Source organism: Tachypleus tridentatus, chromosome 5 (genome assembly GCF_004210375.1).
Source record: "Tachypleus tridentatus isolate NWPU-2018 chromosome 5, ASM421037v1, whole genome shotgun sequence".
NCBI classification, from domain to species: Eukaryota; Metazoa; Arthropoda; class Merostomata; order Xiphosura; family Limulidae; genus Tachypleus; species Tachypleus tridentatus.
In genome coordinates, this window is record NC_134829.1 from 42,995,628 (window position 1) to 43,056,575 (window position 60,948).

A 60,948-nucleotide genomic window follows, 5' to 3' on the forward strand; every position below is an offset into this window, starting at 1 on the left:
TAGCTTCTAAATTCAAATTAAGATTTCTGGCTATTCGAAATCATAATACGTAACGTATCAAAGACTCGTCCGAGATAAATTAAAATACGTGACAGTAGATTTACCGATACCCCAGAGATGCTGTATATACGTATGCAAACGTGGTAACCATTAGCGCACACGAAAAATTGTTCAACAACATGACAGAGCTTTTTAGAACATATTACAAGCAGTAAAAGAATCTAGCCTAAACTGAACGTCAAAGATGGAGTATTTTTCTTTACTAAATAATATTTCCAGATTAGATCATCACCTGCTCAAAGCTAATTTTAATATTATGAAATTTCCTATTTAAGAACGTTTATTGTAGAGCAAGGCCACATTGGGCTAACTATTATATTCACCATGTGAAATAGAATCCAGGATTTTAATGATGGAAGTCTAAACGTATCGCTGTCTCAGTGGGTGACCCTATTTAAGAAATCATTCTGATCTATTTGTATAAAGACGAAATGTGTGTTTGTTCTTACTCTAATGTTCCCGAGCCTGTAAGGCCAATTTTAACCAAAATTTGTACGTAAATACTGTTAGCCATGGGGAATGTTCTAAGGTATCAAAACTTAACTTAACCCTGTTTATTCTTGTAAAGCCTGTTGGTTGATTACTACCAGCCTATTGATTCAATCTCAAACAATCTTGACAGGTTGAAGCTTTAGACAATGTTAAGTATTCTAAATGGATTCAAATTCAAAATATAAAAGTTGCTGAACTGTTTCACGCTTTTAAAATTCTGAGATGAAAGTTATGTTCAAGTTATAACTTTGGAACATGTAACTGCTGTTAAAGTTACATGATTTTAATTAAGTTTAAATATTACCCTTCAGTTGACTGTTATTTCAGCTTATTTACAATAAAGACGTAATCATTCAAGGACTAGCCAATAAACATTCGTGACCAACGTCAAAGTTCAAGATACGAAGAAAAATAAGTAGTTATCGTTAAACTTTTCTCATTCATAATATAGAAAGAGGGAGTCCTCTGTAGTCACGGCTGTAATTAGATCTTAAATTGATCAAGAGATGAAGCTATGAGCTAAAAGACTGTACTCAGAGCCACTCACTCTATGAGCCGTTATGCCGCGGATAAAAAATATTCAGAAAGTTACAATAATAGAAGAATATGAAACAATAAAAATATTCAGAAAGTTACAATAATAGAAGAATATGAAACAATAAAAATATTCAGAAAGTTACAATAATAGAAGAATATGAAACAATAAAAATATTCAGAAAGTTACAATAATAGAAGAATATGAAACAATAAAAATATTCAGAAAGTTACAATAATAGTAGAATAAGAAAAAACAAAACCTTGATTACCGTAGCCAAAGCGGGTTTATACTTCATAGCCTCTCTACATATTGTTTGTTAAGCCCAAAGCCACACAATGGACTTTATATGTTCTGCCCACCGCGGGTATCGAAACCCAATTTGTAATGTTATGAGCCCTCAGCGTTCTCAGAGTATGTCTTCCCAGGGTTATTTTATATTTATAGAATTAACGATAGAGTCCAGTATATTGAATTTTTAAATACATTTTTTCTGAACTGTTTATGCACCAACTTATTCGTGTCTCCATAATTTTGTTAGGTTTCGAGTAATACAAAATATATAAACGAAAATATGACAATTTCCCTTTCAATCCTATTAATTACAACTGAGTCTCTCTATTTTTCGTTCAGAGAGAAATAAGTAATTTCAGTTTTTTCATTAATTATTTATACTGAGAGCTGTAACAGAAAACAAGAGTTATTAAATATGATTTAATATGTGAACCTCGTCGTCAGTAAATAGTATACAAATGTGTCACTTATTTGAGGGTTAATACCGTCTAACTATTTACACTAGAGTGAAGTCTCAAGTGGTTTATAATCTTGTAGAAAATATATAAAAACCACACATACACACACAAAAATGAAATGTTTCGTATACGAAGTTGCGTCATTACACCAGATGTTACACTTATCACGTGCAAATGTGTACTACTATATTTTACAAATAAATGTTTGCTAAATCTAATTAAAAGTGCTTTTGCCGAATAGAAACTAAATAAAATACGTGATATACGCCCTATTTAACTTTTTTTTTTACCTTTTAAATTTTGTCGGAGCAAATATTATGCACCGAACAAAACAAGCGAGCTTGAAAAACCGAATATTTTACCAACATATTATAAAGTATGATACTAAGTTCTGCCACAGTTCACCATATGATAATCTATTATCTGTACTGATACCAGATGAGAGCATATAAAGAGATATACAGGTGTTCAAATTCATACCCTGGTTGCTATCACACATGTACACTTTTGCTTCGACTATTTATTTCACTACGATGCAGAAAGACACAAGAATCAACCCAGCTGCCTATATGTTTGGTTTGTTTGTTTGTTTGATTGTTTGGTTACTTATCATAGATTTTGCAGCTCTTCTAAGAATAAAAATAAAACACAAATGATTTTAATATATAACATATCACATGCAATTGAAATATTTATTTATTTGCACCATTTTGGATGTTCACAAAGGAATTCGTGTGATTTCTTTCTTTAATTCGCTTGTAAATAAATAGTTTTAACACTTTTAAATGATGTTTAGCATAACGAAAATATCCTAATTAAACATTCACTGATAACTACGTATTCACCAGGACATTTAGTGATTATTGCCAGAGAAAATTTGATTTTTTTCCTAAGGTTTAGAGAAATACTTGAATTCTCTCGTTAATTATCTTTATTACTATTTTGTTACGGATAAAACTTCAAGACGTCTGATCAGGGGGTGACTTTAATCAATGATTTTTTTGATAAAAAGAAAAACATGGTGGTACTTAAAGACGAATGAAACATTCTGAAGAGGGTATTTACTTAACCTCACTAACCCTGAATTATAACTCGGTATATATTATGAATTTTTGCAGTTAAAAGTAAATTTGTTCGAATAGTTTTCTAAAGAAGAAAGCACTTAAACTTACCTTTCAACTGTAAAAAGAAAAAGTGTACACATATGATTGGTTGTTTGTGACTGAACACAAAGCTACACGATGGGTTGTCTGTGCTATGTCTACCAATATCGAAACCTGTTTTTAGCGTTGTAATGCGGTAGGCATGCCACTGTGCAACTAGGGGGCTTTTGTATAAACATTTGTTGGCCCGCAATGCCGCGTTTACTTTGTCAATTACCGATTACCAACAGCAAGTACAGAACATCAACAAACGAAAGCAAAATTTTACATATTTGAATAAATTTGGCCTCTTAAATATAATATTTAAAAGTTTGGAAAATTGTTTTCTTAGCCACTTCAGTGCATATAAAGCCACTTAGAGTTATTTACAAATATTTTACAGGTAGAAATATTCAAAGAGACTGGCTTTATGACAAATATCGATCGATTTCACAGCGAAATTAAGCAATTTTTCAATGTTCATAAAATATTATGTACAATAATAGCTTTTGTTACTCTGAACTAGCCGATTACCCGTTGCGCCAGTGCATTAGATCCACGCGTGACGTTTTCATGACATCATATCTACATCTTGAGAAAAATAAAGTTCTCCGTGACGAGAAACGGAGGCGAAATATGAAATTCGTGACCCATATTACAAATCTGCATGCACACAGAATAAAAATTTCACTAAGTTGAAGGTTGCACATTGCGTAATAAAAAAGTGTTTTTAATATCATATAAGCAAGAACCCATCATAGTATGATGTACATGCACATATATATATACAGATAAGAATGACTTATATAATAAATTCAACATATATATATATATATATTCAGATATACCATAGGAGGCAAGATACTAGAACAAAAAAAACAAATCTGACGGCTTTCTCGTGCCACATTAGAAAACACGTTGTTTATAACAAATAATACGATACACAACACATACCAACTGATGAGTTCAGAGTTATAGAAAAAACAAAATACTTGTAACAAAATATGAATTTTGTGTTACCAAAGATAACAAGTTAAAAGCAATAGAATATTACTTCTGTGTTACAGAAGACAAGTTACTTGTATTAAAACATGAGTTCTTTGTTACGAATGTGGCAAGTTATTTGTATTAGAAGATAATTTTGGTGTTACATGAGGCAACACATTACTTGTATAATAGAATATGAAATTACCGAAGATAACAAGTTAATTGCAATAGAATGTGACTTGATGTTACACAAGGTAAAACGTTATGTGTAATATAATATGACTTTTGTGTTACCAAATATAACAAGTTGATTCCAATAGAATATAATAAAATATTTACAGAGGGTAACAAATTACTTGTTAAAGGGTATCACTTCGGTGTTACAGAGGTTAACAAGTTTTATAATGTACTAATAACGATATAAAACATAATATATACACTAACTGTATTATTTCATATCTCTATAACTACCAAATGTTACTCATTAGGAGTATGAGAGCTATCGAAAGTAACTTATTCATATTAAAACGAGCCGTCACACCAAACATGCTCATTCTTTCAGTCGTGGGGACGTTATAATGTTACACTCAATCCCACTATTTGTCAGTAAAAGAGTAGTCCAAGAGTTGGCGATGACTAACTACCTTCCCTATAGTCTTACACATATAGCCCTTGTGCAGCTTTGCGAGAAATTCAAAACAAAAAAAAAACATGTTAAAACACACCGCTAATGTTATAAAAAGCAAAATACAACAGCCTAATTAAAGAATATTCGCATATAATCTTATATAAAACAATTAGTTATATTACATCACATCCCTATAATTTTACATGTACCTGTGCAACGTTAGGTCTTGCAAGTGCGAACGTGGATATGAAAACAGTTCTAAAGATGGTGCTCAAAGTGCCCCTAGTATGGGGCGGGAACAGAAATACCGATGCCAAATTCGGATTCGGGGGCTCAGAAAATCTTCCTTTAAACCCCCATTATGCCTGTGTCAGCTTCCGTTTATAAGAGTCTAAATCATACAGATGAAGTAGTGTGTCACAAAGTGTGATACCCGGTGGGGGCATAAAAGAAACGGATATATCCGCTTTAAAAAGTTCTGCCCCTAAACCTTATTGATGTGGAGACGCATCTTCGTCTTGAGGTCATCAACATCGAACCGGATATCCCTGACCTACTGTCTGGTCACAAGCTGTTCCATCTCTCATATTGAACAATCACCAACTTGTTTATTTCCAAATACACGTGCAAATTGTAATGTAATGATTATTATTTTACAGTTACATTTAACGAACGATATTAATAAAGTTCATAAGCGTCTGTACATATTGTTTTATTGGTATATTATTACCCCTCACCCCGGTAATACACTGATAAGACTGAAGTCTCAAAAGTAGTACAAGGAAGTTAAAAGATTGGGAAACACTGAGATAAACAATCCTTCCGGGTTACCTCAGATCCGTTTGGCAAGCCAGGACCTGCTAGCTTCAAAACTGTTTGAAGAATTTGCAGACAAACAAATTTAAAAACAGTAAACATGAACTAATACAAAACTGTATCCCAAAAGCAAATAGGGTATGAGGTTGTATCTACAGAAATATGAGAACAGATCTGAACAGGTGATAGTCTTATTGTATAGTCCATTGGTTCGGCCAAATTTGGGGACTTTATTGCGTTTAGTCTTGGGATCCATACCTTAGGAAGAACATTAAATTGATTAAAATGATTTATGGAAGGGTTATTAAGGTGATACCTGAGATAAAAAATGCATACAAAGACATGTTAAGATGTCTAAAATTGCCTTCTTTTGAATAATGAAGAATTAGAAGGGATATTATCGAGGTTTTAAGGGAATGGATAGTGTTGATATTGAGGTGATATATGTTTTATTATATTACTAAATGGTAAAAATAGAAGGATTATGGGACATAAATATAAATTTTGGCAGCGTAGGAGTTATCTTCAGTTAAGACAGTTTTACTTTACTTAAAGATTAGTTGATCTTTATAATGGATTTCTTTCAGATGGTCCTCCAGTGGGTCAGCGATAAGTCCACGGGCTTTCAACGCTAAAATCAGGGAAGGCTGATTTGTCTCAGTAGACACATTAGATAGCCCGATGTGGCTTCGTTATAAAAAATATATAGACTAGCGAGCTTTTAGATGTAGTGGATGCAGTTACTTTAAGTTGTTTAAGAGAAAGCTTGATAAATATTTGAAAAAAGGATGTATTTTATCTTTCTTTCTGAAATTTAGTTTAGTAGATGAGTAATATCATACATTTAGTTTTCTGACCTGAGAAAGGATATGTGTATATGACTGACCAGTGCATAGATTTGCATAACCACGTTGGTTGATCGCAAGAATTGATATGGTTAACTTATGTTGACCTGCATAATAATCTCGTTTGTCCATCGGAACTGATACAGGTAAGAATAAGAGTCAACTGACTGACTTATGTAGAACAATGTTATCATCTGGGTTCTTCCTTGGAACTGATAGAAATCAGCACAAGAATCAGTTGACTGACTTATGTAGGACCATCTTATCATCTAGGTTCTTCCTTGGAACTGATAGAAATCAGCACAAGAATCAGTTGACTGACTTATGTAGAACCATCTTATCATCTAGGTTCTTCCTTGAAACTGATAGCGATCACCACAAGAATCAGTTGACTGACTTATGTAGAACCATCTTATCATTTAGGTTCTTCCTTGGAGCTGATAGAAATCAGCACAAGAATCAGTTGACTGACTTATGTAGAACCATCTTATCATCTAGGTTCTTCCTTGGAACGGATAGAAATCAGCACAAGAATCAGTTGACTGGCATATGTAGAACCATCTTATCATCTAGGTTCTTCCTTGGAACTGATTGAAATCAGCACAAGAATCAGTTGACTGACATATGTAGAACCATCTTATCATCTAGGTTCTTCCTTGGAACTGATAGAAATCAGCACAAGAATCAGTTGACTGACTTATGTAGAACCATCTTATCATCTAGGTTCTTCCTTGGAACTGATAGAAATCAGCACAAGAATCAGTTGACTGACAAATGTCGAACCATCTTATCATCTAGGTTCTTCCTTGGAACTGATAGAAATCAGCACAAGAATCAGTTGACTGACAAATGTCGAACCATCTTATCATCTAGATTCTCCCTTGGAAATGATAGCGATCAGCACAAGAATCAGTTGACTGACATATGTAGAATCATCTTATCGTCTTGGTCGACACTCGAGATTAATAGATTAGTACAAGAAATATCCGTTGAACTCATGAAGAAATATTACAAGAACTGATTAACTGATGATACTGTCCACATTTCCCATGAGTATGTGAAGAATATCCCTTCCACTTGCAAGAGATGAATCACTGGATGGAATTGCACCACCAAAACTACTTACACTTTCAACCGTAGGGCCTTTACAGTGTGACGATCATTCCCACTATTCGTTTTTAAAGTGTATCCCAGGGGTTGGCGGTGGTTGGCGTTAAACAGCTTTCTTCCCTCTAATCTATTATTATGGATAACTAGAGCAGATATCTCTCGAGTAGCTTTGCGCGAGTCTCAACAAACAGGGTCGTGAGTTCAAATCCTCATCGCACCAAACAACCGTGGGGGCGTTATAAAGTATCTATTAATCCCACTATTCGTTGGTAAAAGAGTAGCGCAGGTGTTGACGGTGGATGGTGATGACTAGCTGCCTTCCCTCTAGTCTTACTCTGCTAAATTAGGGATGGCTAGCACAGTTAGCCCTCGTGTAGCTTTGCACGAAATTCAAAAACAAAGAAACTTGTGTGTTTTCTTACATAAAACTTGTGATAACAATTATAATTAATTATAAATTGACAACAATCTACATAGAACTTATCCAGATATTTAAAACTTACTATAACTCCACCCATACCCCACATGAATATTTAACGTGTATCATGTCTCCTTCATTGAGTAATGAGTACTCGTTTAGCCTATTTCCTCTTCGAGAACTATGTTTTATGATTTTTGCGTCACTTAGTTAGTAGCCTGGATGAAGTACACGAAACGACAATGGTATTTTATGTTCATTGTCAGCTTTAGTCAAGCTAGTGCCACAATATAGTATTATAAAGAACAATCTCTGACATTGCTCTGGAAGTTCAGTCATAAAACCATACTTATTCATCTCATTTCTTATGTCTGACGAGTCTCTCTCTGGCATGTTCTCTGAGTTCTGTAATATTATCATAAGAATATGAAAGTTTTGAGACGGTTTAACTAGGTAATATTTTTTTATTATAAACGTATGACGTTTCGGTAACATTTTGAGATAAAATGACAAACTCTTGTCGAAACGCCGTACATTTATAATAAAGTTTTTGTTACCCAGTCAAGCCGCCTTAAAATTGTATTTTCCAAAAAGCGAATTCTTCCTTACCAAGTTTTAATTATCATAAGAAATATCCTTTTTTTTTTAAGTGTTATTGCTACTACAAATAATTCTGCATATTGAGACTTAAGCAGATATTGGAACTGGCCGATCTTCGTTGTGGACAGTTACCTGTTATAGTATTTATACAGCTTAACACTATGATTGATTGATTTTCATACCGTACCATTCCTTTTTATGTTGATATTTCTTTTACAAATAGCAAAGAGCAGAATTAAAGTTTGTTTCTTTCTTAGGTTTTCACATTTGACGTAACTAAGACAAGTAAAAATTACAGCATCACTGGCACTTTGCTTTACAATATCAAACTAATTTAAATAAAATTGAGAAATACTCTATTTATTACCAGAAGATAAAAACGATATTCATTTGAAATTCATGTAAACTGTAACTTTCAGTCAATAATTCTAGCAAAGTTATTAGAGCTCTTCTTATAAAGTTCTTTTGTCACCTCTGCTTCTAAATCTTGTAGGAGTAAAAAGTTATTGTTTTGTTTGAGTTTCGCGCAAAGCTCTACAAAAGCTATCTGCGCTAGCCGTTTCTAATTTTGCAGTGTGAGACTGGATGAAAGGCAGCTAATCATCACCACCGACTCTTGAGCTACTCTTTTACTAACGAATAGTGGGATTGAGCATAACATTATAACGCCCCCACGGACGAGAATGTTGGGTGTGACAGGGATTCGAACCCGCGACCTTCGGATTACAAGTTGAGTGCCTTAACCACCTGTCCCTTATCTATATAGATAATTTTCATTCAATATACCATCCATAAGTTAGTTATCCGTGGATTTTACTCTCTGTCAAACCATTTTTATTAAAAAGTCAAATGTGGCTCGGCATGGCCAGGTGGGTTAAGGCGTTCGACTCGTGATTTAATGGTCGCAGATTCGAATCCCCGTCGCACCAAACAGGCTCGCCCTTTAAGCCATGGGGGCGTTATAATGTGACGGTCAATCCCACTGTTCGTTGGTAAAAAGAGTAGCCGAAGAGTTGGCGGTGGGTGGTGATGACAAGCTGCCTTCCCTCTAGTCTTCCCACTGCTAAATTAGGGCCGGCTAGCGCAGATAACCCTCGAGTAGCTTTGCGCGAAATTGAAAAAAAACAACAAAAAAACAAATTTAACATAAATAAAAATCTTCGATATATAGTAAAGCTCGAGTTAGGCTATTCTTATAAAATGATCGCACCAGTAAGAAATCGTAAAGTTGAACGTGTGTCAAAATATTATCTGTACCCAAAAATCAATTTAAATCAAACGTTATGAATGCATTATCGTGTTGGAAACCACGTGAAACATACCATCTAATGTTTTAGCACCATCATAACTTGTGATAATTTACAAGTCCAAAAAAAACATAAAAATATTGCTGAAATCGGATGTTCGTTTTATTTTTCACATGTTCAGTAGTGAGTGTTATAAGTAATCATACTGGCAAAGTGCACAGGTCTGGTTCCTAATTGAGTGCAAGCTAATTTAAATATTTTTATTTTAAAGAAAATGTTGTCCTCTTTAGGAACAGAACATTATTATATATAGACCGATAATTGCTTTTATTGTATTTGAACAGGTGAAATATCTACCTTTGTATTTAAAGCCAGAGGCAGTATTTTACCCAACAAAGAACCTGCTTTAACCCTTGTCTTTTGATGGGAATTCTCTAAATGGATTCCTGAGGCAATTTTATACTGCCTAGTAATCTCTTCACGTATTTAGGCTTATTACCTACAATGCCCACATCTTACCCTGTTTGTAACTCAGTTGTTGCAATCTACTAAGAAGGTTGTCAGGCAGGATAGTGACGTCTAAGGCTCGTTTAGTAAAGCAAGTTTTTTAGTTTATGCTAAAATATTTGAATCAAACTTGCAGACCCGGTTCATGTTAAACCGAAGTAAAGTAGCTTGATTTTGGCCAGGTCGTGTTTTGCACTAAGTACACGAGTCAAAACTGACCCAATACTACTCAGTAATGGGCTGACATACGTATCATTAGACCCCATAGACCATTACTTGTCATATGATACTTTAATTTTTATGCTTTGTTATATTTGTTGTTTGGTCAAGAGATTTTATGACAGTAAAGGAAGCCATTTTCTTTAAAAAAGAAATCTACTGATTTTGGTTTCGAGAATCCAAACTGTGATTTCATAGTTAAGCAAATTACACAAAACTCGAACGTAACGCGGATTTTCATAAAGTTAAAAACTATAGCCTAATTATGACTATTTGTATTTTTATAATAATTATTTGGTAAATACTGAAAGAAAAAACAGTTTAAAATAAGTGATAGAACCTAATAAATAAATGGAGTCAGTCTGGAGTTTTTAAAATCCCGAATTTTGATCTTTTTATTGCAAAATGTTTTTTTACTGTAATCTGTTTTTAAATCATCAACGAATACTTTATAAGAAATAGTTTTCTTAATGTTTTCTTTTTAAGCCTAAATTAAAGCCAAAATACAATAACAACGACCTCTACAATAAAAGAATTCATATTTGATTATTATAACGTTTCGACACAAACTATTAGGTCACCATCAGGTAGCAGTCACATTTAATAAGTTCAGAAAATGATACGTGTTGTGTTGGTAAGAATAAACTTCATAGGTAGCGTTAAATACAGTTTTTAGTAAAATAAGGTGAATAAAATATTAATAAAAATAAAGGATGGGAACCTGAATATTTATTTAGCTTTGTTTGTGATGACTTTATCAAACTTTTCAGCTGTGTTTCCTAATGATATCAGGTCCTCTTCCGATGATTTTGCTATTGTTTCAGGTGGTAATATGATTGGTTGCTGTTCAACAACTTTTGATGGTCCTTCAAGATTATTTTTTTCAGTTTGATGCTCATTTTTCTGCTGTAACTCTGATATAAAAGTGTTCACAAAAGTTGCATTCGGTTTTATAGATGGGTCCGCTTTTTTATTCTTACTATGGCAATTGTTAATAATGCGGTTAGTTAATAAGTTTCGAAATAGTAATTCAAAGCTGATATATTCCAAACAAACAGAAAAACTAGTACTCCTCGTGTAAGTTTAGCATATTGTCCTCAATTACTACGATTCGTAAGTAATTATTATTATTTTTAATTTTAATCGCTTTAAGCTAAAAGTGAAGTTTTATACTTGCTTATATAACTTTTGGGATCGGATACAAGAAGTATTTTGTGATATCAATTTGAAGCCACGGACGCGTGACTGAGAAAAGTATTTTTCATTTTACTCTTATGGAATAAATTATACTTTGCATTTTTAAATGTTTTTTGGGTTAATGCCCGTCTCAAAAGTGAGCGTCAAGTACTATAGATAGGAACATTGAAAAAGTTATTTATTGTTTAATCACTGAAGTAGAATTGGGTCCATTGTTCTAATTCTAGATTTGTTATCCATTCTCATATTTTTCTTTCTTTTTTGATATAAAAATATAATATAGCATAACATTTTAGAACAGTACAGGACCTATTGGTTCATTTTAGCTATTTCACACTTTATATAAATTAACTTTTAAGAAAAAATCTTAAAGCCAGCCCTTATCATTCATATAGTTATTAAGTGTGCTCTTAAATTCATTTACATTTACTGCTGTTGCAATACCTGAAGTCACCCATTCCAAAGACCAAACACCCTGTTAGAAAATGAAACTTAGCTGAAGATGACTCCTACCAGCCAAAACTTATACTTTTAAAGTTCTAGTATTTTTACTGTTAAATATGAAGTAAGATATCAATTATCTTTATAATCTTAAACACCTCCATCAGATTCCCCCAAATCTTGTTTTTTCAAGATAAAACAATTTAAGAGATTTCAGCCTCTCCTGTATGGCAACCCTTCCATCCCAGGCACCATTCTAGTAACTCTTCTCTGAATCCTTTCCAAAAATTCGATGTGCTTCCTGAGGTAAGAAGCCCGAGACCAAACACGATATTCCAAATATGACCTAACCAATGACTTGTAAAATATTGACGACGTTTGGGTAGTTTACAAAACAAAAGACGAAATTTCTTTGCAAGAATGCTTTTTAAAATATTGTTATTGTAGAAGATAACGTCATTTACTTTAAATCAAAATAAAAAGAAACAAGTATTTTCTGAATGGACGTTTACAATTGGTCGAAAATGTGGTAACTAGCGTCATCTATTGGATATATTTTAAGCTAATTTCAACAATATCTTTACTTGATTAGTTCTCTTTAATGCGGAGACATTTGTTGTTTTGAACTTCAATAAACTCTGTTAAATATACAAAAATCAGCAAATGTAAATTCAGATTTAAGTTTACTTAAGTCATGTTATAATCTGTACTTCAAATTATTTTATAAATTCGTAAAATTTTGAAGGAGCATAAAAGTAGCTTATTAGTCCATCAAGGATGTCCCTTCCAGCTCCCAGCTATAACCATCCCTTTAATATTCACCTATTCATGAAATATTTTTGGACTCAGTTAAATGTCTGCCTCCACCACCATTGAAGTCAACTTATTCAAACGCTAACAAACCAGTTTGAACATTAATGCTGTCAAAACTGCAAATAACTCATACACTGCCTCAATTTAAATTTTAATAATTTTAAACTTCTCAATCAAATACCCTCTGACTATTCTCCCCTCCAGAGTAAACAAGTTCAGACACTTCAGTCTCTCATCATAGTGCGATCCAATCATCTTAGTGGTTCTTCTCTGAACCTTTTCCAACAATTTAGCGTCCTTCTTGACGAAGAAAGCCCAGAACTGTACACAGTACTCTAAGTGAAGCCTTACACGTAATCCATATAGTGAAACAATTAATATCCTTTGTATTATTCAATATTTTTCTAGATTCTACCCAAGTAACTTGAGTGATTTTTCAGTCACAACACCAAAATGTTTTTCTTTAACCGCAATGTTAATATATTGCCATTTAAATTGTAACAATAATTTGAATTTTTAAAACCTATATGCACCATCTTACATTTTGAATAGTTAAATACCATCTCCCACGTATTGGCCCAATGCATCAAATGATCTAAAACTATCTGTAAGTCTGTAATGTCTTTCATAGAGACAGCTACCCCAAAAATCATAACGTCATCCACAACCATCAAAATTTTGTTTGTCATTCCAGAGTCGATACCATTAATATAACTCACAAATACACTTTAATCATGCTCTACAAAACGTTTCGAACCATTGATGTAAGACTAGTGTATAATTACTTGACAATGTTTATCACTTACTAACATTATCCAATCTTCTTCGACTACTCAATGACACATAAAAATATAATCTTTACGTTCCTTTAAAACTCTATAATAAAAGTTCTCTGGTCCAGAGGTTTCCAATTTTTCTCTTATAATTTCAGAACTTAAAATGATATATTTTACTTCACTAATTTCCCCATATATTACTTGAGGTATAATAGTTGCATCTTTTTCCGTTAAAGCTGAAAGAAACACCTAATTTAATAAGTTTACCATCTCATAATTTTCCAACATAAGCGTCTCCACTCTATTATTCCTAAGAGGCTCAATCTCCATCCTAAGATATTGCTTACCCATCGTATAGGCCCAGTCTCCATCCTAACATATTGCTTACCCATCACATAGGCTCAGTCTCCATCCTAACATATTGCTTACCCATCACATAGGCCCAGTTTCCATCCTAACATATTGCTTACTCATCACATAGGCCCAGTCTCCATCCTAGCATACTGCTTACCCATCACATATCTATAGAATTCCTTATTGTTTAATTTAATTATCTCAGCCAACCAACAATCTTCTTTCGTGTACAGTTCTTCCCTTTAACTTCCTTTTTAAGCAGCTCTGTTGATTTCTTATAGTTCTCCAAGTCCTTATTATTTCTATCAGGTTTAAATTTATTGAATTTATCATGTTTATTCCTAATACCATTTCTAACTCTTTACTAAACTATACTGTCTTGTTCTGTTTGTTGCCAGTTTTATCTTTAGTGAATACGTATGTTCAGTATGCATATCAATTGTCTAAATCTTCCCACATCTGTTCAAGATCTCCTTCCAATTATTTAGTTCAATTCACAGAAGTCAGATCATGTCTTGTTCCATCAGAACTGATTTTCCTGGAACTTGGAATCAGGGTACTCACTATTCAGTTCTACCTGTAGTAAAATTCCAAACCTAATGGTACAAGAGTTGTTCTACTTACCAACGACAACTATATCATATTCACAGCAGATTTTAATATTAAACCTAATAGAGGTTGCAGGTTCCATCACCAGTTGGCATATAAAAGTATCCTGAACAATTTAAAACAAACAAACTATCCTTCCTCACTATCTGACACAAAATTTTCCCAATAAATATCTATAAAATTAAAATATCCAGTAACATCTTTCTTCAAATACCGTTTTGATCTCGTTAAACAGTTTCTCATTAACTTCCACATTCTGCTATCATAGTCTGCAACAAATGTCAGTTACAAGACTTTTTTCTTTATATTCAACATCGGTGTCATTATATTTAACATGTTATCATTCAACAGAAAATAATTCACTCCTTACAAATAAAGCCGCTCCACCCTCTTTCGTCCAGTACTCTATCTCAAGTAAATAATCCGTAGTATGGTATTTCAGAACACTATCTCAACAAAACTGTTCAAATCCGACAAGTCTCAGTGATACCTTTAATATCAATACTCTCGTTTCCATAACTACTTTGAACTCATCGGTTTTATTTCTAATACTCCTAGCATTACAATAGTGACAATAAACCACAGATTTTACAACACGCTAATTTTTTATGCATATCACATATTGTCCTATCAATTATAATTGCTATTTTACTGATATAAAAATAATTTTATTAATATAATTTCTTGAAGCTAAATAAATTTTGTGTTGTTACCAAATGTAAAGCTAAATGATTAGCTATCTGTGCTGTGCCAACTACGAGTATCGAAACCCCGTTTTCAGCATTATAAGACTTCAGATTAGCCTCTGAGCCACAAGGGAGGGGGCTGAAGATAATAATAAAAGCCATTTTAATAAAATAATTGGTAAACACTTTCTATATTTCTGTTATTGTAGTTTTATCAGTAGAACTACACTTGTCATCACAAACAAAATGATAATTGTTACAACACCCTAGTCTAAAAGCTGCTTGTGTTTTATAGTCACAAATATACCACGTGTACATGATTTTAATCTATTTTTGCAAATCAATTAAAAATATAGAAAGAGTTACTTTATTTTTAAAACAAGAGTTTTAAAATTAACCAATCTTTTTTGGATTTTTTTCATCATTTTTTAAGCCTAAGAACATTGCTGGTCCTGAATCTATCTTTCCTAAACTATAATATATTACGTTGCAACTAGAATTTAACTTTTCAGAATCGTAGTTGTTTCCTGGATCCCAAGACCCAAATCTTTTGACACCCTTTTTTTATGCCTGTTATGTTCTTATTATATATATAATCTCTACAGTTCATGTTTTATCCTTCTTCAACAGTCCATTGTGTCATCTGATGATGTGGTCTTAAGCTATTTCAAAACAACATATCCTATTACATTTGGGGAAATTTTTCAGAGATGAAAATATAAGTGAAGAGCTATAACACACTCATAAAAGCAAAACCTTTTATTTACGCATAAAATACATCATTTCATTAAAAGAAGTTAAAGCAAAAGCACAAATAACATAACGTCATATTTTTTATTTTTTACAATTCAGTAAGTACACATACACACACTCGTACAGGCACATTGCAAAGTTTTTCAGTAACTATTACACTGCTGGTCCAAGAACCCCTTACAAGAAGAACAACTACAGAATGTTCATTTTCGACCTGTTTTCCAAAGATGACATTCTGTGACAAAAGAAGAAAAAAATTAGTAAGAAATCCATCAAAATAAAGTTAACAAAGTTTGTTGATAGTTTAATAGTTTCAATGAAACAAAATTAATTTCTTTTTCGAATATTTTGTTTTGGAATTTCGCACAAAGCTACTCGAGGGCTATCTGTGCTAGCCGTCCCTAATTTAGCAGTGTAAGACTAGAGGGAAGGCAGCTAGTCATCACCACCCACCGCCAACTCTTGGGCTACTCTTTTACCAACGAATAGTGGGATTGACCGTCACATTATAACGCCCCCACGGCTGGGAAGGCGAGCATGTTTGGCGCGACTCGGGCGCGAACCCGTGACCCTCGGATTACGAGTCGCACGCCTTACGCGCTTGGCCATGCCAGGCCCTCTTTTTCGAATAAAAATCAGAGGTTTTGCTCCGAGTTTAGATCTGTCAACTTTGTCGCGCATTTAACTGAAGAAACTTGACACAAAAGCGTTAATAATAAATAATTCAGATTTTCTAAGGCAAATTTCAAAATAATTTAGAGCAAGTATTTTCGACAGAGTAAAAAATATAATTATTTTAAAACAAGAATATTTTAATTGTTAATATTAGGATAAACCAAAATAACTGTACAAAATTAGTATACAAACAGTTACAGCGTGTGTTTATTGTAATAAATAAATCTGTTAACATCGAGTGTTTATCGTAATAAATAAATCTGTTAACATCGAGTGTTTATCGTAATAAATAAGCTTGTTAACATCGATTGTTTTAACTTACAATTTGAAATGGAAATAACTCAATGTTTATTTACTTAATTTAATCCTCAGATACTGTAGTTTTTTTATAGTTTTATTGCTTTACTGTTAAAATCAAACAAATATTTTCAATAATCAATACATACTGGGCCCGGCATGGCCAAGCATGTTAAGGCGTGCGACTCGTAATCTGGGGGTCGCGGGTTCGCATCCCGGTTGCGCCAAACATACTCGCCCTTTCAGCCGTGGGGGCGTTATAATGTGACGATCAATCCCACTATTCGTTGGTAAAAGAGTAGCCCAAGAGTTGGCGGTGGGTGGTGATGACTAGCTGCCTTCCCTCTAGTCTTACACTGCTAAATTAGGGACTGCTAGCACAGATAGCCCTCGAGTAGCTTTGTGCGAAATTCGAAAACAAATAAACAAACAATACATACTATATTAAATAAATTTTCACCTGGTGTTAGAATGTTACACACTGGTTTAGTAGCATGAAAGCCAGCACTATATTCCAAGTTGGAAGTTTCTAATCATGAACGCGAACATTTCGCAGTCAATGTAATTTCATAGTCAGTGTAATTTCCTATTAAAATCTCGTCAATGTCCCAATTGAGAGAAGCCCGAAATGGCCAGGTGAGTTAAGGCATGCGAGTCGTAATCTGAGGGTCGCGGGTTCGAATCCCGGTTGCACTAAACATGCTCGCCCTTTTAGCTGTGGGGGTGTTATAATGTCAATCACATTATTCGTTGGTAAAAGAGTAGCCCAAGAGTTGGCGGTGGGTAGTGATGACTAGTTGCTTTCCCTCTAGTCTTACACTGCTAAATGAGGGACGGCTAGCGCAGATAGCCCTTAAGTAGCTTTACGCGAAATTCAAAACATACAAACAAACTCAACTGAGGGTATTAACAACTTCGTACGGTAAGGAAAAAAGTACTTAAATAAGTAAAGTACATACATATAAAAATCATACAAAAGCCACTAGATTACTCCGTGTGATATCCTTTATTAAAGGTTGCATTTAAATAAATACAAAACCACTGTGGGATGGGGGGTTGAACCACATCTATCTAAATGATAACGCACTCACTCAATGTAACACAGGAATAAACTACAGTTGGATATGCTTCCTTAAACCACTACAGTTGTTACTGGATTTTAAATCCTAACGAGAAAGACCATTCTCAAGTGGATAACACAGCGGTCAACTTAACTTCGTGAATCATTACAGTTGTTAGTTTACTTAAATTCCAGTGGTTGAGGATGTTGGCGATTGGATAGAACACTAGCCTTTCAGTTTAGTTTATAGTATTTTGTTTATTGTTTGAGATTAAGCTGAAAGCTTCACACTGGGCTATCTGTGCTCCGCCCACAACGGATATCGAAATCCGATTTCCAGCTATATAAGTCTGCAGACAAGCCGCTGTGCCACTGGGAGCTGTCTCTAGTAATAAATATATATATATAACAAATAACTAGACTTGAGTTATCTTATACACTAACAGCTATGACACTGGTGTAAGTGTGACGTACGTCAAAATTCACAAACAATCTTTTACTTACTGTACAAGTATAGTACATGTTATTCTGCAACAAAGAATGAAACATATTCAGCTTAAAAATTGTTTTATTAAGACGTGAAATTACAAAACGATATTTATAAATATAATAATAAACTTACAATTTTTAGAAATAAAAGTTTGCAATAAAAATATTCATTACATTAATTCCCACTAAAGAAATTACTAAAAGTATTGAGACTGCGTCCTTGTCTCGTTTTCAACAAAAGCAAGTCTTTTAATATTATTCACAGCCCAGGACCTTATTTATAACATGTCTTTAGCTCTTGGTGTATATGTATAAAAATATAACATGCGCATGCAAAGTAATTTTAAGTACAGTAGAACTTTACGAGTGTCATGACTTCTGTCTCATGGGTGGTGTTCCAAAAGTCCAAAAGCAGTTCAATTAAAAAGAGTTCTGGGTTTGCCAGGTTAGATTCTGGGCCTTACTTGTCAAATTTAACACTAGAGGGAAGGCAGTTACTTATCACCACCCACCGTCAACTCTTGAGATACTCTTTTACCAACGAATAGTGAGATTGACCGTATAATTATAACGCCCCACGGCTGTGAGGATGAGCATACTTGGTGTGATGGGGATTAGAGTCCGCGACCCTCAGATTGCGAGTCGAGTACCCACCCTAACCATCTGTTTATGCCGAACCTTTTCATGTTAAACCAGTGTGTTGGGTTTGTTTAATAATTATCAATTATGTTTGATTTTACAATAAAAACAAAAGAAAAACAATATCACCTTTGTTGACAGATGTACAGCCAGCTTTTGACGGCCAGTCGCAGACTTTGAGATAAGCGTTGTAGTGAAGTCCTTTAGGACAGTTTTCCAATCGGGCTAAACATTTGTGGCAATTGTAAAAAGAACAACAACTGTATAGGTTAACATTAGGCCCGTCATCAAGGCATGGGCTATACCTTCCGCAACGAAAAGCCAGGTAACTCTCAACATTTGCTGTCAAAACAACAAGAAATTATCGAATTCAATTTAATTATTGTATTTATTGTCCCACTTTATAATATTTTTACTTTTATTTTTTGCAAAACATTTAATCATATAATTTATTTTTCTAATTCTTTCTTCATAATTTATAAATTACGTGTTTATATAACATATACATTTAATTACTATATAATTAAATTTTTTCTTTGTTAGTATTAGTAAATATGCAAGTGATGAAACAGATTTTGTAAGTTTAATCTAATTTTTTTATAACCAATGACTTTTTTGTTTTAGGAATTGTACGGTGAAACATTAAATTGGTAAATATGCTAGTGTAATTATTATTCATTCTTATTAATATTATCTTTGAAGTAACAAATTAATAGTTTGAACTCAAGCCAGCGTGCTTCCCCCGTCTTACTTAAAATATAATTTCTATAATCTCGACACCTTTCGGTATTTTTAGTTTACAGTTCGAAGTATGCTTATTTAATAATAAATTTTTCACCTAAAGCTACGTGGGGACTATTTCCCAGTAAACATACATTATCTTGAATTGATAGAACAAAGAGAAGGCAGGCAGAATTCACTGCCAACTCTTGGGCTTCCCTTGTCTAGCCCAATAGTGGGATTTGACTGTCGCTCTTATAATGTATCTATGGCCCCAAAGGGCAGAGTGCGTTTTGCTACAACGGAACGTCGACCATGAACCCTCGGATTTGTCACACTCTGAGCATAACGACAGTAGACCTGCCCGCCCAGATAAACACTTGAGAGTGTCGTTTTAAACAACATATGTTATTACAATTTTTTTTAATATTTTACAAAGTAAAATATTGTTCAAATGCCAAATTGCATGTCTTTTATAAAACTAGAAAAGAATCGAAAATTTCGGCCAATCTCTATCAAAATGTTTAAACCGCGTAACAGACTGACCAAAACGTTTACTGAGTTTGTTTATTGTTAATATTTAGAATGTTAAAGAATCAGGAGTATTTGTGTTATCCGGTGCCAGTACATAAGACAATCAAAAATAAGCTACTTTAGTTGTTATCCGGTGCCAGTACATAAGACAATCAAAAATAAGCTACTTTAGTTGTTATCCGGTGCCAGTACATAAGACAATCAAAAATAAGCTACTTTAGTCGTGTAACAGTACTCGACTCGTAATCTGAGGGTAGCGGATTCGAATCCCCATCACACCAAATATGCTGGTCCTTTCAACCATAGAGACGTTATAATGTAACCGTCAATCCCACTATTCGTTAGTAAGTGGTAAAAAGTGTAACCAAAGAGTTTGCAGTGGGAGGTGATGAATAGCTGCAATATTCGTATTGTTACACTGTTAAATTAGGAACAGCTAACGCAGAGAGCCATCGTTATACTGTTAAATTAGGAACAGCTAACGCAGAGAGCCATCGTTACACTGTTAAATTAGGAACAGCTAACGCAGAGAGCCATCGTTATACTGTTAAATTAGGAACAGCTAACGCAGAGAGCCATCGTTACACTGTTAAATTAGGAACAGCTAACGCAGAGAGCCATCGTTACACTGTTAAATTAGGAACAGCTGACGCAGAGAGCCATCGTTACACTGTTAAATTAGGAACAGCTAACGCAGAGAGCCATCGTTACACTGTTAAATTAGGAACAGCTGACGCAGAGAGCCATCGTTATACTGTTAAATTAGGAACAGCTGACGCAGAGAGCCATCGTTACACTGTTAAATTAGGAACAGCTGACGCAGAGAGCCATCGTTACACTGTTAAATTAGGAACAGCTAACGCAGAGAGCCATCGTTACACTGTTAAATTAGGAACAGCTGACGCAGAGAGCCATCGTTACACTGTTAAATTAGGAACAGCTAACGCAGAGAACCATCGTTACACTGTTAAATTAGGAACAACTAACGCAGAGACCATCGTGTTAGGAACAACTAATGCAGAGAGCCATCGTGTAGTTTTGTGCGAAATTAAAAATAGACAAAAAAACATGTAATAGTACATGAAAGGTCACGTGACTAAACCAGGATCAGTATTACGTCATCTGGTAACAGTGCAGCAAATTACAATTTCTGAGATATAATTTTTTAGATGAAATAAACAAACAGTTACCCCAGTGTGACAATAATAACTTTACGGAGTTACAATTGCCTGAATTGTTTACAGAGTTACAATTGTCATCTGGTATCACAAACACACAATCATTTTTGTCCAAAAATTCATTAAGATTCAACCACTACTTGGAATCTAAATAGTTGTCATAATTATCAGTTAGTGCCTTCCATATGTACTGACTGCTATGTATTCACTCTCGGACATGAAGGGACGCAAACGACCTTATTGGAAACCAAAGTTACTGCGACAACCATTTCGGATACCATGCTGATTACCACTTCACCAGAGAGCTGAATATCCATAATACAGACGACTACCAGGATTCCGCCACGTTTTGGACAAGTAACCGTTCGAATAATGCTTTCTGAGCAACAAACAAAGAATTTCACGCATTGTTTTCGCTGCTGCGTTACACGATGACAACATATCAGACATTACCTCTATTACACTGCAAAACACAACTTGTATGTTCAAAATACGTTAATTCTCCCCTGAACATACATTTGTGCTGTTTTTGAGTCTGACATGTCAAAAATGACTGCCAGTTTCTGAAGTAGTTTCATTCTCAAGATCCCAGTATCAGAATCAATATCGCAAACATTATCTATAAATAGAATACAATCAGCAAGTCTCAGTCAATTTCCCATCCTGATTCTAAAAATACAATGAGACTATGATCAAAATATTTCACAGCATCGTCAAAAGACAGCTGATGAACTGATTCTCCTAGCTCTAAGATCTTCAAGTCGTAAAAAAGTCTAATTAATTTCTTACTCTGTGGTATTCTCGAGTGCACTAACAACTTTAGAGGTAATTTTGTAATTGCAACGACTTGAGGAACGTCAACAAATGTACTAGAGAATGCAAATGAATTTTTTCTGAATCTAAAGCACTGAACATAATGTGAATAAAGTGAAAAACAATCTTAATTTAAAACAGAACAAACAAAGGCAAATGAGAGCACAGGCCGAATAGGAACCACTTACAATGGAAGTCTGGCTCTACATTGTTCCAGGCTCTAATTCCTACCAGACTGAAAGAGCATAAAAATATTTATAAAATTCTTAAATTCCATCCCATTCAATAGAAACTAAAAACATGTTCTTAAGGTCTCACTTAATCTGTCATTTGCATATTGTATTTTACTCTACTTTTTCGTGAGAAAGAGCATCCAAAAAGGAATGATCCAGAACAATAAGTAGCTTGAGAGTAAGGAACTTAGACACCGTGAATTACCTTTTATTCTAAAAAGCGCATTCTATAAAAATAGGCGAAAAGTTTTGAAATTTCTAGGTGAATGTGAAATTTTACTTAGAAATTACCCTGTGAAGTGTAATACTAAGTGAAAAGGAAATAGCCCAGAACAGTAGGTAACTTGGGTGAAAAGAATTCAGTCACGTTCCATTACCAGCGTTCTAATGTTAAAAATACACACACACATTCATACACATATCTGTAAAAAAAATGTGCGAATTCTTTTGAAAATTTTAGGTAAATGAGAAACTTATCTTAAGTATTCTGGTAAATTAATGTTTTCTTCTGAGTTAGTAGTGTAAGAAACTGAAAAACAAAATTGCTTTTTATAAGTAATTAAAATGTTATACCAGTACCAAGCATATTCGAAAAACATTACGCTTTCGCTTTAGAGTTTGTTTTTGAATTTCGCGCAAATATACTCAAGGACGATCTGCGCTAGCCGTCCCTAATTTAGCAGTGTAAGGACTAGACGGAAGGTAGCTAGTCATCACCACCGACCGCCAACTCTTAAGCTACTCTTTTACCAACAAAGAGTGGGATTGACGGAACAATTATAAAGCCCCCACGACTGAAAGGGCAGAGTATGTTTTGGTGCGACGAGGATTCGAACCCGCGACCCTCACATTACGAGTCGAACGCTGTAACCCACCTAGCCATACAGGGCTCGCTTTAGAGATTTATTATTAATAGCGCTTATAATTGTTTAAAACCTATTAATAGTTTAACCCGCATGATTTAACAAATGCAGTGTTTGGCATATCAAATGTTTAACATCAATACAATACAAAGTATAGTTAATATTTTCAGACACCTCAAGTTTGGGCACAAAGATTTTTGGCTTATGATCTTGTAGGACTAAGCGACAAATTCTAGGTGTTAGAAGAAAACATTTGCTTCTAAAACATACCGCAAGGCTCGTAAAAATGTAATACAAATGATAGTTACCTGCTAAGCTAATAAAAAGCACCACAACGGCGAACATGAAAGAAGAAGCCATCGCTAAGGTTCTGCCACGACTGAGATAAAGCCTTCCTTTTACATCTGTTTAAAATATATGCAAACGGAAAGTCCTTTTTTCATCTAAGAACGCACAGAGCCACATTTCCCGGGAGATTTTCGATTAAACCATCCTGATATCTTTCAACTTCCTGTTTCTTACTTACTTCCTGGCAATCTTTCCTCTCGAGCCTTTGTTATCATCCAGTCATTGTGAGAGTGTAAGTCACTGTCATTTAAATATATCTAAACTTCTTTGCAAAATAACAAGTACCATCAGAGGTAAAGCTAGACAGGTCATTATGTATTAACGATTGCTCAAATCGTGATATTTTAAATTATATTAATGTTAAATAATGAAGATTCATTTGATTTTTCTGTCAATTTTCAGAGTTTTACGACACTGTTAAGAGACAGTCCAAGGTTCAGCCCCCATAGACTATTTTCTTTTCAAAATATGTATCAAAGCAATTTTTGTACAGTTTTATAAACACATTTTTTTCTTAATACTTTGATTTTTTTCATATTTGTTCATTTTTAGCTGTACTAATCCAAGCTTAAAAAGAAACAAAATATAACGCTACTATTTCTTGTTCTTGTTTATTTTTTAATTTCGCGCAAAGCTACACGAGAGCTATCTGCGCTAGCCGCCCCTAATTTTGGAGTGTAAGACTAGAGGAAAGGCAGCTAGTCATCACCACCTACCGCCAACTCTTGTGCTACTCTTTTACCAACGAATAGTGGGATTGACCATCACTTTATAATGCTCCCACGGCATATAAGGGCAAGCTTCGGTTCGCCCCTCAAAATTACAAAAAGTAATTATTTTGTTTCTAGTTTTTGCCGAATGTTGGTTATTTGTCTGCTGATGTCAGGAATATATGGTATGCAGCAGTATATGGTTTCGTGATTTTTTGATTCGTGAGATATATTTACTTTGGTTGGTTGATTTTGCTTTCTGTCTAGGTGTGTGCGTATAACGTTTTCTACGGTTTGTGGAGGAAACTTATTGATGTTGATGAAGTATTGTTTTATTTTGTCTAATTCATCGTTAATTTTATCTGGTGAGCATAGTTTTATGGCTGTGTTTATTTGGTTTCTTAGTATGTTGAGTTTTTGTTTTGTTTCATGTGCTGAGTCCCAAGGAATATATGACACAATATGGCATTCCAGTTAATACCAAATTTATTCAAAAACCAGGCACAAAACTGAAGTCTGTACTATGTGAAAACTACACTGACAAACACCACACCAACATTATTTATAAAATACAATGTGATAACTGCCACGACTTCTATATTGGAGAAACAAGTAGAAAAATGGAAACCAGATTCAAAGAACATAAAAAGTCACCTTCACACGTTTTTGAACACTGCAAGTCAAATAAACACAACATAACCATAGAAAACACTCAAATACTAAATAAAGAAACAAACATAAAAAACGCAAAATTAAAGAAGCCTTACTTATACAACAACTTAAACCCAAAATAAACCGATATAAAGGAACGCCTTTATACCTATATTAATAAAATAAATAAAATTATATATTCAAACATCTAACACCGCCCTCTACATTCCGACACTCAGTTACACAACCCCTTCCAAACATGTGGTCAGCTTCCGGTCAGTTATCTCTTTCTTTGTGAACCTGACGAAGAAGGTCGAAACGTTGTTCGCTCTTCTATGTAAAATATTTTCTCAACCCAAACGAGCCGTTTTTGCATAAATATTATGATAAATTATTTGTTGTTTAAAATAGCTAATGGTCTTATAAAGATAAAAATAATTAGTCACGTGCATCTTTCATGAAAATTGTTTTTCTAGATTGTATTTTTTTAGCTCAAAATGGCTACGTGGTTAGGACGCTCGACTCGTAATCTAAGGGTCGCGGGTTTGAATCCCGTTACACCAAACATGCTCGCCCTTTCAGCCGTGAGGCGTTATAAGTTACGATCAATCCCATTATTCATTATTTTCAAAAACAGAGCTAACAATTCTTCCGTGAAAATTCCACCTAGTGTCAACCGCATTTGGAACAGTGTCCACAAACTTCACGCATGATGTTTCTGCACTTGGAAGAACTTAAAAAAAAAGTTCTACATTTAGAAATGCTACCGAAGAAAATTTGTATTTGTTTGATTGAAGAGCAAGCTTTCTTAAAAATCAAGTTCAGTTAATAAGCATAACAGTTCACATGAATGGCATAAAGATAACGTTATTTCATAAGAGTTTGCAATCCTACTTGTGTTCCACTCATAGTAGCTGCCCCGGCATGGTCAGGCGAGTTAAAGCGTTCGACTCGTAATCTGAGGGTCGCGGGTTCGAATCTCGGTCGCACCAAACATGCTCGCTCTTTCAGCCGTGGGGGCGTTATAAGTGACGGTCAATCCCACTATTCATTGGTAAAAAAATAGCCCAAGAGTTGGCGATGGGTGGTGATGACTAGCTGCCTTCCCTCTAGTCTTACACTGCTAAATTAGGAACGGCTAGCACAGATAGCCCTCGAGTAGCTTTGTGCGAAATTCAAAAACAAACAAACAAATCATAGAAGCTGCGCCATCTTACGCTTCATCTATGAGTTACCTTCAACCTTATGTTGCTGCAAATGCTCGAACTTGACAATGCATAACCCAGTTTCGGTTCTATCACTAACTTCGACAAATTAGGTGAATCTTTAAATTAGTTGACTGTCTTTACCTACCGTCAAATAACTACAAACCGAAACCTGCATGAACTAATACGTAACTTACATTAATTTATTTTTTTTAGTTTAATTCTCATTGATATTAACCATGCAGTCTAGTAGCTCATTTTGGGTTATCTTGTCTATGTTTCTTGTATAAAGGCATTTTTCACGTGGTCTTCTAACAAGCTGTATCGTTGAGCCTCTTTTTCCGGCAGGTCTGAAAATATTCCACAATTATGCAATGTTGCCAATTCATCAGGCCCTGGAAATTCAAGTTTTAGTTTTCCACATTTATATATAACATTATTGCTTCAATGATACGTTTAATATGTCTATTTTTGTATACTAGTTCATTGTGCTTTTTGACTGACACACTATAGCTTGAGTCTACCTGAAGCAAAATATTCACTAAAACAAATATTTTATAAGAAACTAAATTATCAATATGCTTTAAGCTTTTCTTCATGATTACTGAATCTCTCCAATAAATGCTTGAGATTTGGTTTGATTTTGAATTTTGCGTAAAACTACACGAGGGCTATATCTGCTAGCCGTCCCTAATTGAGCAGTGTAAGGCTAGAGGGAAGGCACCCACTGCCAACTCTTTGGATACTCTTTTATCAACAAATCGTTGGATTGACCGTAACATTATAACAACCCCAACACTGAAATGACATATTGGGTGTGACGGGGATTCGAACCCGAAACCCTCGGATTACGAGTCGAGTGCCTTAACCTCTTGGACATGCGGTGGCGCTTGAGATTTGAGCAGCCAGTCTTTGTTCATAAGTTTTCGCCTACAACAACGAAGTACTAAAGCAACAAAAAAGTATTTTTTATTTGATTGCGGTAAGCCAAGGCTTTTTATCGAACCAGTGAAAAGCAAACAATCTTTTTTACATATTTATTATTTTGCCTCATAAAGAAATCCCTTGGTTCATGGGATTAGTTTTAATAAACATTTTCTCCTCCATTTTTATTTGTGAAAATGGAGTTTTTTATATATTATCCACAGCATTCATTATGGCAAGGCTAAAGTTAATATATGTCTTTTAATTCTCATTTTAAAAATTATATTAAAAGTACTTTGGACTTGTAGGCCTAGGCCTAAATAAATACGAGCTTTTGTATAAATGGACGCAGTCACTACCACACAAACTTTGGTTTTAAATCTTTTATATTCTCAAACAATTACACTATCACTTTTGATATACGTCAACGATTTATCTAAAAACCTAATAACAATCACAAAACGCTAATCACTGCAATTGTTCAATTTTGCAACGAAAATGAAATGTACCTTTCAGATTTGCTACACCACCGCGTAATCCCTTATTCTCTCTACATTCCTTGCTTTGCTTACAACGCCGGTGGTGTGGCGCTATCAGTGACTCCATGTTGTGGGGAATCGATGAATTTCAATTTTCCAGTGAACATTTTATTTCCTTGTTTAAATCAAGGTTATTTAGCGATCACGATTTTTTCAACCACCATTTTTAATTCGTAAGCATAACATCTAAAGTTTAGCACAAACGTTAATTTTAATAAAATAGTTCATTTTTATGTTACTCAAATTTGAAATAATATTACTGTAGACTCTCGTTCAGTTAGTTGCTTCTGCAAAGTAATTGAAGTGTTATGTTTTCATTGGGCATCTAAGCATAATACGATGAACAGGAGTACGGCGCACATTGTACATTGACAACGGCATTTATTATTTTTGTAATTAAAATTTTGTACTTTAAAACATTCGTTTTTAATATTACTTTGTGTACGTGTGTGTGTGTGATTTCTTATAGCAAATCCACCTCAGGCTGTCTGTTTGTTTGTTTGTTTTTGAATTTCGCACAAAGCTACTCGAGGGCTATCTGCGCTAGTCGTCTCTAATTTAGAAGTGTAAGACTAGAGGGAAGGCAGCTTGTCATCACCACCCACCGCCAAGTCTGGGGCTACTCTTTTACCAACGAATAGTGGGATTGACAGTACCATTATAATGCCCCCACGACTGGGGCGTTTTCACGTTTTCCCTATTAAATACTAAAAACGTTTTTTATTATTATTTTCCCTTTACTTATTTTCATTTTCGAAGCTTTACTCAAATAAGTGGTTGAGTCTAACAACGCAAAATGCGTATTTTTTCTTTATGTTCATTGGCCTTAAGATTTTGGCCAGCAGTTTATATATATATACGCTTAATACTGCAGTGACATGAAAGCACAAGTGAGGTATAAGAAATGAAGAAGAAGATATTAGTTTAAGAATAATAATCATATGAAACTTACTTTGCGAGCTTAATAAATACTCAAACTAAGTTTCTAGACATAGTGGAAACTAGTTCGGATTCTATTTTGTTTAAACAATTGTATCATCATTTGAAATAAGTTATACTCCTCGTGTTGAAATAATTTACATACAGTTTTTTATAGGCTGTATTCTCAGTCATTTTGTAGATATACCGTCAATAAATGGATAAATCAAACAACAATTCATTTCTTGTATAGGCCCAGCATGGCCAGGTGGCGTTCGACTAGTAATTTGAGGGATGTGGGTTCGAATCCCCGTCGCATCAAACATCCTCTCGCTTTCAGCCGTGAGGGAGTTATAATGTAACGGCCAATCCCACTATTCGTTGGTAAAAGAGTAGTCCAAGAGTTGGCGGTGGGTGGTGATGACTAGCTGCCTTCCCTCTAGTCTTACGCTGCTAAATTAGGGACGGCTAGCGTAGATAGCCCTTGTGTAGCTTTGCGCGAAATTCAACAAACAAGCAAACAAACATTTCTTGTATAACTCGGATAGGTTTTGTTTTAGATGGCGCTTAAGTTAGGATTGACATGGCTGCTGTTTCAGAAGATAAAGAGTTTACAGTTGAAAAAGCAAAGGGTAGTCGACTGTTCTCGATTTTATGTTATTGTAAAGTTTTTATTTTAATGCTCAATTTTTAGTGTGCTATGTATTTAAAATAAGTAACATATTTTAAAACTTTATGTTAAACCATAATGTTTGAAATCTCAAGTTCAACATAATTTGTAAATAAGTTGTAATTTCAATTTGTGTAGTACGTTGTATACTTTATTTAAATCTAGTGGTATTGTTTTTCAGTCAATGACGCAATTATAATTTATAAATTAAAACCTTACCTGAGTTTAAGCACTAAAGTACTAATTTGGACTAAAATTCAGCTGCACATGAGCCCAACGCACTTTGTGGGAAAAACTGTTGTTATCTTTAAGTTACATAAAACTCTTGTTTGTATTCTTTTATGGTAGTAATATATGTAACAAATCCAGTTTTAGATGTAAAATTGCTAGTTTCATTATATTAAAAGTTAGATCACTGACTTCTATATTATTGAAATTAATTTACCCTATTGGCCCACCACTATTGTATCCTTGTTTTACTAGACCTGAAGGGCATAGCATTGAAGAGAAATAAGTAACAAAACTTTACACACCAGAAAGGTTGTTAGCAAATGAAATAAGTTGTTAGCCAGCTTTATTGTTGTTATTATTTTAATAGTTTTGCCTGTTAATGAATTCAATAATTACTCTAAAGAGAAAAGTAAGGAACTGAAAAGTGTTGATTGGTTTACTTTCTTCTGTCATATCTATATGTTCTTATATTAGTTCTTCAGTATAATATCAAAGACTGTGCAGTCTGCTAAATAAAATAATAATTTTAACACAACTGTTTTTCTTCTTGTTCATATGTTGTAATTTTTTTCTAGTTATACTAGAGGAAATTCTTGCAGCTTTCAACCTTCCTGACAACATCAACAGGCTTGATGAAGCACGAGATAATGCTGGTAATGATATGTTAAAACACATGCAACTAGTGTTTCCCGTGGCAACACAGATTGAAATTGAAGTGATACAAAACTATGGATTTCCCCCAAATGGAGAAGGTGTGATGCCTACCTTTTAGTTATTCTTTAAATTTTTTCCAATGTTTCTATAACTTCAACATATCAGAAATATTTTGATTAATTACATATCAATTGTAGCTAAGTGACAGTTTCTATAAACTTCAACATATTAGAAATATTTTTATTAATTACATATCAGTTGTAGCCAAGTGACAGTTTCTATAAACTTCAACATATCAGAAATATTTTGATTAATTACATATCAGTTGTAGCCAAGTGACAGTTTCTATAAACTTCAACATATTAGAAATATTTTGATTAATTACATATCAGTTGTAGCCAAGTGACAGTTTCTATAAACTTCAACATATCAGAAATATTTTGATTAATTACATATCAGTTGTAGCCAAGTGACAGTTTCTATGAACTTCAACATATTAGAAATATTTTTATTAATTACATATCAGTTGTAGCCAAGTGACAGTTTCTATAAACTTCAACATATTAGAAATATTTTTATTAATTACATATCAGTTGTAGCCAAGTGACAGTTTCTATAAACTTCAACATATCAGAAATATTTTTATTAATTACATATCAGTTGTAGCCAAGTGACAGTTTCTATAAACTTCAACATATTAGAAATATTTTGATTAATTACATATCAGTTGTAGCCAAGTGACAGTTTCTATAAACTTCAACATATCAGAAGTATTTTGATTAATTACATATCAGTTGTAGCCAAGTGACAGTTTCTATAAACTTCAACATATCAGAAATATTTTTATTAATTACATATCAGTTGTAGCCAAGTGACAGTTTCTATAAACTTCAACATATCAGAAATATTTTTATTAATTACATATCAGTTGTAGCTAAGTGACAGTTTCTATAAACTTCAACATATCAGAAATATTTTGATTAATTACATATCAGTTGTAGCCAAGTGACAGTTTCTATAAACTTCAACATATCAGAAATATTTTGATTAATTACATATCAGTTGTAGCCAAGTGACAGTTTCTATAAACTTCAACATATCAGAAGTATTTTGATTAATTACATATCAGTTGTAGCCAAGTGACAGTTTCTATAAACTTCAACATATCAGAAGTATTTTGATTAATTACATATCAGTTGTAGCCAAGTGACAGGTTTTAAATATATTGCCTATAATTTGTTTTTCCTTGTTTTAATTGGAAAATGAAACTGAACATAACATTTCAGAACAACATAGGATCTCTTGGTCCATCTAAGATGTTCTATCCTTTAAACCCAGCTGTCATATACCTATCTAGCTTTTTCTTAAACTCACTACCTCTACAACATCTTGAGGCTAACTGCCCTGTTAGTAAAATGAAACTGTTTTAGCTGAAGATGACACCTACCCTGCAAAATGTATATAATTGTATCCCCCAGTTCCAGTATTTTCTTTGTTAAATATGAAGAAAAATATCAATTTTCTTTACAATCCTAAATACCTCAATTAGATCCCCCTAACGTTTTCTTTCTTAAAATAGAACAATTGAGCGAACCATTTCAATAATTCAATGTCTTTAATTAAGTGAAGCGCCCAAGACTTAATACAATATTCCAAATGTGGCCCAACCAGTGACATGTACAATGAAATTATAACCTCTTCAGACTTGCATTTAATATTTCTGTACATACAACCTAAAATCCTATTTGCCCTATCACTAGCAATAGCATGCTGTTGACAATTACACCAAGATACCTTTCCTTCATAACAAAGTTATTCTCATCCAAATTATGATAACCTGCATGCATTGTCTTGTATTCAATGTAATTAAAATCCATCTGCCTTTTATTCCCTCAACTCACTAAATGATCTAAATCCTTTAATAAATCAACAGCATTCTCTTCACAACAAGCAACACCCAAAACCTTAATATTATGTGCAAATTTAAGTAATTTATTAACTATTCCTTTATCTACGTCATTGATGTGAATAAAACAAAAGTAAAAGCCCTAAGGTACCCCATTTGTGACGTTAATTCAGTTTGACTGAACTCCATTTGTAATAACCCTCTGCTTTCTCCCATCTAGCCACTTTTCTGTCCAATTTGCTAATTTATCACCGACACACATATATAGAGATTTCTTTACAAACCTTTTATGTGGTGTCTTGTCAAATGCTTTCTCAAAATCCAGATATAGCAAATTTACACTCCTATACACAGGTACTAACCTTTTCAAAGATTTGTAGGGAAAGATTTTCCCTTAGTGAAACCATATTGACTATCCAATAAAATTCTAGACTTTCTTAAATGATTGTATAGCATCTTTTAACAGACGTTCTAAAACTTTTTCTACAAATGGGTCTGTAATTACTGGAACAATTTTTGTCACTTCCCTAGAAAAAGAGGAATTACATTAGCTAACTTCCAATCTTCTGGTACCTTCCCACTATTCAAGGACTGAAGAAAAAGGTAACTGACTTGCATAACCAGTCTTTAACCTCTTTCAAAACCCATGGGAAAATATTATATGATCCAGGAGTCTTATTGTTTTTTGACCTTCCCAGTTCTTCCTTAAGCTCAGAATCAATACAGTGATCTTGTTTTATCTCTTCAAAGATGTGGAATACTGCTTAAATTCTTTATAAAAACTGAAGAGAAAATAAAATTTAAAAACCCAGTCATCATATAACCATCAGATACTGGCCTTTCTTTATCATCCCTCAAGACTCCTACCCCAATGTTAACATTTTGTTTGCCCTTAATGAACTTAAAAGAAATCCTTGCTGTTAATTTTTACATGTTCAGCCAACTTTGTCTCATACATCCTTTTTGATGTCCTAATTTCCTGTTTCACAAACTTTCTTAATCTTCTAAATCAGCTTTCATATCAGTCAGTTTATATATTTATTAAATTTATGATGCTTTTCCTTAATTTCATCTCTTAATACTTTTGTGAACCAACCTGGTTTTTAACTGGCAGATACCCTTTCTGTAAGAAATGTGCTTACCTTGAATATTTACAAAATGTCCATATCTGATCAGTGTCTCCAAATAATTGAGCTGCCCAATTCATAATAGATAATTCTTGCTGCATCCATTCAAAATTTGTAACCAAAATATCATTAATCATTATCTCCATATGCAGCAAAACATCATATGTAATAGAGTAATGATCACTTGTACTCAGATGTTTTCCAGTTTCAAACCTCTCAATCATTTCTGTAGTAGAAATTAACAATAAATTTAAAATAGCTTTGTTTCTATTGAATTATTGATGAAGAAAACCATCCTGAATAGTTTCCAAAACCCTCTCTCCCTCATGGTTTTGCTTTAACATTTCCTGGTCTATATGCCTGAAATTAAAATCATCTATAATTATCACTTCATCTTAACTTTATTGTAAAGTTTTTCATTAATTTCATCAGTAAGAAATCTGCACAAAAAGCCTTTTTCCTCTAGATCTACTAATAGAAATCTAAATGGATTCGGTTTCCTTGCTGTTATGTTTGATATCGTCAAAATCAACAGGATGCAACTCGCATTTTATATATGTATAGCAACCCTCCAATCAAACACTTTATCCCTATGAAGGAGCCCATAACCATGTCTTTCAAGGAAATTTCTGTCATCAAAATCATTTATGTTTAAACATAATTCAGTTATTCCCATTATATTAAAATCTCCCATTTCTATCTGTGTTCTAAAGTCATCTAGTTTATTTCTTATACTTTTGACATCATATTAGTAACAATGAAGCTTGTCATTATAACTACTACTATATTCACTTCCTGAGCTAAACTCTTCTCTGCCTTTTATTTTGCATTTAGTTTTTCCTGGACCTCACCACTAACTAGTCCTAGTTTAAAATTCCCCTTACAACTGAGTTAATAGCCTTAGTAAACAAGCCAGCCCCTACCCTATTTAAATGTAAACCATCCAGGTGGTTAGGATGCTCAACTCGCAATCTGAGAGTTGTGGGTTCAAATCTCCATCCTACCAAACATGCTCACTCTATCAGCCATGGGGGGAGGGTTATAATATTATGGTCAATCCCACTATTCATTGGTAAAAGAGTGGCTCTAGGATTGACAGTGGGTGGTGATGACCAGCAGCCTTCCCTCTAGTCTTACACTGCTAAATTAAGGATGACTAGTGCAGATAGCCCTTGTGTAGCTTTGCACAAACTCAAAGCAAACAAACATACATAAGATCTCTGCTTTCAGCTCTCTGTAGTCATATGTTGTATGTTCATTATCGTGTATACAGATACATATTAACTAAAGTTTTGAACTAGATGGTTGAAATATCACAATAAGAACTGCACATTTGTACACATGATGATATGCATTTTAAAATAGACACTGATGTGCAATTCACCCTTACTTTATTAATTTTTAAAGTAAACAAAGTTACATAAATTGTAACACAAATATATGATACAGTAGCTTGAATCTTGTAAGTCAAAGAAATTTTTGACTATTTAATAAGTAGAATAATGAATTAGAAAAGAGACTGAATTCTTTTAAAGTTCAACATATAATTACCAGATTTCAGTAACTATCTTAATACGAAAGGTAAATGACAATCTTGTTCTACATTTTATTATTATACATTTAGATATATATTTTGTGTATATACCACACTGATATGTGCTTGTCTGTATAATCACAAGTCAAACAATTTTATCGAGAAACATGCAACACCTAGTTATTAAAATGAGCTGCCAGTTAAATACAGATTAGTTACACGAATAATAGAAAAGTATGGAAAGGAATTTCAAAGTCAAGAAAAAACAAAATTGACACATTACTGTCATGTACACGATAACAACAGCTATGAACTATTCAATACATTCACAGAATAAACATGTAGTCCAGTAGTTGCCTTTTTGTACTTCTGGAATTTACCATAGATCATATTCATATTATAATGAAACCCTTGCTTCAACGAAACCGGAAAAACTTTATTACACGATGTGCATATAGATTTACAATAATGGTCATGATTTTACTGTTTTGCATCCATTTCCTGTCATGGAGAACTTTCCGTTTCTCCATTTTCAGGGTGCAGAGATGCTGTCATGAATAAATCACACATAGATCTAATGCAGTGGCGTCATCTATATAAGTATAACAGTACTATCTGTTGTATGTTCGTCTAACTACTTTGCAGGATGTGGATGGATCATCACAGAAATTGATACGGAGGCTCATTAAATCCATGGAGAAATAAACACACATTTTGCAGTTTTATGAGTGTTTTTGCAGGGTTTCTTTTACCATTACTTTTGCCCCTGTTGATAGATCTGCACCAAATTTCACATGAAGGTTTGTTGGGTCTAAAAGAACGTACATTCGGATTTATGTTTTGCTGTTTTTATGGGTGATTTGGGTTTTTTATTTTAATTATATATAAAGGAAACAACTTTTCATGTCCTAAGGTAACCTTTTGTTAATTATGAATTTAAATAACTTCCCTCCAGGGTACAGGTACCCCAGCTGGTGTTAGTAACATTCAATGTACATAGTATGAAATAAATTTAAAGAATATATATATTTATGGTTTGTTTTAAAATTGAATAGTTTTTCTCCACTTGTTTCAAAACAGTGCATGCTTTAAATGCCAAATTACTCCAATAATCCTTTAATTTATGGATCTGCAATGCTAAATTGCATTCCTAAAAATGTTATTTATTCATGAAAGCTTGGAACTTTTTACTCTGAATTTACACAGACAGATAACAGACACTCACTGGTGTTCCACTCTTGAAGTGTTTTTCTATAAATGTAATAAAGTTCCCAAAAAGTATCCAATAAACTGGTGCAACTGTAAAGAAATTATATATAGTATCTCCAAAATAAATGGGCACAGGTTTTTATTACAGAATATGTATTTTGTATATGTATTAGTATTGCCCCAAAATTCAATATCACAGAATCAATGTACATGTAAATGCAGCAAAACAAAAAGTATACCAAAACCACAACAAAACATAAATATATTGGTGATATTTCTGTTCAATCATTTATATCATCTTTGATGCAATATCTCTAAATTTAAAATGTTACAGGTTTGATCCAGTTTGCTCAAATGGTACGAACTTTGGAACGAAATCATCAAGAGATTGAACGATTAAATGCAGAACTTAGGACTTATTTTATTCCTCCAATGGTACCACCATCTCCTCCACAAAACTCTTCTGGATAATTTATCTGCAAGTTGGAGAAGAATGTTCAGATCATAGAGCCATTTTATCTGAAGAGAATAATTTGTTTTAAAAGGTCAGAATGGGCACATTTTACACCTCCAAGTGAAACTTGTTTCAAATCTTTTATTTATTTTTTGTACACTGTAATAAAGTAGGACATTTTCAAAGTATTTTGTGCTGTGAAAGTTATACAAAATGTAGTGAAAGTAGATACAGGCATATTTAACACACTTTTAACTTAACAATAAAAATGTGTTAACCTAAGCCTTTTTAAAAGAAATGTTTATCAGATGAGGTTGTGCTTCATCTAATCTTTAGCAAACTATATCAGCCAAGTGTTTTGCATCAGACAAGCATTCTTATCTTCTTGCCAAGGTCTTTATTGTTCCTTTGTCTGAGTAACTATGTCTTCAAATAAAAATCATTTATAATACTGGTAGATTTTTCAGGCACTAATGCAAAAGAAAACCCAAAACTGTAAGTTGTTTGACAACTTAATGTTTCTGTGCAAGATAAATTATTTAATTAGTAATCTCTAACTTCACCGGAAAAAATGACAGTAGTTTGCCAAATGGGTTGAGTTCTTTCCAAACCTGTAAAGTAATAAGTGAATGACACTGATTGACAGAACATGATTTGCCAAGTATTTTCCTGCAATTAAAATGGTTGACTGTATGGGTGAAGAGTTACACAGTGCCAAAGTGAAGCAGTTTTGGGTGATAATGACCAGCAAAAAATAACCCCCAACAGTGATTTGTTTGTTCCTTCATATTGGATTTCATTTCTTCAATCTTATATGTTAGTCAGATCCTCTGGCATGAGCACAGAAAGAAATTGTTAATTCGAAAACTAACCGAGAGTCTGGAAGCTGCAGGCTCTTAGCATCGTTAAGGGGCATCTTCTGTTGTGGGGATTAAAGGAGTATACCCCCACACAAAATAAAAATAATCTTTTTTAATAATGTAAAAACAATGTTCTCCCAGTCACAATTTTCCAAAATTGGCCAGAAAAAATATATAAAAACAAGCTCAGTTCAGACTATAGAATGATCAAATAAAAATACTTTGTTTTGTAAACAGACTAATTTTGAAAACGTTTTGTATTATGTTAAGATGTAGCACTGATGCATAAGTTAATGATTTAATAAACACACACTCCAACTGGCAGTGACTTTTTTAGAGTACATTTTTAACATTACTTTGCATATGCATGTAAGTACAACACAGTTTTGATTTTTAAGGTTAATTCTTCAGAAAAAATTCATTTTCTCTTTTAATGAATTGGTACATTTGTTTTAAACTGGATTCCATCTGGTTTTCTTACAAGGCTTATCTGCTCTTTCTGATTTAGTTTGGTGAGAGCACTTTTTTTTTTATCTATCTTTTCAGCTATTTAGTTTTCCTTATCTCTGCTTACGTTTGACAATCCTAGACACACAAATGTTCTTTCCTTTCAAAATATGTAACCACCCTATCTTCTCGTAGCAATACTTAACAGCTGATGTGATCTTCCTTGACATGTGGTCTCCAATGTTCAGTTTCTTAGTAGATGTTCATCTTGTTAATGTAACATTTTGAACACATCCATATGCACGTATGTATTTCTTATTGCAATTCAGTATTGTATATTTTTCTCTCCCCTATTTGCTTTACTAATCAGCTTTTATTTTCGTGAACTGAACTGCCACTAGGAATAAAAATTAAACCAAGTCAAAATTAACTATTTTGTACCAGTTTATAAATGCAGGTTTATATAAACTTAAAAACAATAAAGTTATAAAAGCATCATTTATACTCCAGATAATACAATCAAAATCTACTACTATCCTTGATGAAATGGTAATATTGAATTGCTAACTGAAGTATTTTTGTGTATTGTTACCTGGAGTGCAAAGATAATTTTTTTCCAATTTTATTGTCAAAATGCCCAGATTCCTCCAGTGTACTCTACAAATTCTGAAAAACAAAATATTTGAGCATTATGTATTGTGAGATCACAGTTTACTAATGTGTTTATATGAACCAATTTTCACTACACATCACTCCTGAATTAATAAATGATTTTTGTATATTAGTTACAAAATTCCTGAGTGAACATGTTGAAAACTACATGCAAAATTGAAATGTTAATGATACATTTACAGTACATTTTAAATCTACTTATGAATTAATAATTTTTACCTGATATACAAGACCTGAGAAAATTAGTCATTAAATTGTAATAATTTTTAATAAATCATGAAATTACTGTGATCATTTTTTCATAATTAAAGGGCCCGGCATGGCCGAGCGTGTTAAGGCATGCGACTCGTAATCTGAGGGTCACGGGTTTGCATCCCCATCGTGCCAAACATGCTCGTTCTTTCAGCTGCAGGGGTGTTATAATGTTACAGTCAATCCCACTATTTATTGCTAAAAGAGTAGCCCAAGAGTTGGCGGTGAATGGTGATGACTAGCTGCCTTCCCTCTAGTCTTACACTGCTAAATTAGGGATGGCTAGCACAGGTAGCCCTCGAGTAGCTTTGTGCGAAATTCAAAAAACAAACAAACATAAAGATCAAGAAAACAAAATAGTTTAAGGTTTAATATCACAGATCATTGGAAATTACCTCTTACAAATGAGCTTCAGTAATTTATTTTTTTTTACAATTGGTAATGTATGTTTAATAATATGTATCAATTATGAGCATGTTATTTTAATAGGGTTTCTTCAATTCATGCTATTATGTCATGTTGTATAAGCTACTTAAATAAACACACCAGGTTTTTTTTAATTATATGACAGTTTATTTTTTCCCTGCATATGTATAATAAAATTTGCTTCTGAAAAAATTGAGAAATATAGTTTTGTAAAAAGTTTTAAAATGCCAAGTTAAAAACAAATAGCTAGGTTTTATAAATAAAAGTACTTTAAAATTAATAATCATAAGATTTAGACAATTTGAGAACATCATACATATTACATGCTTTTACTATTGCTTGAAGTTCTAACCATACACAATGTATGAAGTTTGGAAACATGCTTTTTATCAACACTGAATAACTCCAAAATTACAAACAAATATCTACCAGATGGCAGTGTGCTAATTTTTTTATGTAACAATGCAAAACGACAACAATAATGTTTATCAAAAACAGAATATAAAGTGAAAATAGGTTTGATATTTTTAGATTCAATGAAAGTAAGTCAAAAACTATATTCTTTATTACAACAGTTGAAATATATAATATTCAATCTGTAGCAAAAAATATTTTAATTCAGCATGCTGTATTGTTGAAGTTAATACTGTGTGATACTTTCTTCAAACAACTTTATGTGAAAAGTGTGATTTAAGGTGAGGGTTGAATTAATAATAAAAGATTTTATTTGGAGAAAAGTCGAATCACCTCATTAGAAGAAACTGATGACAAATTTTAATATATATCGCCCATTCCATAAATTATATACAATATGTCCCAGACTCTGTCATAAATTTTATGGGATACCTGGAGAATAATAATTGTGAAATCCAGACACACCTTGGAAAGAATCCTTGGTAATCAGAAAAAATTAAAACAGACAAAACTTCTGATGCCCAAATGCATGGTGTAACGTGTCAACTGCCCATTAAACACATTAACCTTATTTCAAAATATTAAGTTGTTTTTATCATATATTTTTCATTCTTCCTAGCACAACTTATAAAACTTTGTTTTAAATCACAGTACTACTGTATGAAAAATAATATAGTTATTAGTTCTACCACTGTTATTGTGATATTGTTTAATACGACTGAAACTTATTTCTCAAAGTAAGAACAAACTATATAGATATTTTTAGAACAAGGACTACTTGAAATTAAATTTTATTCGAACCAAGTATCTCATTTTTATCTGGTTTACATTGTAAACCACATATTCATTGTAATTAAGTGTGTATCCTTGTGGGTTTTCAATGTTTGTCTGAATGCTCTTTCCCAGTGGCACTCTTGTACCATCACTCCTAAAGAAAATAAATAGTAAAAAAAAATAACACTTCAATGTCTAAAACAATAAAGCAGAAAACTGTTCAAAAAGATCCAACTATTAAGTAAATTATTTAAAATTAAACACATGATAAATTCAGGTTAAAAATTTTAAAACACTGCAATGCTTCTATTTTGATTAATCCACTGACTCATATCAACAAATATTATTTCATAATTGGCTTTTAAATCCCTCATCAGTAAATGACACCTGATATTTTTGCAGATAGCAGGCAATACATAAAATGAGAACAGCATACAAAATTACAGCATTTACTGGAAATAAATGGTGATTCACAATTTTATTTCCTGATAACATAGTAATTGTAACCTCTGGTGACCCCATTGCTATGAAGATGCTCAATGCATTGACTGTCACTTGACCAGGTAATCTAATATATATGAACTAAGTTTTCATTTCTCGTATTACAGTTGTTTATAAACACTACTGAAAATGAAATCCTAGATGTTCAATCAAATCATTCTGTTAAATGTGCATCAGTTTAACACATGCTGCTTACCTCTTATAAACTAATCCTCAACTAACACTGTGTGTACAAAGAAATTTAAGATTTCTCCAAAGTGAAAAAAAAAGAAAATAAAAAAATTGAATGCAAGTAACACTCAAGAAAGACAAACATTTTTAATGTTCTAATCATAGAGTCACATTGTATCTCACCACCATTCTAAATTAGATTTAAAACTCCTTACACTACAGTACTAGGTAGCAAGCTACTTTCTGTATACAAGTTAAGCCTGCTATAAAAATGATATTGAACTTTCAGACATATGACAGTTTATTTTAGTATAACATAGGAAGTTATTTCATGAATGCTGCACATCATTGCAAAACCATTAATTTACCAATTTCACTATATTTACATACCTTACCCATTAACAAACAATTGTAAATCAACACTGTGTTTACGACAACAGTATTAGGCTTACTGTAATTCTTTAAACACTACATTCTATGGTCCCTTAAGGTTTTTTAAGAGAAAAATGTATAATTGTTTTTGAACTCCACCTCAGAATAACAACTGTTTTGGTCAGAACACACTTCACATCATAACAACTGTTTTGGTCAGAACACACTTCACATCATAACAACTGTTTTGGTCCGAACACACTTCACATCATAACAACTGTTTTGGTCCAAACACACTTCACATCATAACAACTGTTTTGGTCCGAACACACTTCACATCATAACAACTGTTATCATATACTGAAAGGTCCAAATAAAAATAAATGGCAGGTTTCATAGGAATACCATCAGAAATATTTTGGTCTATACTGAGATAAACATACAACTGTAACGTGCAAGAAACAGTTAGTGTATATTTACTTGCATTCATGGTATAAAGAAACCCTTTTTCAACAGGCTCAGTATAATATACAGAATTTTGTCTACACATTTAAACACGTTAAGTATATGCTCTGTAAGTTTTGATTGAGCACATGTATCTTCACACAATTTAGTATTTTGTACATGACAAATCAGATTTTTAATTGAATATTGTTACTAAAGATTTGTTGTGAAAATAGTTTTTTGTTACTAGTCTCGAGTTCAAAGTGATTTCATGTTATTCTTCATCCCAAAAATCTCGAATATTATTTGCATAACTTGCAAACCTCTTAAATACATTTCAAACGTTTGTTTCCAGTAAGACTTCATATTTTATTTCCTATACCCTAACTATGTGGGGTCTTTCACATGACCAACCCAGTAACTATCATAAAAAATTATGAAATAAATAAACTGTGCTTTTTTCATGCTAGAATGATTACATATTATAACACAAAAGTACAAATGTTTAGTCTAAGTAGCTTTGGTCTCATAAAGCTATATACATATTACACACATATATTTATTTATTTTATTATAGCCAAAACAAAAATAAAAAATAATATTAAACAAATTTAATAAAGAAACTTTAAATAAAATTCTTAATATATTCTGTAATAAATATAAGAATGTATTAATTAAAGAAATTTTACTAAAAATCTCTGATAACTGTTGTTAGTTGTGAATAAGGTCATTTAACAACTCGATACTACTTTATGTGGATGATCACCTTACCACATATAAAGACTTGTCTAGAGTACAAATATTAATAGTTACAGTAGACTTAATGGGTGGTGGTTGGAGTTATACCAGTCAGCTTAGATAACTGTTTGGGACCCTTCATACTAGTATAATTAGGCCCTGCATGACCAAGTGGTTAGGGAATTCAACTTGTCATCTGAGGGTTGCAGGTTCAAATTCCCATCACACCAAACATGCATGCCCTTTCAGCCGTGAGGCGTTATAATGTGAGAGTCAATTCCACTATTCATTGAAAAAAGAGTAGTCCAAGAATTGACAGTGGGTGATGATGACTAGCTACCTTCCCTCTATTCTTACATTGCTAAATTAGAGACAGCTAGTGCAAATAGCCCTCATGTAGCTGTGCACAAAATTCAAAAACAAAACAAACAAACAAAACTTATTTACTGGGCTACCAATTAGTGCCTCTCTACCACAATGGAGAGTGGAACACTAACTTCAAGAGGTACGTTTCTTTAACTAACTTACCCCCAAATGGTGGTACCTGATTTTTATTTTTTCATCTGTTTTTTCTTTTCTTTTCCTTCTTTACTTTAGTCACTTTCCCACAACTGCCTGCAGGCTGTAATGGGTGAGATTAGATGTGGGACATTGTGGATTTGAGTACCCACATCTTGATCTCTTTTCTAATTTCTATTATACTATGTAACAAAATTTTTACTTTTCCTTGTTCCTGGGCAGAAAGTGTTATTTCCCAATTTCTTATACCTAAAGTAAATGGAAAAGACCTATTTTTTCTCTTCAAACTTTGCTTTTGTGACCTGGGCAATGAAATTTTCAAATTTACCTATTTTCCAGAACATTCCTGGTAGATTCAGTGCTGAGTAGCTGATAGAAAATTTTCAAGAACTTTCTAGAATGTTGTAGAACTTACAATAATTTTCTAGAATGTTGTAGAACTTATGAAAATTTTCAAGAACCTTTTAAAGAAACCAATACTACCCCAACCAAAGAGACCTCAATGACTTGATCAGAGATCTTAGTCTAACAAAGACAAATGCCGAGCTTTTGACACCTAGGCTCAAGGAGTGGGATTTGTTAGATAAAAGTGTGCAAGTCACAAGTCAGAGGAAGCATCACTGACATTTTTCATGCTTCTTCACTCGTCAGGATGGACTCTGCTTCTGCCACGATGTATCCGGTCTGTACAAGGCAACTGGAATTGCCTGTAACCCAAATGAGTGGTGCCTCTTCATTGATAGCTCATCCAGAAGCCTCAAAGCTGTGCTGCTCCATAACAGGAATAAGTATCCATCTCTTCCCCTGGCTCATTTGGTGCACCTCAAAGAGGAATACAACAGCATCAAGACCTTACTAGAAGCCTTGAAGTATGATAAGGATAGCTGAGAGGTTATCGGATACTTCAAAATGGTGGCATTCCTGATGGGTCTCCAAGGAAGTTTTACCAAGTTTCCCTGTTGTCTTTGCCTCTGGGACAACAGAGACACTGCAGCACACTACAACAGGAAGCACTGGGCACAACTGACCAAGTTCTCTGTGGTGAGGCACAATGTCAAACGTGAACCACTAGTGGACCTCCAGAAGGTGTTGTTCCCACCATTGCACATAAAGTTGGGTCTTATGAAAATATTTGTCACAGCTCTTGATAATGAATCTGCAGCCTTCACGTACCTTCAAGACTTCTTCCCTAAGCTGTTTGAGGCAAAGGTCAAAGCCGATATCTTTGTTGGACCACAAATAAAGAAGATCCTGGAGTGCACAGAATTCCCCAAGAAGCTTGGTAGGAAGGAAAAAAAAGCTTGGGGCAGCTTTGTCGCAGTGATTCAGGACTTCTTGGGCAATCACAAGGCCGAAAATTATGTGGAACTGGTTGAAGCTCTGGTGAAGAACTACAGCAAAATAGGCTGCAAGATGTCCCTGACAGTCCATATCCTTGATTTTCATCTTGATAAATTCAAGAACATGGGAGTACACTCAGAGGAGCAAGGCGAGCGCTTCCACCCAGATATACTGGACTTTGAACACTGCTACCAAGAAGCGTATAATAAAAACATGATGGGAGACTATACTTGGGGACTGATATGTAAAAGTGATTTACATTACAGTCACAAATCTTAAAAACACTACTCACCTCTAAACATTTTTGTTCATTTGTTATAACTTTAGTATAAATACATGTAAATATTAATTCATATGTTGTTTTATTCAGACCTCATATAAATGAAAATGAGCAAATCTGCCCATTTTTACATAGAAAATAAGTTATTTCTAAATTTCATTATCCAGGTTACAAAAGCAAAGTTTGAAGGGAATAATGGCCATTTTCTGTACTTTTACAACATAAATAATTAAGAAACAACACATTCTATCCAGGAACAAAACTTGTGTTACATAGTGTTAAGTTATTTTACTCCTTTATTTTATTTCATTTCTTTATATGAGACTGGCAAATGGAGGTTAAGATTGACAGACAGTGTATACCTATTATAATGTGGGTCCTACCTCTTCAGTCACCTCCAAAACCTAGGGTTCATTCTATATCCCACATTATAGCCTGTACTTCAGGATCTTTTCAATTGGTACAGCATATTTTTTTATTTTTGTTTTGGTTTGTTTTTGGTTACAATAAACTATCATTAGACAGAGGTTTGGATTTGCTGTTTTTAATGCAAACGTTCATTGTGATTTTATTTAACTCTTAGTGTTAATAAACTCTTTAAATATATTTATTTATTATATTGATCTTCTAGTCATGCCTAGCTAACATAACATAACAATCATTGACGTGGTGCACATGTTATATACCCTATAATATAAAACTGTCTTGGCTAGCCTTTTGTGGAGTAGTATTTTGTAACGTGCAATCGTATTTCAATTATTATACCTTATATATGCATATAGATTATTACTATTTAGAAATAAATTATTAAACTTGTTTTTCTTAAAATATAGAACAATAAATCAAGAAGAAAAGCAAACAATTATCTCTTCTAGCTACAACCTGTGAACTCAGTTACTGCTGGACGTAGATTGGTAAGCCTTTTAAAATTTCACTCATGGAGGATATCAAGCTAAATTTGTTGTAGGTTTTATATATATACACAGCTGAATAACCAACACGTCATAAATAACTATACTGTTACCATGGAAATTCATTATAATGTATTAAGTTTAGTAACTAAGCTGCAATTAGGTCTAAAATATATGAAACTTTGAGCAGACTAAAGACACAACCTACCTTCTTGAAATCTAAAGAATGTAGTAGCCTTTTCACAGATTAAATTGGCTGAGAAAACCACTAGGGGGCATCCTAAGCTGTTGATTAGTTAGTCACATCACATATTGAAGTGAGTATATATAAGAGACTGTTTCCAAAAATGGAAAGAGGTGAATGGGACCACCATGTTTGATTCAATACATAAGCCATATCTCAGCAAAATAAAAAAATGAGGTTCTTATTTTATATTCTAGTTTGTTAATATTGGTAATTTGAGTTCCTAATGTGTATGAAACTATAGACTTATTATTTTGACATGACAAACATCTAATTTTAACCAGTGCTGCATTCATCATACCACATGACTCACTAAAATCAATACTTAGGTTTGTTCTTTTAGTATTTACTTTTAAATGAAGAAATTAAATGATATATAATATTAAAGTTTCAATCGTAATCTACAATTTATTCCAAACTTATTAACATAAGTTCATAAAATACTAATTCAATAAAATCTTGAACTCAAATCAACAAACACAATGACATGGCCTTTGACCCATGACCTGTTGTGAAAGGGTTAATAGAAAAATAGATGCAAGAATTCAAGTTGAACACATTGTAATAGTGAATCCCTCTGTGTAAAAGCAAACTACCTTAATTATTTTGTTTAAATCTACATGTGCATTAGATTCAAACTTGACAAAAATGTTACTGTTTAGAAACACAGGCTGTTCTTTGAAGTTAGCATGAAAGAAGCCAGTGTATTTTATTTACGTATTTATCATGTAGGAATTTAACAAATAAAATTTTTAATAATGCTTTTTGCATTACTTGAGCTGTGGTATCCAGATTTTGCTGTTTTTCAATCACCTTGATACATACTCAAATCAGTATTTGTAATATGGTTTGTATACTCACAGAATAATATCTTCTTGGGGATCAGAAACAACTCTGCCCTGACCCATTACACTGTGTGTCCCTGGAGGAAGTTTATCTGCATTGTTATCAGCTGCTACTAGTTTGTTACATGTTCCCAGTGCCACCTACGTGATAATCAAAAATATTTATTAATTTAAAAATAATCCTATTTGTTACTGCCACTTTCCAAGAAAAAAAAAGTTTCAGCATCACCTGTATGCCAGTTAATGTACAGCTATTTCAACAACAATAGGAGAAACTTAATAAATAATTCAATAACTGGTACTCCTGATCTCTCACACAAACCAAATACCAATGACCTCAAAATAATGCAAAGCAATAGAGCAACTCAGAATACTGACCACAACAGCTCGAATAAGATGGTTTTCCTAAAGTTTTCATTTTCACTTTGTTCTTTTAACAGACAGTAGAAAAAAAAATAATGCAGACTTTTTCATAAAAAATGTGAAAGACCATTAAGATTAACCTTTTCTCACTAAAAAAGTTTGTGTAACTTTAAAAATTCTACACAAATTTTTCAAACTGGATATTTTATTATACCCTTAATTGAACAGTGTTTTCTGTAAATCTTTCAATTTAGTTTGTGTTAGACTTTATGACATCTTATGGCAAAGATATCAAAAGATAGAAAGTTTGAAAACTGTAGTTGCTCAGAAGGTATTAATAGCAATATAACTAGTTTAATGAGGTTTAGGTTTTGTTTCATTGAATTTTGACAAAGGCTTATTGATACATAGAGTAATCTTTCACAAATAAAGTTAGGTCACTGCTGCTTTATTACCTATACTCTCTTTCATTCCACTTGTAACATCATGTGACTAAATATGTTACACACAAGCTCAAAACACACTGCTTTCACTTTAAGCCATCTAAGTGATAGAAAAAGCTAAAATTATCACTGTTAGCTTTACTGACACTGAATCAATATTACTAACTACATTATTAATACAAAACTTCCAAGTTAAGTTCAAAAAGTAATAGTAGTCCACAGCCCTTTCATACACCATTTTAGACTTCTGATAAAAACTTTAACCTTACCTCGCATAGTAACAGCAGTCCTTCATTCTTTGTTCTTGTTGCATAACAGTAATTAGCACTCTTGCTCGACATGTCAGCAAAGTAGACACCCTTCCCAAACATGTAGCCAGTGACCGGAGCCTCTGGTGGTGCCACTCGTAACCCTTGTTTCAATATTCCTGCCCAGTTCGTGATTCTCGAACCATGCCACAGCAAAATTTTATTTCCCACGTCCTGAAATTTTTTCTCCTCCCCTTCTTTCTGACACTTGAATACACTGTCTATTTCTAACTTGTACATGTTATGTGTCTTAGCATGAGTGTTCTGCAAGTATCTCTCTACAACCTAGAGAACCAGAAATCATACAATATCACAAATACTATTAAGTACCCTTGAAAGAGATACTTCTTAAGACAGCTGTGAAGTGTGCAGAATAATCTTCTCATCATTTAGTTCTCTTTGTTCACAAATTTTAGTAAACAAATTAAATCCTCAATAGTTGCAGCATTTGAAATTCTTTTAGGCAGGATTAGAGTAAACTAACTGACAAGACTTTTTTTTTTCCTTTGTATTAGCGATATTATTGCACGCCAGCAACGCCAAGCATGGGGCAAGTATACACCCGATTCAATTTCACTACTCATCAAGAACTCTACCAACCTACCCTCAAATTGAAATTCTTTTAGACAGGATCAAAGTAAATTAATCTGAGACCTTGAAATATGTTTGTTCTTCCAAGTACAAAACTGTAATTAGATCTCAAATTGCTGCAGAGATGACAGAACTATAAGCTGAATCTTTGTACCTGAAAAAACTCAGAACAGTATTCCTGGCTAAAAACTATTAACCATAACATATCATGAAAAAAAAGTGTTATGAGACATCCATAGGCTTCTGTGTTCATTATGCATCACATTAAACGGCTGTGAAAAAAGTTACTTACAGAGCATAGTGAATTTTTAAAATTTACATCCTCACCTTGTATTCCTCACTCTCACGATTTAGTGGCTCCAAACTACATTGTAAAGAATGATAATGACGATCCAGAGGATGTTCATCATCTTCGATTTCTTCTCGTAACATCTTTATTGCTACTTGGATATCTCCTAATGTCTGAAGCAAATGTTAACCATACATATTTCAGAATGGTTCAAAATCAAGCTTAGTATTACATTTTTAAGTAGAACAATTGCCATACGCAGTCAGTCTGTCTATATGTTTAGTTTGAAAAATTGTTACTTGTCAAAAATAAATAAAAGCAAATAGAAAACACTATGAATTCATTTTCAGATGATAAAGCTTCAAAACAAGGTCCTTCATCAGGTATTACTTAAATAAAATCACCATAAAATTTAAAAAGTAAATTCTAACCAATCAAATGAAAACAACAGAAAAATATAAAAAATGGAATACATAAATCACATCTTTAATTTAATGTTTCCTTCCAACTTATTTAATACTATGTGTCTAAAACTTACACCTCTACCCAACATTCACTTCTCTCATTTTAATGGTCCCCCAGTGGCTCAGCGGTATGTCTGCAGACCTACAACGCTAAAAACCGGGTTTCGATGCCCGTGGTGGGCAGAGCACAGATAGCCCATTGTGTAGCTTTGTGCTTAATACAAAACAACAATAAACAACTCATTTTAATGAAATGTTGTATTTTCCTCCTCTTATTTCAAATTATTTTAACATATTTTTACAATAAATCACCTTTAATGGTATTAATTTATTGTATATGACTTGTCTGTGTTTTATTGTATTTTCTGCTGTGCCTACAAAACAAAGATTTTCCAACAATAAATGTACGTAAAATACAATGTACACGACATTTCTTTATTTTGTTATAAACCTTTAAACTTTTTCCTTGTTTAATATTTATGAGGATGAAGGGCATTCTGAAAATATTATTCAAAAATAAATTTTAGGCGTTCTTTATTTTTTATGAGAAACATTTTTCCAATTATATTGTACTATGTGTGCCTTTTTCAGGTTTGTTGTTCATGTCTAACCTATCACAATCATTTGTCCTTAAAAACAATCATTAAAGAAAGCCAAGTTACCAAGTTAATACAATCTAAAAACAAACTCATTCAGTCCTTCTTGATGACGAAAACCCACTTGAAATAAAAATGTATCTCAGAACGGCTGGTATGGATACTAACAATTTTATTGGTAAGCACAGAACAATGTTTTGACCTTCCTAGATTATCTTCAGGTTAAAAAAGAGAAGAGAATTTGCAACTAACCATTGCCGGACACATCTCAGACGTGTGTATCTGGCAAGGGTCAGTTGCAAACTCTCTTTGTTAACCTGTAGATGACCTAGGAAGGTCAAAACGTTGTTCTCTGCTTACCAATAAAATTGTTAATACCCATACCAGCCATTCTGGGATACAAACTCAGTCAGTCCTACTTATAATGTTAGAGTTTAACCAAAGATCACACACAAAAAGAACTGTCAAAACATTTAGTCAATCCAACTAACAATTAAAGATTTAATAAATACTACAACAAAATCAGTCAAAAACACCTTAAAATAAATCCAGTTAGTTTTACGTAGCCATAGAGTTAAACAAATACTTCAACAAAATCAGTCAAAAAACAAAAGTACTACAGTAACAATTATCACGTTAGTCAGTCACACATGATTAAACAGTTACTCAACAGATTTCAAAACGTCTTCTAAAATAAACATTTATCTATTTACTTCTTTTATACAAAAAAACAATACAGTAACTTTAGATTCATTTCACTCAACCAAAATAGATTATTTATAACTTTAGATTCATTTCACTCAACCAAAATGAATTATGTAAACCACTTCTATAGTTTTTGTTTTTTTGCTTCCTCTCTTCTACCTCCAAAACATAAAACAACTAAGCATTTTACTGTAAAATATTTATTCATGTAATACAAGACTTTTTATGAGTTGCTAAAAAAGAAATTAATTATTTAATATAATAATCCTTGTGTGTGAACAGTTTTAGTTGTTTACCTCTAACAACTGGAGCTTAAGCCTGATTTCTCCTCGAGTTTGGATCAGTGGTGGTCTCTTCATGCTGAAAATAGTTTGGAAAATAAATTACATGGTTTATTCATAGTTTATGTACACTTATATGGTTCAAAAATCTTATCTTTATAAAATATATACACTTATATAGTTGAAAAATTTATAAAAAAAAATAAACTTTCACAAAGAAAAATGTATAAACAAAAAATCCAATATTATGAAAATACATGCATACAAACACAGACATAAAAATAAACAAACTATTTTAATGAAGGAAGTAGCACTAAACTTCTATAAGCAATAAGAAATAAACAACCTCATGGAAATGTAAAAAGTCAATGATTATCAGGAAAAATGTATTCTAAATATAAGTAGAGAACAAGAATTATAATTGTTTAAGATAAATTGAGAGAGGTATAGCCTAGAATTATAAAATTATCACCAGGTAAATTAATCTCTATTAATTGTTTTTTCTAAATAACTCTTGAACAAATTTATATTCTAAAACTGTTTACCCAAAGTCGTGAGGTATTCTTGTGTAGAAGTCATTGCAGGCTTTCACTAACTTTGACCCCATCTCATTCTTATTGATACAATCTTCAATTGCTTTCAGAGCAGAATAGCCAGCTTTTATCTGGTCCGAAGTTAGTTTACCTAGACATCACCACAAGGAGGTTTTGAAATACACCTTCAATTTACCAAAAACTATACAACTTTTGGAAGTCAAGATAACACACTAAATATGTCTCTCACACATATATGATGCATCTTGTTAACAATGTACTTAGACTACTTATATAACTCATTGACAAATTCACAGTACTAGACAAACACAGCCACAAAAAAACATTAATAAAGTGACAAGGTTTAAATTTGTAATATCACTTTAAAAAGTGCCAGTTAAAGAGTGTTCTGAACAACATTATAAACTAAGAGCATTTCAACATTAATGTGTTTTGAAACACACATTCTTTATTGGATTATTTACAAGAATAATGTGAGTATTGAACAATTCAGTTATATCTTCTATTAGAATACAAGACACACTTAAAAGCACAAAATGTTTAGTGTAACACAATATAAAAAATATTTTCCCACCTAAAGGTGCTTTCTTAGCATCATATTGCATCTCCATCACAGCATCTTCCATAGCTTGTACATTGCATACAAGTTCTATTAGTCGCTGAAACAGTGTGTAATAAGTGCTGAGAAAATTATTTATTTTAGATAGCTCACAGTGTTCTTATAGTTTGCAATAATTTTATACTCCAAATGTAGGAACTTTAGTAACACTGATAATTCTTGTTTGGTTCTGCTTTTTTAAGTTACAAATTTAAAAAGATTATTATACACATGTAAAAGACAGTGTGATAGTAAAGTCATGAAGAGTTACTTACAAGTTATAATGTCTTCTAAGACATGTGTTCCAGTAGTGATTTTAAAATGTAGTTACTTGACTTTACACATAATACTGTATCCTGTGTTAATTTACACACCAAATTCAACACCTATACTCTCTCCAAATAACTGAATACTTTGGGATACAATTATAAACACTACACTTTATTAGTAATTTTTTTTAATAATTGATGTTTAATCCAAAGAAATTATTTCACATGTTAATAACAATAGTTTTGTTTCACGGGTAAAATTTCACTGTCACATTAACCTAAATAGATTCAAACATCTATAGGTAGCAACAAGCACTCAAATAGTTCTTAAAGAAAACATGGGGAGATTTATTTGGATTTCACTGTTATATACAGGGATGATATAAAGTTCTCTGGGGGAACAAAAGACACCTATATTCTCAATCACAAATCTGGAAATAAAACAATTTACTCTAACCCTGTATCATTCAAAGAAATATCAACAAATTTTATAATTTATTTATTTCTGTATAAATATTGTACACTTGCTCCCAAATAAACAGTTTAAGTATGTTTCCATTACCACATCATCATATTCATTCTTACCTTCATTAACCTTTTCACAACAGGTCATGGGTCAAAGGCCATGTCATCATATTTATTTACTTCTATTCAAAATTTTATTGAACAATTATTCTATGAATTTATGTCAAAAAGCTTGGAATTAAATTGAAGATTATAATTCAAACTTTAATATTATATACCAATTAATTCTTAATTTAAAAAGCAAATACTAAAAGAATTCATCTAAATATAGATTTTGATGAATCACATATGTCTAAAGCAGCAATGTTTAAAATTAGATGCTTATGATGTCAAAATACTAAGTCTATAGTTTCATACAAATTAGGAACTCAAATTACTAATATTAACAAACTCGGATTTTAAATAAGAACCTCATATCTTTTTATTTTGATGAGATATGGCTTATGTACTGAATCAAACCTGGTGGCCCCATTAACCTCTTTCCATTTTTAGAAACATTCCTTCATATACACTTAACTTCATTCAATGTACAACATGTGAATACCCAATCAACAGCTTATAATGTCCACTTAGAGGTTTTCATCCATTTTAATCTGTGAAAAGGCTATCACATTCTTTAGAACCAAGATTTCAAGAAGGTAGGTTGTATCTTTAGTATGCTTGAAATTCCTTTTTTTTAGACCTAAGTACAACTAAGTACTTCTTTATTTATTGTTCTGTATTAAAAAAAAACAAGTTTCATAACTTATTTCTAAATAGTAATAATCTATATACACATAATGACAATAAAGTGACAATACCTGTAGTCTGATATCTAACTTGGATGTGTATGTCTTCGGTGGTACTTCTGGTTTTAACTGTTTGTCTGCTTCATCCTGTTTAGACTATGCAAAAAGAAATGTACGATTTAAGCTGTTCAGTGCCATAGACGAGATAACTCGTCCAAGCGGATCAGTAACACAGTGCCACGCAAAAGTTAATTTGTTCTCGATAATACCTAACTTCAACGCTAGATGTCAGCACCATACATGCATTTAACCTACTTACAATTTGTTTCACTTTTTGATCCAAAATGGCAACACGAAGAAAAGTTACAAAATGAAGAAGCATTAGAGTTGTATTGTAGCAGCTGAAATACTTGGCAGTCAACAGGTTGAATTAATTCTATATAACTCATCAACATCAACCAGAAGTAAATAACATTGTAAATCAATACTAGTTTATAGTGATAAGAAAAAATTCATAACTTAAATACCATTCCAATATTCTCAATGTTATTGGTCATAATTCCAATATATCTTAGGAGATACAGGTTAGCCATAATCACATATTAACAAATAATAATAAATAATCTTCTAACTCAGTAGAACTAAAAATAATACAAAAGAGTTAAGTACCACACACAAAAACATTTTTTGCTATTAAGGTATCAATTTTAACAACCTTATAAACTACCACTTTTATTCTTAACAAATGTAGAACCCATACTTAATCAGAAATTTTGGCTGAAGAGTTTAGAATACATTAGTCAAATCAATTTTTTTCTTCCATACACACTAAACTACCACAGAGTTTATGTAACAGTTCACAGCTCTTTAAATCTCAAACATAGAGTTTTATGTTGTTCAATAATGAAAAACTTAATGGGTGTTGACTTTTATTATAACTCATATTTGACCAGTTACATTAACAGTATCAGTTAAATTCATCAACTTCTGTACTTTCACAGTTTTACCGGTGGTTAGTTTATACATTTTTTGTAAACCTGAGCAAGAAATACTTTGTTAAATATAAATATTTTTCTTGCTGAAATTAAGAATACAAATATTGAAGATGCTACATGGTAAACAATGAAGAATAAATTCTGTTAAACTAGTTCTTTTGTGGAAAATTTACAGTGGAACCCCTCTAAAGCAGCCCCCTTCGGGACTGAGACAAACTGGCCTGATTAGAGGGGTTCCACTGCACATAACTAGGGATTATGTAAACAAAAAAAAGGGACTGTGATTGAATGACCACTTTCAAGGGGTGACCGAATCTGAGGGGTGGCCGCTTAGAGGGGTTCCACTGTAGTAACATTTTTTATTTAATAAAAGCAGCCCTTGCAGTAATATTTGAAACCTCAAAACCAAGTGCCAAGTTCTAAATTTGTTTATATTGGAATAATAAAACAAACACTGTTGAATATTATATGTAATGTTGAAAATTTAAGTTACAATCTTATAATAATCTAAATTCCATGAAGTGTAACTTTTATACATATTTAGAAGACATATGGCTTCAACATTTCCTAAGCCTATTTATCAGCAAAGTTCTCTGTCACTAATCATGTTACATTTCTCTAGCTATACTGCTTTAACTAAAATTTTAATAGCATATCAGTCTCTTTTGTAATATTTTCTCACTTAAGAATGCATTATGCCATTCTTTCTCTGTGTTCTTAAAGACTACAAATAACTAGAATATCTTATCAAACTGAACAACCCTAAAGCAAATCACATTACACAGCAGGGAGAACTTTATGGTGATGATTTTTTTTTCTGTGGAATATTTGTTCAATATTATAACTCGCCGGTAAGTTCCTGGAGATGGAGATATTGAACATATGGGCTTAGCAGGTTCATTGCATTTAAATAAAATAAAATAAAATATATATAGGATCTTTAGGAAAGCAATCAATGGCACAATCTGTATCCAAAGAGTGTTCATGATTCAGAATCAGCTCTGATAGAAAAGTTGGCCATATTCAGCTCTCACTTCAAATATCCCAGAATGCTATGCAATTTGTATTAGATTTTGAGGTGACCAAACACCTTAAAAACATTTTCTGAAAACTTGTTACACTAAAAAAGTCTGTAATATCAAATAATCATTTGTGAACATACACCCTTTAGTAAGTGCTTGGTTATTAAATTGTACAAGCTATTCGACAAACACTTGTTTTGTATAAAAATATGAATTATGATAACAACATCAGCTTGCCTTATCAAAATTATAACACAAAGAGATCTCATTCTGTCATAGTTATTTTCAGGGAAAACTTCAATTATCTTTTTCCTGTTTTGAGTTGGATATATATTTCAGATAAATAAAAACCATTACATTAGAACAAACACACGAGATAGTTAGAAATTTTACTCACATTATCACTATAGTCCACTTTGATAAGATCATACTTTCCATGTACTTTCTCAAAGTTCTGTCGAGATTCCCAAAAGTTTTTAGTCTTGTCCTCGAACCTAAATAAAGTATTAGAAAAAAAAGTTGTTCTTACAACAAGCATATTCATACGGTGCTGTCCTGTATCTCTGACAGTTTTAATGCTACATTGTGGTAGGGATACACCACCTATCAGTCTTAACCTCCAAGTCCCTAGTCTCACATAAGATATTTAGAAATTATATCTACATATATATTGTGTTTCTAATTGGTTGGATATCTTTGATATTAAATTCTGACCTTGAGAAACTGGAGCTCAACATAACAAAACACACAAAAATAAATACAGGAAATCTTTTAAATATTTCTTTTGGAAATCAAAACTGACTTAATACACATGTACCAAAACAGCTGCCTTCACAGAGGTTTTCCAATCAGTTAGAATAACTTACAGTTTACTTCCTGAATGACTAGCTTTTGAAATAGCATCTGACTAGCAATCCACCAGCTGACACAAACATTTATAACCTGAAAGTTTCCAAATGTTTTACAGACTTGTATAAACGTCATACACCAAAGAAAAGAAATTCTAGTACAAAAGCAAGCTTAAACAGTAAAACTTGTATAGAAATACAACCCTGCATTAGTTAACAACAACAGTAATAAAAATAACAAACATCTTAACACTAAAAGATAATATAAAGCAGTGAACTAATTCTAAATAACTCTGTTGTATACATTTTGAAAGTTCGTATAAAATGAGCTAGAACAAACCTAGAAATATAATGTTAGAAATTCATTTATCAATTTATCTTATAGTCATAATAAACAAGGAGTTGCGACAAACTTTACTTAAAAATGTTTTTATTTTAATTAAAAATTCAGAGATGATAGTTTTAAATATTCTCTATAGAACATTGAAAGCTAAAATAGATAACATCTAATGTTTAACAGTTTAAAGAAGTCTGAGTATATATCAAAGTTCATTTCAGGCCTATTCCAAAGGCTGTTGGGTAATTTGTGTTGCTTTTAACAAAAACGTTTTGCACCTCGAATATCTTATTCATATAGCTTACCCTTGAACAAAACTTACTTCTGTTTAAATGTAGCTTTAGCTTTTTCCAAGTTGTTGCCACATGTCACAAGATTATGTTGTCCTTTCTTTCCAACCCTGCCCCATCGAAACCACACACTATAAGATGGTGAATCATCATCCTTCAACAACTGAATAATGTAGTACTTGTTGTTGTTGTTTTGCAGATTTGTTTGGTTCAACAAAGCATCGTAGACATCACTTCCCTCACAATAAACGTGAACCTTCCCTGCTCTGTATGTGCATTCAGAATCGACAGGTGCTTTACCTTTTATCACAACTGTCTTGACCTGCTCAACACCTACAGCTTCAGACTGTCTAGGTTTTATTCTTTTCCTGGTGGATGTAAAATAAAACCAGAAGTCCACTTACTCAGAAAACAAAATACCTTAATACATGGAGGTAATATACAAAAATTAACTGGTTTGAGCCTTACACTTCTTAAAAGCAATACATCATAAATAAAGTACCTATATTTCCTTATCTCTTTCACCTAAATTGAAACCTTAATACTTCTGTACAAAATTGTAACCAAATTGTTAAAAAAAACAACTGTCAAAAATAAAATATTTTTAAGAATGGTTTGTTTTGCATGAAGATGATAAATACTAATCCTTTTGTTTTGGTTTGTTCAACATGAAAATGGTAAATACCAATCCTTTTGTTTTGGTATGTTTAACATGAAAATGATAAACACTAATCCTTTTGTTTTGGTATGTTTAACATGAAAATGATAAATACTAATCCTTTTGGTTTGGTTTGTTCAACATGAAAATGATAAATACTAATCCTTTTGTTTTGGTTTGTTTAACATGAAAATGATAAATACTAATCCTTTTGTTTTGGTTTGTTTAACATGAAAATGATAAATACTAATCCTTTTGTTTTGGTTTGTTTAACATCAAGATGATAAATACTAATCCTTTTGGTTTGGTTTGTTCAACATGAAAATGATAAATACTAATCCTTTTGTTTTGGTTTGTTCAACATGAAAATGATAAATACTAATCCTTTTGTTTTGGTTTGTTTAACATGAAGATGATAAATACTAATCCTTTTGTTTTGGTATGTTTAACATGAAAATGATAAACACTAATCCTTTTGTTTTGGTTTGTTTAACATGAAGATGATAAATACTAATCCTTTTGTTTTGGTTTGTTTAACATGAAGATGATAAATACTAATCCTTTTGTTTTGGTTTGTTCAACATGAAAATGATAAATACTAATCCTTTTGTTTTGGTTTGTTTAACATGAAAATTATAAATACTAATCCTTTTGTTTTGGTATGTTTAACATGAAAATGATAAACACTAATCCTTTTGTTTTGGTATGTTTAACATAAATATAATAAATACTAATCTTTTTGTGTTGGTTTCTTTAACATAAAGATGATAAATACTAATCCTTTTGTTTTGGTATGTGTAATACAAATATGATAAATACTAATCTTTGTGTTTTGGTTTGTTTAATATAAAGATGATAAATACTAATCCTTTTGTTTTGGTTTGTTTAACATAAAGATGATAAATACTAATCCTTTTGTTTTGGTTTGTTTAACATAAACATGATAAATACTAATCCTTTTGTTTTGGTTTGTTTAACATAAACATGATAAATACTAATCCTTTTGTTTTGGTTTGTTTAACATAAAGATGATAAATACTAACCCTTTTGTTCTGTTTAACATGAAGATGATAAATACTAACCCTTTTGTTTCATTAGCCTGGTTTTTGTCCATCTTGTTTGATGATTCTGTTGACTCATCTATCACTGAACTATTCATCTGATTACTCTGTGCCAATAATGGAACATATTTCACCCTATGAATTGTCCTTTTCCTTTTTCTGCTGTCTAGCTCAGTTAATGCTTTGAGGTCAACAGTGTATTTTCTCTTTCCTAAAGTGAAACTGACCACAACTTCCCCTTTTTTCAAAGCTTCTTCAAACATCAAAACCTGTTTTGGACCATAACTGACATGTTCATTGTCTTCATCAACCCACAACCAGAGTGAACCACAACCTTCAGCATCAGGAAGATAGCACCTAATCTTCCTTTCCCAGCCAGTTTTTTATTACACTGGACCATATTCTCAAAGTTAACCATAAGTTGGATATCACTTCCATTATTTACTACGACCATCTTTTACCACTGGCCACAGCTTTATTAATCTCTTTTGTATGATCATCTGAATAAAATGTCCAGTTTCCATTATCAGCTTCCCATTCCCACCGTAATGAAAGTTCGGCATTACCGTCACTTGCTCCATTTTCTTTCTTTTTCACTTTTTCTGCAGGTTCTTTTAAAGCTAAATGTTTAACATAAAATATTTATCAAAATTAAATTATATGTAAAATCTAATAATCTCACAAAAACCAAGATTCTGGATCTATACGTTATATTTATTATGAATTTTTTATAGATGTCACAGGTTTATAACAATTTAAAATATTGTTATGGTGCAAAAACTGGAGATGCTTTGATTTGAATTTTCATATTTGTTAGATGCATCTTCTTGCAGATTGCAAGTGTAAATTTTCAATTGTTTTCCATTCAAATGATTTAGTTATACATGTTTTGCAGTTAATGTCTCATCTTTACGTTTAAGTTATTTGCAGGGGTTACTAGTACTATAAGACAGTTTTTATTATTAACATCAGTATCTAAAATAATTATGGAAGATATACAAGTAAACTTACAGTAAAATTTATACACATTAAATATGAATAACCATTTTCATTTTCCATTACAAACTTAACTATTTTTCTCTTCTAGTGGCAAGAACCTAGTCCATTTTTTCATGTTCACGTAAACATATTGCTTGTTTCCTAAGACTGACATTGTCATTGACAAACTGAGAGCCAAAAGCTGAACTATTTTCAAACAAATTACTGTTACCACTTAATTTTTGATTGATAAAAAATAAACACAACAGTTTTGGAAATGTTAACTTAAAGTGTTAAAGGAAATCTTTCTTGTATTATTTACCTCATAATACTTAAAACTGACACTCTACACGTTTAAAAACCTTATTTTTGAATACTCATAAAAGTATTTCACCATTTCAATAAAGACAATTTTAATTTTCTTTTATTCACTATAATTCAAGACTTAGCAGTACCTACCATTTGCATTTGTATTTCTTTTCGGCATCGTTTCCCGCTTATCCTATACTTTCTTTGGTTAGACACGTATGAAAAATTATAAATAATAATACCCAGTATATTACCATATAGCACTACGCCGAATGAATTCAAGAGCAGCCTCTGTTTACATTTAAAAAAAAAACAACAAGTTTCTAGTGAATGTATCTCAATTTCTTCATAGGGAAGCTACGTATTACTTTTTTGAAACTCTAATAGTAAATTATCTTGCTTTCACATATATCGTACATTTACGTTTGTATTACACTCAAAATTCTTAACAAGTTTCCTACAATTACACGATCTATACACCTCCATCATATCGTCTGTTGTTATTTCATATATTTCCCGCCACCAATAAAACAAACATCATTGCAGAAACAGAATTAAAAATTTTAAACCAAATTTTAAAATATATAAGATCCAAGTTTCCAAAAGGATGAAGTAACATTTAGTATTTTTTCTAATATAATTTGTCTTTTTTGAATGTAGAATAACAGATATTTATTACTTTTCTACAAGGTACACTCAACATTTTGTTCAAAATGTAATACTTTATTGTTTTATCTCAGATCAGTGATACCTTACGTTAAAAAAGAAATAAATTAAAACCTGCATGGTTAAACTTGCAGTGAAAAGACCAGAGTTTTTAATTATACTTATCATGTGAAAAGAAACCGTTGTTAAAGCATTTAATTTATACAGACGCATAGCGAATATAGTCGCTCTTTAGTCAGCTGCTTTGTTTCTTTGTTTCCAATTTCTAACTATTCTATAAAACAAAGAAAA

General features: G+C 32.5%; 3 protein-coding genes across 5 annotated transcripts; 1 reads left to right on the top strand and 2 right to left on the bottom strand.

Moving 5' to 3' along the window:
* Window positions 1–15,978: 15,978 nt before the first annotated feature.
* Window positions 15,979–23,980, bottom strand: LOC143251017 (uncharacterized). Its single transcript, XM_076502292.1, has 3 exons — window positions 23,797–23,980; window positions 19,277–19,489; window positions 15,979–16,222 (listed from the first exon to the last, which is right to left on the bottom strand). Exons 1-3 carry the CDS (start codon window positions 23,846–23,848, stop codon window positions 16,191–16,193), a joined length of 297 nt encoding a protein of 98 aa, XP_076358407.1. The 5' UTR covers window positions 23,849–23,980; the 3' UTR covers window positions 15,979–16,190.
* A 5,254-nt stretch (window positions 23,981–29,234) lies between these two features.
* Window positions 29,235–39,359, top strand: LOC143251021 (protein C10). Of its 2 annotated transcripts, none has more exons than XM_076502296.1 (3): window positions 29,235–29,415; window positions 30,260–30,436; window positions 35,442–35,627. In XM_076502296.1, exons 1-3 carry the CDS (start codon window positions 29,367–29,369, stop codon window positions 35,537–35,539), a joined length of 324 nt encoding a protein of 107 aa, XP_076358411.1. In that variant the 5' UTR covers window positions 29,235–29,366; the 3' UTR covers window positions 35,540–35,627. The 2 variants fall into 2 exon arrangements, with proteins under 2 accessions (XP_076358411.1, XP_076358410.1); XM_076502295.1 differs by lacking the exon at window positions 35,442–35,627 and adding an exon at window positions 36,449–39,359 and having other exon boundaries at window positions 29,257–29,415.
* Window positions 39,350–60,516, bottom strand: LOC143251020 (poly [ADP-ribose] polymerase 2-like). 2 transcript variants are annotated; one of them, XM_076502293.1, is made up of 12 exons: window positions 60,142–60,516; window positions 58,726–59,324; window positions 57,018–57,353; window positions 55,908–56,004; window positions 53,566–53,649; window positions 51,948–52,032; window positions 51,365–51,503; window positions 50,835–50,898; window positions 48,812–48,946; window positions 47,855–48,178; window positions 46,796–46,920; window positions 39,350–40,567 (listed from the first exon to the last, which is right to left on the bottom strand). In XM_076502293.1, the coding sequence occupies exons 2-12, from the start codon at window positions 58,965–58,967 to the stop codon at window positions 40,414–40,416; spliced, it is 1,785 nt and encodes a 594-aa protein (XP_076358408.1). In that variant the 5' UTR covers window positions 58,968–59,324; window positions 60,142–60,516; the 3' UTR covers window positions 39,350–40,413. The 2 variants fall into 2 exon arrangements, with proteins under 2 accessions (XP_076358408.1, XP_076358409.1); XM_076502294.1 differs by lacking the exon at window positions 47,855–48,178.
* Between the last annotated feature and the right edge of the window lie 432 nt (window positions 60,517–60,948).

Excerpts from the sequence above, each read along its gene's own strand:
- LOC143251017 (XM_076502292.1), bottom strand. The coding sequence starts at position 23,848 with ATGGCTTCTTCTTTCATGTTCGCCGTTGTGGTGCTTTTTATTAGCTTA. Across the intron at positions 19,490-23,796 it reads GCTTTTTATTAGCTTAGCAG|CAAATGTTGAGAGTTACCTG; the intron begins GTAACTATCATT and ends TTGTTTTGACAG. Across the intron at positions 16,223-19,276 it reads CTGTACATCTGTCAACAAAG|AATGTCATCTTTGGAAAACA; the intron begins GTGATATTGTTT and ends CTTTTGTCACAG.
- LOC143251021 (XM_076502295.1), top strand. The coding sequence starts at position 29,367 with ATGGCTGCTGTTTCAGAAGATAAAGAGTTTACAGTTGAAAAAGCAAAG. Across the intron at positions 29,416-30,259 it reads TACAGTTGAAAAAGCAAAGG|TTATACTAGAGGAAATTCTT; the intron begins GTAGTCGACTGT and ends ATTTTTTTCTAG. Across the intron at positions 30,437-36,448 it reads ATTTCCCCCAAATGGAGAAG|GTTTGATCCAGTTTGCTCAA; the intron begins GTGTGATGCCTA and ends AAAATGTTACAG.
- LOC143251020 (XM_076502293.1), bottom strand. The coding sequence starts at position 58,967 with ATGTTTGAAGAAGCTTTGAAAAAAGGGGAAGTTGTGGTCAGTTTCACT. Across the intron at positions 52,033-53,565 it reads AGTTAGATATCAGACTACAG|CGACTAATAGAACTTGTATG; the intron begins GTATTGTCACTT and ends ACACTGTTTCAG. Across the intron at positions 40,568-46,795 it reads CCCCAAGAAGATATTATTCT|GAGTGATGGTACAAGAGTGC; the intron begins GTGAGTATACAA and ends TATTTTCTTTAG.